The sequence below is a fragment of the Heloderma suspectum genome, chromosome 5 (assembly GCF_057233095.1).
Source record: "Heloderma suspectum isolate Gila_16-S chromosome 5, 16-S_ref, whole genome shotgun sequence".
NCBI lineage: Eukaryota > Metazoa > Chordata > Lepidosauria > Squamata > Helodermatidae > Heloderma > Heloderma suspectum.
Window position 1 is genome coordinate 38,177,958 of NC_139462.1, and position 63,485 is coordinate 38,241,442.

A 63,485-nucleotide genomic window follows, 5' to 3' on the forward strand; every position below is an offset into this window, starting at 1 on the left:
GTACCTTCAAATAGAGGACTGTCCTCTTCCAGTTCTCCAAAATAAAGGACTATAAAGTAGGAAACCTGGCCACTTTAGCTTAATGAAATCAGCGGTGTCAAGGAGTTTAGGCATGCAGCTTGCAACACTGATCAGTGGCATCCTCCTTATTCCCACCAGTTGCCACTATGGGCATTGGGCAGGCAAGTGACTCACCATAGCAGCGGGGAAGCAGCAGTGGTAATGGTGACAGCAGAGGTGGTAGACCCTGCAGGGGCCACTGGAACCCAGCCCCTGTCTTAACATGCCATGTGCTGGTGAAGGGCCTGGATACTAGAATTGCCGAGAATGAAAAACTGCATCTGAACTAGATTGGAGAGGAGCATTTTCTGCACTGACAATGGACTTTCTTTTACCAAACTATCTTTCTGTTTTACACTCTGCCCTTCCTCCAGAGCCCCTTGCAGTATTCTGATGGTGTTACACCTGTGCTTGTCCTTCCCTCTTAAGTGCTTCATATATTGGTTTGGCAGCAGTAGACTTCATAAGCGCCTGACCCTCTGAGTTCTTATTATAGCATTTCATGTCAGATGACACAGAATAGGCCCACAGACACATCAGAGGAGGCAGTTAAACGATCTAATCTAGGAAGTTAGGCTCTTGAGTGACACACTGAGCTCTGTTGAATGCCTTCCTTTCCACTCACTTTGACCAGAATTTTACAGGCCCATAGGGGGAGCATAAGATCCTAGATCCAGTTCCTGGCATATTCAATCAAAGGATCCCAGGTAGCCAGACTGGGAGGTAACTGCTCCACGTTCTCAGAGTAGGCAGTGCAGGAGGACTGTATCATGTGGTGCGGTGTGGTGTTTGTTATTTAAGTGCTTGAATTTACTCTAGGTAAGGACTTTGGGCAAGCAAAGAGAAAATGAAAGGACTTGCCATTCATCACTTTGTATATAGGAAAGTTATATATAAATAGATGAGAGAGGATGATGGAGATCGTGACATGTGTTAGTGGCAAGGAGTGGGAATAGCACCCCCACCCCTGTGCATGAAGTTTTGTAGGGGGCCAAAATTTCTCCTAAAGGGTCTGTCTTCCTAATGAAACATTTGTTCTCATTTTTACATAGCCAAAAGGGACAATGCTGCTTGATTTCACAAGAGCTAATCCTGATTTCTACCAATACAGGGTACCCCCATGAATGACTTGATGAATCACTTAATGACTGCAATAATAATGATTGCTGTCCATATGTGAAAAAAAGCCCTTGAAGACCAAGCACTGTTTTCTTGTCACCTGATGCCACTTCACACAGAGTACTTTCCAATAAAGTCAGTTCACACATTCAACGGTAGGTTGTTCAACAAATCATCGGGGGATGAGTTCATGAAGAATGTACATGCATACATGAGCCATCCCAGATAGGGTGGCTACTTGTGCATTCCTTAAAAAAGAGAGGAAATGCATGACCAAAAAAGGAGGCAAAAGAGGATTAAGATTTGTATAAAATTTTGCATCTATAGATGCAAATTTAGAAATCAATCCTATAATATGAATAGAAACAAAACACGCCTAGTTCGCATGTCATGACAGAAGTTCCTGGATTCCTTAACCCAGGAATTGCAGGGACGAGTGGAACACATGAGCCATCTCCGCTTTCAGTTAACAACTCAAGAATGCCCTCTTCCTGGATTGATTTATGACATACAAACCCGGAAAGTCAGGGTTGCTCATGGGTTAAACAGCCCAGAATTAACCCAACAACAAACCATGGGTTAACTCCGGGTTGTTTAACCTATGAACAACCCAGAATTTCTGGGTTTGTATGTCACGAAACAACCCAGAAACAGGGTGTTCGTGGGTTGTTAATTAAATGCAAAAATAACTTGTGTGCTGCTCACACGCTACACTTGTCCCTGGCAATTTTTGGATTAAACAACCCAAGAATTACCACCATAATATAAGAACTGGATCTACATCTCACCATAGTAGGGAAAACTGTGGCCACATGCCCTGTGAGCCTAATCAGTTTCAGTCTGCTGTCCAAGTGCTTACTGTTGATGGGCAAGTTCAAGGCCTCTGCTCTCACTTCTTAGGATTCTTTTTCTTTCAACCAGACTTGAACCAGAGAACCTTTCAAATAGAACATGCCTTCAAATAGAGGACTGCCCTTTGTAATGCATGACATATGGCCGTCCTAATCCAAGAGTAGGCTACAGAGAACAACCTATTCTGAGCTTAGTGCAAGGGGCAGCTGGACACACCTTTCACAGAAAAGCTCTAAAAAAATTATGCCACAGAATAGTCCCATGTATGTGTAGCTTTCCCCCAATAGGACAAAGAACTCCTCGGGGGGGGGGGGGGATTTCATTTGGGAGAACAGTGCATGGGGAAAGGGTTAACTCCTCCAGTTCCTTGGCCCCAATCTGAATCAGGACCTTCCACAGCTGTGTTTACAGTTTTTAAATACTGCAGGAGTTCAAAGTCATGGAGTTCCTGCCATCAGTGGAGAGTGGTGGCTCTGATGTCAGAGGGGGCGTGCGCGGTGAATTCCGCACCTTAGATAGCTCCTTTAGAGTTCTGACTGGTTCTGACTGAAATCCGAAGCAGATTCACTGCCCCACTGATATCGGAGCCCTCAGCTTACACTTCCTGCAATCACATTCCATTTGGATCCAGTGTAATGATTAGTCCTGCCCTGAAAGGCGATAAAATCAGTACGGGCAACAGAACTTGCTGGACTCAACCAGCACCCTAAAAAATATATATATATTTGCCAGACAAATATATATGCAGCACATGTTGCTGCAAACATGTGCCTAAGTACAAGCTATAGGACTGCAAGTACTTGTTTACAGTGTCTTCTCTGAAACTAGGGCACCAGTTTAATAGGGGAAACATTTAGGTTCACCTAAGGTTGTAGACCTTGGAAGAAGCTGAGCAGGTTGTTTGCCTCATACTTATAAGTGAGACATAGTTGACGGGAGGAGAATGTTACTGCGAGGAGACATGAGAGGGCAGAAAGAACGATCAACAATTCCCAAGGTCTTAAGTGAAACCAGGCAATATCTTGTAATACTTGCAACACATGGCTATAATAAAGCTTCATGAAGTTTGCTTTATAAAGTAGATATTAAAGAAATCCTATTATGGGTAAGGTGGCAAAATTCAACAAGAAGAACCCAGTTGGGTTTCCTGAGCATGCTGCTAGGCATGAAATATGTTTAAGAAAAAAAGTATCAGAAAGAGAGGATGAAATTCATTAGCGCTGAAGTCCTTTCCTCCAGCAGATGATGACAGCAGGAGTGGTCTGACACTTTTGTGACGTGGCACCACAATATGCCATGTTCAGCATTGTGACAACCAAGCTAATGAAGCCAAAGATGATTTTGATTCTGTCCTTGAGGTAAATGGTGATGATAATTACTTTTATCACTACCTGAAATGTTTGTGAGAAAATCCTGTATTTCAGCTATGCTGATTTTGTGGATTTGTCTTTTGTCACTTTGTGTTCACATTTGAGTATTATGAATTAAGGTGTTTTTCAGTAAAAACAGTTCATTACTGGTACTCATCAAGGCTAATACTTTTACTGAGGCCATGAACAATTTTTATAAGTACTTTAATACCTCACATCAGGAATGTTACCTCAGTAGAGATATTATCTATCACTGATCAGTGTCAGAGAGCAGGCTAAATGAGGAAAAAATTACTATATAAAGTAAATATATATGCAGAAGACAGAGCACATCTTGGCCTCTATGAATTTTTCTATAAATAATGCATAAAAAACAAGATTTTTTTTTCCACGCATGGTTTACATATTTTGCACTGCCTGTTCTGCATCTTCTCAGTGACGATCCCCAAAATTATTTAAATACACTATGGATTTTTCTGGTCCACTTGAGCCCTCTTGGGGCCTAATCAGGCAAAAGGTGTTAAATATATAGCCCTTAACTGAATTTTAAGTATTTTTGGTAATTTTTTACACAACTGAGGTGTGTTTTGTGTGAGAAAGCTATTCTTCGCTTACAGCCATCATGGCAAATAATTTTACTAGAGTCATAGGCTAACAAATAAAGGCTATCTCATTTATTCCCTCCAGATGGCAAGATGTAATGATGGCCACTAGGTTAGAAACCTTTCAAAGGGGGTTGGACAAATTCATGGAGGGTAAGGCTATCAATGGCCAATAGACACAATGGCTATATTTACCTCTAGTATCAGAGGCAGTATGCCTATGTATACCAGTTCCCTGAGAACATAAGCAGGAGGGTGCTGTTATACTCCTGCTTGTGGGCTTTCCACAGGCAGCTGGTTGGCCACTGTGGAAACAGAATGCTGGACTAGATAGGCCTTTGGTCTGACCCAGAGCAGCAGCTCTTCTTATGTTCTTACATAGGTAGTTAATAGAAATTGGATAGTACAATCTAGTCCACCCTTCCCCAACCTGGTGCCCTCCAGATATTTTTGACTACAAATCCCAAGATTCCTGACCATTGGCAATGCTGGCAGACGCTGATCAAGTTGAAGTCCAAGACATCTTGAAGACACCAGGTTGGAGAAGGTTGACCTAGCATTTGGTGGGTATGTAACCCCCATTATTTGATCCTCTACTGCATCCTCCATCTCCTCTGGCCATTAGGTAATACTACCCAGCATGAGTTCTATTTATTGTTTTGTAGTGAACCACTTAAAATTAATCTGTTGCTTTGCTAATAGAAGGACTACCATGTTTTTCTTTACTGGCACAAACTGTAGTGCTTTTGAGTAGGCATTGGTTGTCATTGGCTACATCATAAAGTGCCAAGCTACAAAATAACCTAGAAAGAGTAGGGACTTTTTCATAGGCCAATATCCAGGAAAAAGTTAGTAGTGATTAAGTACTAACTACAAACTACATTTATATCAATTGGGCAAGTTACTTATGACTAATGTACACTCCATTAATTTCAATGGGACCTTCATGTGACTAACTTTCTTTGGATCTGAGCCATAAACAAGGAACAAGTTTGCAACAATATACTTTAAACCATACTGTATGCTGATTGGAAGAATGGATTCACATTGAATTTGAAATTTGTCCTTGAAATTTGCTTAGTATTCAGCTTGCTTGCACAAAAGGTTATTTTGCCTTTTATTTTGTTAATCTAAATATAGTTGTTCAAACATCAACTGAGGTAGCAGTACACTTTGACATCTCTGGCTATTATTTCTAAGCAGCTGTTCCCAGCTTCAGAAGCATTTTTTCCTGTCTGACCTTGCCCTGTGACTACATTACTAAGAAGGCTGATAAAAATGAAGCTGCAAACAAAGTCGGCAGATTTTCAAAAAGATCAGTTCTTGCATTACAGGCAGAAAGACAGTGCCCTGACATCATTCTGTAGACCTGAGTCATATAATTATTCTAATGGAAGATGTGACATTGTAATGTTTAAAGAGAACAGGTCCTCTTAAGAATCAGTAACTCTTAAGAATCAGTAACTGGACAAAGAACAGAAAGCAGAGAGTAGAAATAAATGGTAACTTCTTGCAATGGAGTAATGTAAAAAACTGGGGTCCTGCAAGGATCTGTATTGGGACCAGTGCTTTTTAATTTGTTCACAAATGATCGGGAATTAGAAGTGAGTAGTCAGGTGCCAGGTTTGCTGATGACACCAAATGGTTTAGGGTGATTAAAACAAAAAGGGATTGTGAGGAGCTCCAAAAAGATCTCTCCAAACTGGGAGAATGGGCATCTAAATGGCAAATGTGGTTCAGTGTAAGCAAGTGTAAAATGACGCACATTGGGATAAAACAATCCCAACTTCATGTATACACTGATGGGATCTGAGCTGTCAGTGACTGACCAAGATAGAAATCTTGGGGTTGTGGTGGACAGCTCAATGAAAATGTCAAGCCAGTATACAGCTGCTGTGAAAAAGGCAAATTCAATGTTAGACATAATGAAAAAAAGGAATTGAAAATAAAACTGCCAATATCATAGTACCCTTATACAAAACTGTGGTGCCACCACCCTTGGAATACTGTGTGCAGTTCTGGTCACTGCAACTCATAAAAACATAAGAAGAGCCATATTAAATCAGACCAAGGGTCCATCTAGTCCAGCATTCTGTTCACACAGTGGCCAGTCAGCTGCCCACAGGAAATCCACAAGCAGGACTTGAGTGCAACAGCACTCTCCTGCCCAAGTTCCCCAGCAACTGGTGTATATAGGCATGTAGCCATCAGGACTAGTAGCTATTAGGGCTGCGCACAGACCCCCACTCCACTTCAGATGCCACTTTGGATCTTCCAAAGTGGCCCCACTCTGCTTCGGACCCATTTGGACCCCTTCTGCTTCGACTCGGATCCAGATCCGAAGCGAGATTTGGATGTCTGGATCACTCGTTTGGGGTGTTTCCCCATTGACTTGCATGGAAAAACACAAATGGCCATAACGTTTTTCGGTTTTTATGATACATACATGAAATTTTGGGAACTCTCAGCCCCTCTGGAGCAGACTCCACCTGCCAAATTTCAGACAGTTTGGCCCAGTGGTTTTTGTGCTAGGAGGAGTTAAAAATTGATTTTTCCCCCCACAAAAACTCTCAAAGCAAAGAGCTATAACTTTTCACTGTGCCCACAGAAGTGCTTGAAATCGGAGCCCCTCTCAGCTCCCCTGGAGGGCATCCCACCTGCCAAATTTCAGGCAGTTTGGCCCAGGAGCTTTTGTGCTAGGTGCAGGTGAAATGTGCTGTTCTGAGAAACTCAAACCAAACTCAGAAAACAGAGAAGTTAGGTCTTGAAGCAGAGGAGGTCACTACTATCTCAAATCTCTGCTGTCGGTTTCAATGACATCAGGCTCTCAGTTGTCTTGTCTGACAGAGGCAGGAAGACACAGCCAGCAACCCTGCCAGGTGGGCACATTGCATTGAACTGAGAGCAACGACAGTGGTCTTGTCTGACACAGGCCTCAAGATGCAGCAACCCTGCCCGGTGGGAACTGTGGTAGCTCTAGAGCTAATACATGCCAACGAGTGCTGATCTCATATTCTATAAGGAATAGTGGCCTGGGGAGCGGCCCCGGACCTTGGCAATACTTACAATGGTTTTCTAAATAAAGGATGAAAGAAAGAAAGAAAGAAAGAAAGAAAGAAAGAAAGAAAGAGGAATGAACCAAAGTGCAATGCCTTGCCCACTGGGGCATATCGTGTAGGGAAGAGTGGCCTGGGGCCACAAACCAGACAACAGCAGGGCATATTCTCTAGGGAAGAGCGGCCTGTGGCCAGAAAGGCAGAAACAAACCAAGTCAAGCCCTCCAAGAGGGCATATTCCTTAATAGGGGATGACCATGAGGGGTGGCTGGGGCTCTATCGACCTGGAGCAAACAGCAAGAGCAAGTGAAAGACGGATACAGAAAGAAAACTCCCCACATGCCAGAGGGTAGGGGGAAGGTAGTAACAGTGCATTACTCATCGGGACTTGAAACTGGAGAATGTGCAGCACTCTCGTGCTGAGGACAAGACCTCTGACTTGTCATCCATCTTCCTGGAAAGAGACATCCAGCCGTGCCACATTGACTGGACAAGAACAACGACAGTTGTCTTGATAGTCCGAGGCAAGGACGCTGGCACATGTGTGGTGGAGAGGGACCCATGGATGCAGCAGGGTGCAAATAAGCAATAGGCCTGTGGCGTCAAATCCACCAAGCCTGGCACGGGGTACGGGGCACAGGGCGACTTGGTTGATCCTGTAAGGCTTGTCCGAAAAGTAAGCCGTGTGTACACATGGCGTTACAGTGAAACTGGGAAAGGCTCATGAAATCTGTGATGGTCCTTTGGCTGGGCAGGCAGATGGGCAGGCAGGCGGAGGCAGTCAGAGGCTGGCAGAGATCGGCAGAAGTTGGAAGAGAGACACCTGTGGGTGCAGCAGGGTGCGAATAAGCAATAGCCCTGTGGCGTCAAAGCCACCAAGCCCAGCCACTCCACCCAGGCATGGGGCACGGGGCATGCCAGGGTGGGCGGGCGACCTGGTTGATCCTGCAAGGTTTGTCTGAAAGAGACGCTATGCGAATCAAATGGGTGTTGCACTGAAACTGGGAAAGGCTCATTAAATCCGTTACAGTTTCTTTGGGCGGGGCGGGTAGGCGGGTGTGCCAAGCCTTATATAACATCATAGTAATGAAAACGTAATGTCCTGCTTGACTAAAAGAACAACAAAAACTAACCAAAATAAAGAGAATCAGCAGGGTGAGTGAGTGTGCCGCTCAGTTGCGCGAGAGCTTTCGGGTGGGGCAGCCCAGCAGGGGCAGGTTCAGCTTTGAGGGAAACCAGGTGCTCCACTAAGTCAGGCTGTCTGTGGCTGAATGGAATTCCCACTCCTGACCCGAGGAGGTAGTGATGGACGAATAACAATACAGGACTCTTTGGAGGCACAGTAATTGGAATGAATGAGTACACTTCCCTTAAAGGAACATCCATGGAAGGGCAATTCTGGTGCCAGGGAAGCAGTGGGGGAAAACAATCCCGGACTCTACAACCGGCAATGGCTACTAGGGAAGGAATAGAGGAGATTAAAATACAGTGCTCATAAGGCCCTGTACGGATGAGTACACTGTAAATCCTTTAACAAACGTCCATAGGAGGGCAATTCTGGTGCCAGGGAGGTAGTGGGGGAAAAGAGTCCCAGACTCACGACCAGTACTGGGGAATGAATGACTACATGGGAGGGCAAGTCCGGTGCAAGCAGCTGTGCTACTGCCAGCTCCAACAGCGTTGTTGCATTTAATAAAAAAAAATCTCGTTGCTGCATCTTGGAAAACAGTACATATTTAATAAAGGATCAAGAAAGAAAGAAAGAAAGAAAGAAAGAAAGAAAGAAAGAAAGAAAGAAAGAAAGAAACTAATAAGAACAGAGGCTGGCAGAAAGCCATGGGTACAGTGCAACACACATATACAGCCCGTAGCGTCAACGCTTCCAAGCCCAGCTATTAAACCCAGACACAGGGCACCAGGAGGGCGCCTGGTTGATCTTGGGAATACTTATTTATGGCTTTATTAGATGTATGTATGTATGTATGTATATAATATTTCATGTTTTTCTGCTCCCATTGCATATATTATAGTTGCTGCAGTTAAAAAGATTGTACTTATTTCTTTATAAATATATGTTTGTTTGTTTTTTAAAGGAACTAGAAAAGAAAGAAAGGGGAAACTAAGAAGAAATTGACTGTGAGAACAGAGGCTGGCAGAGAACTCGTGGGTGAAGCAGGGTGCCAACATGTAGCAGGCCCGTGGCTTACTGAAGTGGGCCATACAAGACAGACATATGAGGAGGCCCACTATGAGGCTTCAGTAGAAATAAATAGTAATGGTCTACTGTAATGCCGCGATGGCAGTGGGTTCCTGGGATGCGCTTTTGCAGAAAGAGACGATTGAGTGTAGGACCTCCCTCCCTTAGTCTGGAGAGCAGAAGGCTCTCTCAACAGGGCATACAGGAGAGCGACCCGGGCCTGGAAACAGGACAACAATGCCTAGCCCACCGGGGCCAATTATTCTTGAAAGAGGACAACGCCTAGCCCACCGGGGCAAATTATTCTTGAAAGAGGACAACGCCTAGCCCACCGGGGCAAATTATTCTTGAAAGAGGACAACGCCTAGCCCACCGGGGCAAATTATTCTTGAAAGAGGACAACGCCTAGCCCACCGGGGCAAATTATTCTTGAAAGAGGACAACGCCTAGCCCACCGAGGCAAATTATTCTTGAAAGAGGACAACGCCTAGCCCACCGGGGCAAATTATTCTCGAAAGAGGACAGTGCCTAGCCCACCGGGGCAAATTATTCTCGAAAGAGGACAACGCCTAGCCCACCGGGGCAAATTATTCTTGAAAGAGGACAATGCCTAGCCCACCGGGGCAAATTATTCTTGAAAGAGGACAGTGCCTAGCCCACCAGGGCAAATTTGTTCTTGAAACAGGGCAATGCCTAGCCCACCAGGGCATATTCTTCATGGAAGACCAGCCTGGGGCCAGGCAGGCAGAAACAAACCAAAGCCAAGCCTGTCAAGAGGGCACTTACATAGGGGAACACTGTGAGGGGTGACTGGGGCTGTACTGGACTGGGGCAAACAGCAAGAGCAAATGTAAGACAGATACAGAAAGAAAACTCCCTACATGCCAAAGGGAAGAGGGAAGGGGGTAACGGTGCATTACTCATAGGGACTTGAAATTGGAGAATGAACCACTCTTGTGCAGCTGAGGTAATGCAGGAATCTACTGTTTTGAGAGAGAAAAAACATCCCTGCAAGGCAGGCACCTTGAAATTGAAAATAAGACAGATGATTATCCTGAGACTCTTTAACTGAAGCAGGAAGCACAAACAGCCAGCCTGTCAGGTGGGCACATCCACATAGCAGACCCATGCCATGTCTGTGGCGCTGGAGGAAGACACAGAGATGCTAAAGCATCCCCTTATGTTCAGAGCTACAGTCCTGCACTGAGAGCACAGTCTGACATAATTAAGTATGGATAATGATGACGATGATGATGATGATGATGATGATATATATGCTCTGACTGTAGGACCTATAGAGGTACAGCAATGCTAGGAGCATCCCCTTGGGTTCAGCCAGAGTTGAGTTCATGTACTGAAGCAGAGAGAAATAATAATAATGAAAATAGTAAGAATAAATAATCATAATCATAATGACAATAATAATTGTTATTATTGCTAGTAGCCCAGCAGGGGAAGGTTAACTTTGAGGAAGACCAGCTGATCCACTCAGTCAGCATCCAAGGAGGAGTGGTGGGGTGTCACCACGTCGCCTGCCATGGAGAACACCCTCTCACTTGGGATGCTGGTGGGTGGGCAGCTGAGTCTTTCCCCGGCCACATGAGCCAAATCTGGCCAAACCTGGCTGCGGGATGACCAGTAGGTCATGGTCCATGGACCAGTCCTCCATAGGCTCTGCAAGGTAACGCTGCACAGATGTTGCGGCATCATCCTGGTGGGCAGGTTGGGTGCCTCTCCCCCCAACCACTGATTGCACTGCCTTGGCCCATAACCCCTGGCCTGCGGTCCTGCTGGGAGTGATGCTGCTGGAAGGGATGGGGAACAGTCTCCCTGCCTCCTCCTCCTCTGGCACCTGCCCTAGCCTCTTTTCTTGTTCCCCCCTCACTTGCCCCACCCCCTCACTTGCCCCACCACTTTTTCCAGCCACCCTGTCCAGGGGTTCTCCCCGTAAAGGCCATCTTTCAGGCATGGCTCATATGGTACAGGGGCTCTACCCACCATACTAGGCCATCCTTCAGCCTTATCACCACTACCTGCACTTCTGGCAGGAAGCACCTGCCTGTGATGGGATCCCCTGTCTCCAGGAACTCACCCATCTGCTTCTGGAGGTGCCTGGCCACAGGGATCACCTGGCCGAGAAGAGGGGTGCTGGTGCTCAGGGTCTCGAGGAATGGCTTGAGAACCACTACAAGCTGGGATGTGGCATCCCACTGCTGTCTGCCCAGTGGTGCCTGGATGCCAATGTCCCTGACCCTTGACACCTTGTGGACAGCACACTGTTGCTCCAACATACCCTCCAGCATGAGGTAGGAGGAGTTTCATCGCATTGCCACATCTTGCACCAGCCTGTGCTGTGGGAGTCCCAACTCTACCTGCTTCTCCTGCAGCAGCCTACTGCCCTTGATGCTGTGGTGGAAGTGGCTACCTTCCTGCAGCTCTCTAACATATTATGGATGCATGGGGATGGGATACATGGGGGTGGCATATGCCTTGGTGCTGCCTATTCCATGGGCATCTCTCACGGTGAGGTTGAAGATATGCACGATGCAGCAGATGGCCTCAGATCTGCCATCGTGCACAGTCTTCACCATGTTGGCTCCCCCGTCCATGACGATGTAACTGCGAATGAGCTGGTGCCCGGCCAGCCATCCCTCCACCATGTGGTTCATGGCCTCTATAATCTCTGCTGCCATGTGGGACTGGTCCATGACTTGCGTGTGAAGGAAGGCCCAGCAATACCCATTCTTCCCACCAGTCCTGGAAGTGGTGACCACTGCCATCCCTGTGGCTGCCCACCAGTGAGCTGTCAGGGACAAATAAGTGGGTGCTCTGCCCTCACTGGACCAAATGTCTGAGGTGAAGTGCACTATCTGTGGCTCTGCCTGATGCAGACAGTCCAGCACTTTCTCCCCTCATGCCTGGTACAGGGAGGGTACCACCCACCTGCTAAGGGTGGTGCGACATGGCAGCTTGTAGTAGGTCACCACAAGGGCCATCAACCTCTTGAACCCCACATTTTTGATGAGGCTGAATGGCTGGTCATCCAACCCCACCATCTCACTGATGCAGTTGGTGATCTGGTCGGGTGCTGAAACCTCCACTTGGTGGACCCATACTTAGGCAGGCCACCCCATCTCCTCCATGGTGGCCTGCCTAAGCCTCTTGGGGGTGAGAGACGGAGAGCTTGCAGGAGTTCCGGCGGCAGTACCAGCCTTCTGCTTGTCCCTGCTGCCTGCCTGCTAGGATGTGGGGGCCTCTTCCCCAAGCAAGACCAATTGGTGCTGCCTCCTTAAGTGCAGGAGCAGCCTGCTGGTGCTATAGTGCCTTGGCTGTTTCCCCCTCCTCAGAGACACCTTGCAGTGGTGGCAGATGGCAGTGCTGGGATCCACTCCCACCTCAAGGTGGTCCCACATGATGCTGCCCTGACATTTTGGTTGAGGAGACACAGACTGCCTGCCTTGAGTCTCGGGGGTCACCACACGAGCGGGGGGAACGATGGAAGAGGAGCTGGGTGCTGGAGGCTCTGCCTGCTGCTCCTCCTCCCCCACACCCTGGAGGATCTCCTCCTCTTTGCCCTCAACCACGCTGAGGATGTCAGACACCTCTGACCTAACGTCCATCAGCGGCCTCCCCAATTCCACTGCAGGAGGAGATGCTGCTCCTCCTTTGGCAAGAGTGCTACTGCTGCTGCCTCCACTCCACCAACCTCCTCGAACAGGGACCTCCAGGCACTGCAGCTGGCCTCCGCACTCTGCTGCCCTACTGCACCAGGATGCACAATCTGGACTAGGGGATAGCTAGCCTGCCTAATGGTGCTGCTAGTGACAGCAGCACCTCGCCCACCTCCACCCCTGCCAAGAGCCCGAAGATGCTTCATCCTGGGCTGGCTTGTTTTGCCACACAGTGGAGTATTATTGGAATAATAAGTTAATATAAATAATATGTGTGTACTGCTTTGCCCACTGTATTGCAATGTGGACGTATTGCTTTGCTTGACCTCAACACAAGCACACCCAGAGAGAGAGAGACATAGGCGCACAAGGGCAAAAGAAAAGCAAATTCAGAACTACCTACAAGCAAAGAAAAGGGTTTTATTTTTTATTTATTTATTTATTTTTTAAGGAAAATGTAAAGTTCAAGAAATACAGGAGGGTGGTGGTGTGGGGGTGGGGGGATAAGAGCCAAGAGCAAGCAAAGAAAAGGGGGGGAACCCTTTCTTTAATTTATGTTTTTTGAGCTGGAAAAGAAACAGACAGTTCACTTCAGAATGGGTGGGGTGGGGGGAGCCAAACAAGGCAAGGCAAGGCTGCTATAGTAATATTTCTTCATTTTAGAATTTAGAAAGAAAGAAAAAAACTAAATGGTTGAATAATAATTAAAGGGGGGGGGGTGAAGTGAAGGAATAAGCCAAGAAGTAAATGTCTCTCTTTAAAAATCTAGAAAAGACTGTGTTTTTAAAAATCTAGACAAGACAGAGTTGAGAAGGACTAGGAGGAAGGAATAAGAAGCTGCAGGGAGTGCACGCACGCATGCCACAGATCTAACCAAACTTAAACAAACAAACACAGCCCTCTCTTGAGTCCCAACCGACCACCTCATGCAATGAACAATGGAATGGGGGGGGGGGGAGCAAAGGAACAAACCAAGAAGAAGCTAACTAGTAAATGGTTTTTTTAAAATAATCTAGAAAAGACAGATTTGAATGGAGAAGGAAGGAATATAAGAAGAAGCCGCAGTGAGAAGCCGCACATACCCCACAGATCTAACCAAACACAGCTGTCTCCCAACCAACCACCTCGTGGAATGAACAAATGCATCCTTTTGCCAAACTATATATACCCCCTCCTCCACCACTGTCTCTGATTGGAAATTGTTGGCTTAGGTTCAGCCCTAGAGTTCCCATTCGCCAAGGCACACTCTCTCCTCCTCCTCCTCTCGTTTTTCCCCCTCCCTCCCTCCTCTTCCCCGTGTGATCTTTCACAAGTTGATACATTTTGGAGACCACCTGTCTGGGCTGCTCAGAAGGCATAAGAGCTATGAATCTCCAAGGTGGACGAGGCACCTCGTGGAGGAGCCACTTTGCATTGGGGTGCCTTGGTGCTGCTCTAATTCACTTCGTATCGCAATGAGGCACCTCCAAATTAGCCTGCTTCGCCTTGTTATTCGGGCTTGGTTCTGAAATGGTGCACAGCCCTGGTAGCCATTGATAGGTTTATCCTCCTTGAAGCTATCAAGAAGGATATTGTAGAGCTGGAAAAGGTGCAGAAAAGGGCAACCAAAAAGACAGAGGGGCTGGTGGACCAACTTCCCTATGAGGAAAGGTTACAACGTCTGAGGCCATTTAGCTTAGAAAAAAGGTAAGTAAGGAGAGACATGATGAAGTTGTACAAAATTATGCAAGGTGTGGAGAACCTGGGGTCATCCAGGTTGGTGGATGGTGGAAGAGTCAGAACAGATGAAAGAACATCATTCTTTATACAGTGCATAACTAGAATTCACTACCTCAAGATGTAGGGATGGCCACCTACTTAGATGGCTTTAAATAGTGCTCTTTTAAATGAGGGTGCTCTTGCATTCATGTCCTACTTGTGGGCTTCCCACAAGCATCTAGTTATTATTAACTAGAAGAGAGCCAGTGGGGAGAGCCAGTGTGGTGTAGTGGCTAGAGCATTGGACTGGGATCTGGGAGATCTGGGTTCTAGTTCCCACTCTGCCATGGAAGCTCACTGGGTGACTTTGGGCCAGTCACAGACTCTCAGCCCAACCTACCTCACAGGGTTGTTATTGTGAGGATAAAATGGAGAGGAAGAGGAGAATAATGTAAGCCACCTTGGGTTCCTTGGAAGAGGAAAAAAGGCAGGATATAAATGCAATAAATAAATAAATTATTATTTATTACATTTCTATACCGCCCAATAGCCGGAGCTCTCTGGGTGGTTTACAAAGTTTAAAAATATTAAAAAATACAATATACAGAGATTAAAAACCATTTACATAAAAAACACATGAACAGACAATATACACAAAAGAAACATATATCTAAAACAACTTCAAACAAACAATCTCAAAAACAAACAACCATAACCAAAAGACATTCCAGGATTGATTAAACACTTATCATATACTGCCAAATGCATGGGAGAAGAGAAATGTCTTAACCTGGTGCCGAAAAGATAACAAAGTTGGCACCAGGTGGGCCTCATCAGGGAGATCATTCCATAATTTGCGGGCCACCACCGAAAAGGCCCTCTCCTTTGTTGCTGACTTCCGAGCTTCCCTTGGTGTAGCCGGCCAGAGAAGGACCTTAGATGTTGAACATACTATACAGGTAGGTTCATGTCAGGAGAGGTGCTCCATCAGGTATTGTGGTCCCAAGCTGTGTAAGGCTTTATAGGTTAAAACCAGCACCTTGAATTGGGCTCAGAAACATACAGGCAGCCAGTGCAAGCGGGCCAGAATTGGTCTTATATGTTCGGACCTTCTGATCCCCATTATCAGTCTGGCTGCCACATTTTTCACAAGCTGCAGCTTCTGAACTGTCTTCAAAGGCAGCCCCACATGGAGTGCATTGCAGTAATCTAACTTGGAGATTACCAGAGCATAGACAACTGAAGCCAGGTTATCCCTGACAAGATAGGGGCATAGCAGGGCCACCAACCGAAGTTGCTAGAAGGCACTTTGAGCCTCAAGCGACAAAGATGGTTCCAGGAGGACCCCCAAGCTACAGACCTGCTCCTTCAGGGGGAGTGCAACCCCATCGAGAACAAGTTGAGCACCCTCCATCCAGTCAGAAGAACCACACCAACAGCCTCTCAGTCTTGTGTGGATTGAGTTTCAGTTGATTAGCTCTCATCCAGTCCATTGTCGCAGACAGACACTGATTCAGCACATCCACAGCCTCATCTGAAGAAGATGAAAAGGAGAAATAGAGCTGCATGTCATCAGCATACTGATGACAACGAGCCCCCAAACTCTGGATGACCGCACTCAGCAGTTTAATGTAGATGTCAAATAGCATGGGGGATAGAACTGACACCTGTGGCACTCCATACTGGAGAATCCACGGGGCTGAGCAATATTCCCCAGGCACCACCTTCTGTAGCCAACCCTCCAAGTAGGAGCAAAATCACTGCAATGCAGTGCCTACCACTCCCAGCTCAGACAATCATCCCAGAAGGATAGCATGCTCGATGGTACCGAAAGCCGCTGAGACATCAAGGAGAATCAACAAGGTCACACTCCCCCGTCTTTCTCCTGACATAGGTAATCATACAGGGCAACCAAGGCTGTTTCCATGCCAAAATCTGGCCTGAACCCCGACTGAAATGGATCTAGATAACCGGTCTCATCCAAGGGTGTCTGGAGCCGGTTGGCAACCACCCACTCAAGAACCTTGCCCAGGAAAGGAACACTTGCCACTGGCCTAAAATTACTAAGATTTTCCAGGTCCATGGTAGGGATGTACGAATCCCACTTACCAATCCGTTCTTGGGTATCGGCGGTGGGGGGGAGGCGCTCTGTCCCTCCCCCTGGAATCCTCCCCAGAGGGCTCTGCTCTGCAGAGACTCCACAGAGCCACCGGCCAGGGCCGGCCGCAGCCGGAATTCATGGTTGCCTTTTGCTGTGATAGGCTACATAAATACGTACGTAGCCTATCACGGCTTGACAGCCATGCAAATGACGGCCGCTACACCATTTGCGTGGCTTCCTTTTGCCATGATAGGCTACATAAATACTTACATAGCCTATCATGGCAAAGAGCAGGGGCTCTTATTTACGTAGCCTATCACGGCAAAAGGAAGCCACGCAAATGGCGGCCGCTACGATGGCCATTTGCAGCCGCAGCAACCTGGCAGCGGTCAGGAGACCAGCCGGAGCCGCCGCCGCCAGAGCCGCTGCCGCCAGAGCTGCCGCCAGGTAAGCTCTGTCCTGGAGGGATTCCACGGGGTGGCGGGGGCAGGCCGTTCCGCCACGGATTCCAGGGGGCCGGATTCTAAGGAATCCGGCCTCACTGGAGTCCGTGGCGGAATTCTCTGACATCCCTAGTCCATGGAGGGTTTCTTTAGGAGTGGTCTCACTACTGCCTCTTTGAGGTGGCCCGGATAGTTGCCACTGTGTGAAGGCTGGACTAGATAGGTCTTGATTATCTTCTTACGTTCTTAAAAATCCACTGCAAAAATCCTGATGCCATGTTTTGAAAGAGTTCTAAAATGCCAGAATCTGGAGTAGCTCCAGTCCAGGTTTTAGTTATTTTGCTCAGTTTCTTCATGCACTTTGGACCTAGCAGCCATGAAAGATTCCTGTAGGCCTATGAATTTGTTTCATTCAGCTCACACTATGCACCTTTTTGTGTCAGTGTAGTACCCTACAGACACATTCATTATTCATGTCAATCCTTCTATTCCTTTGGCACAACCACGGCTTGTAACAAAAGAGGCCATAACATTAATTATGAATAATATTTTCCATTTAATGGCCTCCTCTAGGGAGTTCTTTCAGGTCCTAGCTGAAGATACATCAGAGTTCATGAGAATTTGGCTATAAGTCTGAAGAACATCATGATTCTAAAACATGAGACATACTACAATGATTCTAAAACATGATTCTTGAACATGAAACACAGACAATGATTTGTGCCAAGATTTGCCTGTCCAGTTGGACGTTTGACTTACTACTGCTTTCGGTCAGCAGATTCTAGCCTCAGATGATGGTGCAGCAGCTGGAAGATAATGCTTCCCTAAGAGGAAGGGCTTTCTAACTCACAGCTTATGCTCTTTACTTTTGTGCTAAACAGCTAGCTGCATGGAATTTTTGCTGACTGGAATGTGCCATTTCAGGTTTGGTATAACCACCCAAAAGGATTAGACTAACACCAGTTCTGCTTTTTTAAGCAACTCAAGAATAATCATAAAATAAAATATTGACATTATGCGGTATGAGGTTGGCCTATTCTGGGATTAAAGTGGCCTGCTCTGGTATTAAAGCAGAACTGGTGGTAGGACAGAGACTTGTAATGTCACTTCATGGTATCGTCATCAGCAATTATTGTTTATAGGCTCCAATCTCTCAAAGTACTTTGCCAGCACTAATCATCCAACCAGCAAATGCTCATGGTATTCTCAAAGCAGATACACGTTTACAGTTATCCATAGAGAGAGCTGCATCAATGTTACAATATAAAATCTCATAAACCAACATTCCAGGGCCATTAAGCATGCTCAGTCCTCATTAGGCTGTTTGGTTTTCCCACCCTCCTTAGAGTTTTGCCCCCAAAGATTTTTTGTATTCCTGCAAATCTCAGGACTACCTGAGCATGCTATCTCCTCTTGTGCTTGGTTGGCACCATTTTGCTACATAAGGACAGGCACTTAGGAAATTGAGATGGTTACTAGTATACATGATGATCATTTCTGCAAGAATTACGGCACAATCTTGCACATGTCTACTCAGAAATAAGATCCCTAGAGTTCAATTTGGATAATCTCTGGGTAAGTGGGTATGGGATTTCAGATGGAGTAGTTTTGCAACACCAAGGAAGTGTGATTAACTACAAATCTGGAACAGTTGTTAAAGTTGACATATTTTGTCATAAGGAAATTACAACAATTAAATATATATTTTAGGTAGAATTTGTGAATTTTGGGAATTCCAGATTTTAAGTGGATTGGATCCAATGGTTTCGTTCCTCTGATGGAAGGAGTCCTTCAGATCCCAAAGCTCCCATTCCTCCAATGGGAAGAGGCCTTCCTCTAGTTTTTCTTGAGGATTCCTTCTGGTGGAAGAAGCTCCCTCATCGGAGGAAGGGAACCTTTGGATGCAACCCAGTATACTGGGTTGGATCCAGACTTAGTCATACAGTAAACCCATTGAAATCAGTAGGATTTAAATTAAGACTTAAGTCCCACTGACTTCAGTGGTTCTAATATACTGCCATAAAATATGCAAAGGATATGCATCAAATAATATTTTACTGAAAAATACACCAAAAAGAGTTGAAATAAAATCACAGATATGAGTCAGCTTATCAGTGTGGATATGTGGGAAGGAAGTGTCAGACCACTTCAGGAGGTCTGAGAAGCTCCAAATTTCCTCACACTTATGTAGGCAAACCGGCAACATCCACACACAAGTGGGAGGTATAAGCAAGCTTGGGGGAATCCCAAGGTTTGCAAACGTAAAAAAGCGAAATTAGGAAAAAAAACACCTAAGGGTGCAATCCTATTGAGATAAGTTTGTTGCCTCCAACTGCCTCTGAAGTGGGGGCAACTGACTATCCAATGCAGGGCTGCTGAAGCACAGAGGAGAAGATTCCCTCTGTGCTCCAGTTGCCCTGCAGGTTGCCTTAGATGCCCGATTTCGGCTTCGGAGAGGGGGCGGGAATGGAGCTGAAGACAGCTTCTGCAGTCTCTTCCTCTCCCTGCCCCCGGGGCCACTTCCGTTCCGCCCTCTCCATACTCCATGTTATGAGCAGGGAGATGCATGGAGGGGCAGCTGGCGTGGTTCTCTTCACACTGTCTCTGAGGGGGAGGGGGCAGGGAGTGCAGTTTACTGGCTCTGGGCTCCTAGCACTGTCTATGAGCTTGGAGCCAGGAAACCGAAAAATCCTATCTGTCCCAGACACTATCCAGGGGACATAGGATTGCTCTCCAAGAGGAGAATAACCCCTAAAACAAACAGAATGAGGTCTGAGCATGCTCAGTGGACATGAAATGCTGACTGTCGTGGCGTTGGAGTGTGGGGACAAAAATAACAGGGTGGGGAAATGGAATGGAGTATCCTACAAAAGAACATGGCTGGCTGGCAAACTGAACAGGAAAACTCTACACTGCAACATTTTGTTGCATGTCCCATTTGTCAATAATCAAACCTCCTTTTTAAGTGCTATACAGAACTGAACATCTTTGGGAAATATTTGCTTGAGTGCTCACCAACACAATATGCTGATGCCCAGCAATATGTGCTTTCAGGAGTGACCCCTGGACTATTACTCATCTTCTCCAAGAAAGTGATACCCTCATTACTTATCTCAAACTAGGCTTAGCTATAAATTAACGTGATAACGTGCATGTGGGTAAAGACCAATTCAAAAAAGAATGTAACCTTACCAATTAATTATTATAAAGTGATGGTAAATTATTCATTTGACAACTCAGTCTCAGGGGTTAAAATTGTTTTATTCTTTGGAAGAAACAAGGCCTCCTAGTACATGGAAATCTCCCTAGTATTCTATCAGAGTTCATAAAGAATGCTAATAACGTTAAAGAAACAACTGACAAACATACAGAACTAGAAGGCACATGATCTAAATATAGCAGTACTTTAAGGTTCTCAGTCAGACAACAGTTAATAAACTTCAGTCATATTATACAATCTATAATACAAATCTTCACCAGTGAATATAAAATAAGGTTGATCCTGTGAACAAATCTCTAGCTAGAGGAGAAAATCACATGTGTAAATAAGGTGTTGTGTGTATCCCAGTGAACAAAAAAAGCTGAAATCCCTTTTTAGAAGTCAGAAAGGAGTGGGGATTTGATTTATTTCCCTGTTCCTGCTAACAGTGCAACCCCCCTGTACTTCTGTACTCAGAAGTAAGCCCTGCTGAGTTCAAAAGGACTTACTTCCAGGTAAGTGTGTGTAGAATTGCAGCCTAAAAACCTGACTGGTGGGATTTCAGGTTTTTTAAACACTCGCCCCTGATTGCTTCATGTGTCCTCCTCTGTTGGGTTGCATGTGAGGTCTACAAGATAAATATTTAATTGTACAATATTTTATTTCAGGACTGGCATGAATTGCCTCACCAGAATGCTGCACAGTGCAATAAATCAGCCATTAGAACATGGGAAATTATTAATATTTCAATACTGAACATTGAAATTTCAAACAGAGGAAGACCAATCAGTCAAAATCTGTGTTAGACATCTCAAACGAAAGAGGCGATGCAAGTTTTATACTACGGCTTAAAAGCATGATGCTTCAAATGTAGGTAAATGTATATTATTTCCATCATATATGATAACCAGCCAATATTATAACCAACTATAGCACATATCCCTTCATCTTCAAAAACATCCAGCCATATATTGCTGTCCCTCTTTCGTGCTTCATGTCCTGATCCTTTTGCAAGGCACGGTACGACCTTCAGCACAAAACCCATTTTCTTGTCTGCAGGCGCTGCCGTTGATATGGCTGATGCTTTCACTGATACATTCCAGCTGGGTGTTCCCATCAGTAGGCACCTAAAATAAAATGAACAATTTAACTGAATAAGCAAAAAATTGATATTGGCGTATATTTGGCATACCAGAAAGTGTCAGGGCCACCTCTCATTCCTGGTTTACAGCACTGTGGCTTCTAGGTAGGGAAGCTTGAGGAATTTGCTCATTGAACATTCTGATCTGAAATGGCCAGTTATGCACCTCCTGGACCAGGAGTAGGCAATGTTTTGGGCCCATGGGCACATTTGGAAATTTGAGACACTGTCCTGGGCATAACCATAAAGTGGCTGCCATGGGTGGGCATAGCTAGTCACAAAGGATAAGTAACCTGCCCAGAGGCATCATGGGAAGTTAAGATGGCAGCAGCTAGAGGCTCCCACTTCACTTTGAAGCAATCCCAGCTGTCAGTAAGAAAATATAAACATATTTTTAAATAAAAATTGGGAAGAATAGGGTATCTCAGTGGGCACCAAGGAAGGTGCTTGGGGTCACGTTGGTGCCTGCAGACACCATGTTGTCTACCCCTGTCCCAGACTAATGTGTGGACCAGAAGTTACCCTTCAGATTTTGCACTTTTCCAAATTTTGCAATGCAGTTCTTGGCTTTAAAAAAGCATATAAAATACATTTTAAAATGTATGTTTTGAGAGAAAAAATGTTTAGAAAGGTCTATTTAAATACACATTTTTGTGCAGATTTTAAAAACTTTATTTATAAATTTATGAGTTGCCTTTCGGCACAAGGCAACTTACAATTAAAACGTAAAACAATTTTGAACAATTTAAAAAATATCCCAAAACATGTAAAAGCACTGCCCACAGCAGAATTAAAAGCAGGAGAGAATCAAAAACAACAACAGTGTTGAACTAATACATTTTAAAAGCTATGTGGAACAAAAATTTTTTTACCAGCCCACCCAAAACTGAACAAAGGAGATTAATTCACAGATTAATAGAGAAATGGGATGGAACAGACGTATGAATGAACACATGAAAAAGTGACACCTAGAAAAAGAACAATCTGTCCATTCCCACCTCTCAGTTATCATTATTATCCGAGTACATGGTGTCTTATGAAGTAACAGCTGCAAAACACAGATGCTTACCAGCTAAGTTTAGAAATCAGAAGAAGCAGGATGTGAGACAGCAGGGAAAGAGAGGGATGAGAGGCAAGTGTAAGAAATCAGCAGAGAGTGAGGAAATATGCAAAAAGCAAGGATAACAAGGGAATGATGTGAGCAAATGCAGTTACATGCGGTTTATATGTCAGGACTGAGGTTCTGCCAAAGCTTTTGTGGGATAGGTGAATTTTGAAGGGGAATTTGAAAGAAGAGCGAGAGATGCGGCACTGCAAAGGCATTCCAAGCATAAGGTTTAGCAAGGAAATATGGGCGGAGCTGTTTAAGAAAGCAGGACTCCTTCGGACAGCTCACCCATAACATTTCAGTGTTACCACTGGAATTCTTACTAACATTTACTAGCCAGGGTTGTTTCTTGCATTTAATTTTTCACATTATGCCAAGAAGGGCTAATGGTCTAGTGGAGGGACGGGCAACTTTTGGGGAAGTGAGTGCCTGGGGGCCATTTTTGCTGCCCAGACCTTCTGTGGGCTGCACTCTGTGCAGTGCTGTGCAGCATCCACGAAAAAAATGAAACTACATTTGGCCCATTTAGGCTCTGTAGAGCTGACAAGGCCATTTTCTTTGTTAAAAAATGGGGGGGGGGGCTGTGGTGCAGGTAGCGGGGCTGCATGCGGCTTGTATATCACCCACCCTGGTCCAATATATTATAAGTTAGCACCTTCATCACCTCTTGGAAGTCCAGTGTCATCTCTGGCTTTATGTTTTATTCCCATTTATTACTGCCATAATATTCCCAAAACACTTTCCATGGTTTTTACAATGATGTTCAAGAAAGGGAGTACAGACAGTTGCAACTCATTAAATACAGGGCAAAGATCCGAAGGTCCTATCTTTTTGAGTTTGATGGAGTCATTGTAGCTTAATCTGTACACTGGATTACTCTGATTAAAGCAGTGTGACTTCATGGACATGTGTTTTTTTCCAAATTTTCTAAACTTACCTTTCTTTTACACTGTATGCTTTTAGGCAGTCCATTTCTAGTTCTAATTACAGTTGCTTCTTCTAAGTCTAAGGCAAGAGAGGGGAAAATGTTTTCCTTCATTAGGTATAAGTTCTTGAAGTGTAAAGAAAAGATCACATGGTTTAGAATCATAGAGTTGGAAAGAACATCAGAGGCAGTGGGGGCTGGTGGCTCTGATGTCAGCGAGTCAGTGAATCTGCTCCGAGATTCAGCCAGAACCAGTCAGAACTCTAAAGGAGCTATCCAAGATGCGGAAGCCCACTGACATCGGAGCCACCAGCCTCCACTGACCAGAGGTCATCCAATACAGGGAATTAACTACTACAGCATCCCAAATGATGGCCACCCAGCCTCTGCTAAAACATCTCTAGCAATGGAGAATTCACCACCTTCTGAGGCAGTCAGTTCTACTTTTACACAGTTTTTACCATCAGGAAGTCCTTCCTAATATTCAGTCAAAAAAACTTTTCTTGTACTTGGAACCCATTGGTTCAGGTCCTACCCTCTGGAGCAGCAGAAAACAAATATGCTCTATGTGACAGGTCTTCATACCTCCTCTTAAAAGTTTCTTCTACAGGCTAAACATTCCCAACTCCTAGGTTACGTACTTGGAAAGCTCACAAGCTGGCCATACTAGTGATAGCCACCCATTCTAATTTTGTTTACTGTCATATAGTGTGGTCAGGTCATCCCTGGAGAGATGGGGCCTATATCTTTAAATGTGTCAAGATACTGAGTAAGGCTACATCCACTTAATCTTGCCCCACTCCTCACCCAGTTCTCTGAAAATATTCCAACCTTCTGCCTTACTTGATGCAGGACAAACTTAGAGACCAGCTTTGTAAATCAGCTAGTAAGTGCAGCCTACAGTCCAGCAAGAATGCTTACCTGTGAGGAGCTCATCAATTTGATCAGCTACAAACTTTGCATCTTCCATACTGAAGCACATGGGTGGTTTAAATTTCAAGATGTTTCTATATGGCCCATCTGCACTCAGAAGAATCCTCCGTTCCTTCAGCCTGGTTAAAAGGAAACACACCTTTACTTTTGAATGCAAGCACTAAGATCCCGAGAGAGATGTACAATTACAACCTATTGCTTTAAAGCTATATCTTCAGTTTGGATGAACTAAGGATCTCAGTTCTGAGAGGACTGGTAATTTCTTTTCGCTGAATGCTCAACATTTTATTGGGCTGATATATTATGACTTAGGATAATATAGCAATGTTTATCTATCTCAGAAAAATGATCTAAATTAGGACTACTCCCAACTGGTCCACAAGGGAATGTGGTCCTCAAGGGAAGATGGGTGGAGAATTTCTGCGGCCTCCATAGGCATCTCATGAAGGTTGCAATGCTTCTATAGTTAGGGCCAGATAAAGACAATTTGCTGCCTGAGGTAGAATAGCAAATGGAGTCCCCCACCCCAAGTCAAGGTGCCTAGTATCCAAGGCTGGCCATCTTAGGAAAAACCTCCCACAAACATCTCTCATTAGGTGTAAAAATGCAAGAATAAATTAAATAACAATTTGCTGCCCTTTCATGGCACCTGAAATCATCTGCCTGAGGCAGGCATCTCACTCTGCCTAATGGTAGAATTGGTTCTGGGTCAACAACTCCTGGACAAAGGTAATTAGATAGGGAAGCCAAAGGGAAACCCTAAATGACTCAGTCCCTGCTTGACCACGAACTTGAGTTCTTTCTGCTTTGATATACCCAAGTCTGTACAGATAAGGAAGTCTTGTAAAGCCAGCAAAGGGAATATCTAACTTCAGCCAATCAAGATATTTACTTGTAGATGATATGCTGGGCCTCAGCAGTGGCAGGTGTCCTTTTTTGTCGATCCTTCACCAGATCCACTCCAACAAACAAGCCGACGCCCCTAAAATACAAAGAAGAGAGAAATCCTGATGAGACCAGCAGTCCAGCACTCAAGCCTCCCTGTTGTACAAATGGCACACCACCCCAGGATGTATGTAAAATAAGCAAAATGCATGCAGAAGTACATTTCACACATAGCCTATTCAAACCACTGGCTATTTCACAATGCTAAGGACTAGTTGTCACTGAGGTGGTCACTTCAGACTGCAGGTGGGGCCTCAGATGATAGAATGCTCTTCCAAACAAACAACAACAAAAGCCCTCATCCTGGCAGAAAACTAGTTATCAGGAGAAATAAATTGTAGCACAGAGTTCTCCCCCATAGTGTAGTTTTCAACAGCCCCATTTAGGTGTACTTATCTCCACATGGCTAACACTGCACTGAGAGAGAAGAGGGCCATGTGCATTGGCCATGCCCCCGAGTCCCCTGCTGGGTTTTCCCCCTTGCCATCCATGCATTGGGGGCACGTATGCAAAAGGGAAGCCAACCAAAGATGAGAAGAAGGCTCTCTCATGAGCTCATGGCAGGGGTGAGTCCAACACATGCAGTCCCACTATTTCTCATGTGAAGATAATGACGCTGGAAGACAGCCTATATGTAGGAATATTTCTTTGTGGATGAGCTTCTATACCTGTGTCAAGACACACATGATGGAATTATCCTTGACACAGGTATAGAACCTCAGTGCAAACTAGGCCTAAGTTACGGGAAAGGGTTTTTTCTGCACCTACCAGCTTTGGTTTCTTAATAAGGTTATCGTGTGTTTGTTTATTTAGGTGAGGGTTAAGGCCTTTATTAATATTCCTAGCTTGCCCCCCCCCCCCCAAATGTCAGTTACACTGAAAATGCTGTCCATGTAATAGTGCAACCTGGTTTACAGAAAAGAAAGATAAAATATAAAAATTGAAATTATAATAAATTGCCACATATTGCAGAGCCTGGAGAATAAAAACAACTTTGTCTGGTGCAGAAACAACAACAATGTTGGCATGAGGCAGACCTGCCTGGAGAGGGAATTCCATGAATACTGAGAAGACCCCCTTAGGTCAACACCCATGTTACCTCAGATAGCAGGAAACCTTGGAAGAGAGCCTCCGAAGATGACCTCTATACACTGGTGTGTTGGTATGGGAGCAGGTGCTCCTTCAGGTATCTGGTTCCTAAGCCATATAGGGCTTTAACAATAAGTGCCAGCACTTTGAATTGTGACTTGAAATGCACTGGAACCCAATAAGGTTTTTTCAAGATATGTTCCCACTGACTGGCAGCTGTATTGTGAACTAACTTCAATTTCCTAACATTTTTCAAAAGCACCCCCACGTATAATGCATTAGTCAATCCTAGAAGTTAGTTACCAGAACTCTGATGTGTGCACGGATCTTCCTATGCAATATTCTGGATCAGGCCCTTATCTAAAAACTTGTTTAGTGTTAGGCCTACCTGACATCTCCCACCAGTGGATGTTTTTCCTTTTGTTCATTCAGTAGTTCAGTGAGGTAGTTTCCAACATGTGTGGCATTCCCTTGGAGAGCTTCATTTTCTATTATATCCAAAACAGCCAGGCCAATTGCACAAGATACTGGATTGCCACCAAACTGAGAGCAAGAAAGGGGGGAAAAACAGAACTGTGGATTCAATAATATGTTTACCCTGAAGGTTTTGTGACTGTTGTGAACAAGACAGGGCTTAGTATTTGATTAGGGTGGCCATGTGTCTTACTTTTCATATAGTCCTCTGTTTGATTTACACCTGTATGTACATCACTTGATCGCTCAGCACATAAACAAACCACACTGGAATGGATGATACCACTCACCGTATGCATAATGGGGAGCGAGAGCACACCTGCCCACCTGGTGTGCTTGCCTTACCTCCAATGTCCCCAAATGTCCCCATGGGAGCATAATGTACATTTATGTGCATTAAATCAAACGTACATAGCCCCAGATTGCGTGCAGGTGTGCAAGGCATGTGCCAGTGGATGGAAAGCGAAGAGGTGCTTTCAGTTCCCACCCTGCATATGGGTTAGATCAGGGCCAGTTATCCAATCTGGCCAAATGTGAACCGGCTCCATTGAAAAACATTGAGTTGCTACTAGGTGATATGAAAGTCCTCTCTGTGGCAATCTGTGATGATGCGGTCATGCATGCAAGTCAAGGAGTTGCATCAGCAGGCATGTGCGAACTATTCCTGCCTAGGCTAATCACTAGATCGTAATATTAGAAGAGACACTCACAGTATTGAAGTACTCCAATCCAGAGGCACCAAAGGCTTCAGCAATCTCTCTTGTTGTAACTACACAAGACATTGGATGGCCATTGCCAATTGGCTTTCCCATAGTGACAATGTCAGGCACAAAGTCTTCACCTTGTAGCTGGAATCCCCAGAAATACTTCCCAACTCGACCAAAACCAACCTGGACTTCATCCGCTATGAAAACGCCACCTGCTTTGTGGACAGATCTGAAAATAAAAAAGGAACAGTCTAGATACCTCACTAGCTTACAGGACCCCAAAGAGTTGGATCATGCCTCACTTAAGTACAACCCCCCCCACTCAAAAAACATGAAGACTTCAAACATGGTCCCACAAGGGCTTTTTACAGCAGAGAGTTTAAATTTATGCTCTGTAGCATGAAGATTCAGCTGACCTGAGTTTGCTCTATCAGGTCACAGAAGGATCTATATGGACTTGAGACATTGGATGGGATTCAGCACATAAAGCACACAGGGCTAGTTCAGCAGGGATGGGCTATATGTGGCCCTCCAGATGTTTTGGGCTAAAACTCTCATCTCTCACCATTGGCTATGATGGCTAGAGCTGATAGGAGTTGTAGGCCAAAAGATCTGGAGGGCCACAACTTGCCCACCCCTGACGTTCAGTAATCAAACGGTTATTTTAAAAGTGCTATTGCTGATTGCATTATAACTAATTTCATTGATTTAATCATTGTTATTCATCACTTTAAGTATGGAAAGGTGACTAATTTATTTTTAAACAAACAAAATGTTCAGAAAAATTATGCCCTTATCGAAATGTATTCCAGAATACAGATGGGAATCCCAGTTTGAATGTTCCCCATCTAAAACATTTTCTGCTTATAGAACGCTAATATGTCAGGGAGAAAGGTTATAATCTGACCTTCTTCACAGACTGCTACTTTGTTACGCACAGGATTTTTTTTAAAACGGGAAACATTCAAACATGGAATGCCCCCCTCTACATTCTCAAGCGGTATAGTATTAGGGAGGCGGTACTATGTGATTTTCCTGAATGTGTACATCAGCTCAGACCTACAGTGCAATAAGAAGCCATGCCATCCGTTGCATATTTAGACCTCTTCAGATAACTCACAGATAGAGAGATCCATCCCTCCATGAAATTGGACTCAATTGCTTGCCAACATTGCTTGTGAAAGGCTGCTCTTTTTTGTTTTGCTTTAAAAGGAAGTACTTCTTCACACAGTGCACAGTCGAACTATGGAATTTGCTACCACAAAGTGTAGGGATGAACACCAACTTGGATGGCTTTAGAAGGCTATTAGATAAATTCCTGGAGAAGGCTATCAATGATGGCTATATATTACCTCCAGTATGAGAGGTAGTTGGCCTCTGTATACCAGTTGCTGGGGAACATGAGTGGGAGGGTGCTACTGCACTCATGTCCTACTTGTAGGTTTTCCATAGGCAGTGGGTTGGCCGCTGTGGGAACAGAATGCTGGACTAGATAGGCCTTTGGTCTAATCCAGCATAGTTTCTTATATTATTTATTTACAAAAGATTTAAAAAGTCATCATAGCCATTTACCGTTTGAAGGAACGAAGATTAAAGCTACGAACAGCTATTCCCAAATACGCCGAATGGACCACTACCTTTAGACAATTCCTGTGCTTCATTAACTAATTCTGCACCTTACTCTATTAAGTAACCTGCTATGAGTAACCCGTTCCAAGCACTATACATACTCTGCCACTTTCTGGAAATAGCCTGCAGGTGGAATTACTTGGCCTCCGCAACTCTGCATGGACTCAGCAATAAAGGCAGCAATCTAAGCAAGAGAAGATGTTATCGATAGAGCATTATTTTGCCTACTCTTTTGCAAGTGAGCCAGCAGTTAAAGGCATGAATCCTATAAAAACAGGCAAGCCAAATGATCAAATGGCATGGGCAGCTACGTGGCATTTTCAAAAGCTCTGGGCAACAACAACAACAAAATACCAGGGGTGCCCAATTTTTCAGTGCCAGGTCAAACACCCAGTTTAATACTTCCTGATACTAAAGCCAATTATTGGCCTCAAGTATCAAAAGTGTTGGATGTGGCCTTCCAAGTGCACATATATATTTAGATATCAACTTTAGCCAGAGTACACTTACAGAATACCAATGAGAATTTACTTCTGAGTTGTCTGATGGACAATAATGTTCATTGCTCTGGTGAGTTATTCTGATTACCAATTAAGCAATTGGTATATGGGTAATGTATTTTATAGTCCTTATATAACAGAAGTGCAGAACGTCTTTCAGCCTGAGGGCTGGATTCCATAGTGGAGAAGCTCTCAGGGGCTGCATTCCAGTGGTGGGGCAGGTCCAAAGGCAAAGGGGGCGAGGCCAAAATACAAAATCATCAGCATATCTTAGCTTAAAGCTCATACTGCCAGTAATAAAGCCTCAGGAGAGCCATTTCATCCTTTTAGAATGGGGCAAGGGGAGCTGCACTAAATCTGGGAAACTACCAACCATCAGTGGCTGGGGGAAAGCGGTGGGGCCAGGGGAAAGGGAAGGGCTGCATTGGAACCCCTGGAGGGTCTGAGGTTTTGCATCCCTGTTATATCAGCTTCCCTCTACATGGTGTTCTGCAATGGCTGATTCCATGTTTCTGTGGTTAAGAAGCGGCAACAAACAACAGGCCTGAACTTTAAAGGTGTGCAGAGATATACTTTGGGCAACCCTGCTTCAGGAAACAACTTATGTAGAGAGTACATCAAGATGAGGCACTGGACAAAAAAAAAAAAATGAGAGAGAGAGAGAGAGAGAGTCAGTCTAAAGCTGAAGTCATTCCAGTTGCTAGGAATGAAAACAAAAAATAATATTATTTGGAATCAAGATCAGCAGATCAGATAAGACTGGAAGAAGCAGCTTACATTTTTCGCTCAGCATTATGCCTTTGCTCTCCCCCAAGTCTGCCTGGAGGGTCAGCCCAAATCTGCTATTTAACTGACTGCCTCCCACACTCCCTCCCTGAGCAACAGTAGGATCCACGCGAACCGGGCGGTGCAGTCTTCCTGGAAAGAAGGTCAAGCGGTAACGTGTAAAGAAGCGTACGCTATATTCGAAGAGGGTACACTACAGGCAGGCAGTAGAAGGTTCCCCAATAGTCTGTGAAACTTTACCAACTTGTCCTGGCCCAGGTCTACGGCACCAAAACCTATGAAGATATGCGAGAGGGGGGAGAAAACAGAAAAAAGGGGGAGAAAATAGAAACTATCCGTTAGTTTCTTTAAAAAAAAATCTCAATAAGGAATTAAAGACAGGTGGTAGACTCCTTTGGACTTTAAGGTGGTGGTGGTGGAAATAGGAGAAAAATCTCGGTGCCACTTCTGAAGTCATGAATATCCATGGGAGTTGTATTTTTTTTAAATCAGCAAATGTAATAATATAGAAATGTATAAATGTACATACTGCTGTTGGGATGCTATGTTTTTACCCTTCACTTGTTTGGCTGTTTTACCTGTATTTATAGTATTTATTGGCAGCCTCCAATAAATCCAGTTATTACTAGCATCGTCATTATGTGCAAAGATTGAAGACCCTGGTTAATTCTCTTATTTTATCAGCCTTGATTATTGTAATTGCTTTCTTGTTTGTCCTTTTAAAATCTGGTCTAAAACGAGGGGGATCTGTTTTGCACTTCATAACTCATATCCCCTCTTACCCATAAAATGTGTGACTTCTTTTCTCTTTGCAATAGCTTATCATTTAGAATTTATTATAAAATTATTCCTTTTTCTTCTTTACTTGGATCCTCCTTACATATTATTTGCATTAGTGCTTATGAGAGATAAGAATGTGAATTAAGCAGGGCAGGGGGAAAGGAAACACCTTAAAATCCAGGAGTCTGATAAAAATGAAAGAAATTTCAATTGTCTAAGACAGTCGAGTTCACCTAATCAGCAGAAGCATGGGGTGGGGGGATCTAAACAAACTTTCACATCTCTCTCGTCTGTTTGCATACCTTGCGGCCATTCTTCTGAGCCTCTTCAATTATCATTGTCACATCATCAGCATAAGCACTTGCTGGATCTGGATGGTCCTCTCTGTACTTTCCTCTGTAGATATCTGGAGAAGGAGCCTAAAAAGTAAGACAAGAGCATTTAAAACCTCTGAAATTATTTTTTAATTGTGCTGTCTGTGCCTATCACCCTCAATTATATTTAAAAACCCATATGGTGTGTGCCAATGGGCTGGTTCATTTACAAACATACTGGCTGTCTTTTAAAAACTTTTTACAACATGTTAATAATAAACTATGCATCTGAGACCAGGAGAGGGCCTATATTTCCAGTATTTATTGGATTAGATCCAGACTTAGTCATGCTTAGAGGAGACCCATTGATTTCAATGGGTCTCCTTTAAGCATAACTAAGTCTGGATCCAACCCACTCTTTATATTTCTTCATAAGTCAGCAGGCTATAATGTATCCCTGGGGTTTTTGAGAAGTGGCACAAAAGGCATGAAAGACAAAGAACCAAGATCCTCTCGAGTCCAAGATCTGTCCTCAGTGATGCCTAATTAGATGCTTTTGGAAAGCTCACCAGCAAGACACAGTGGCCAAGCAATCCTCTGCTGTATGCCCCCCACCATCTAGAAATCAGAAGCATCCTGCCTCCTACCATGGTATGGCTATTCTATTTTTGACCATCCTAGTTGCCCACTGACCTAGTTAGCCACTGACAGATCTACTCTCATGAATTCTTCATGACTAGATTAAAGGCCACTTCTTAAGAGATGCTTTATCCTCCTCAGATACAGATACCGTGATATATATAAAAAATGCATGCTTATTCCACCATTTGGAAAGGTATAGGCCTTTCCAACGGCATCAAGGGCAACTATCGCTTTTAAAATACACACAAGCCATACGTTATATAAGCACGATTGCTCTGCGTGCATTTCGTACATTCCAGAACAAAAAAACCTTATATCCGTGCGCAACTCATCTTGCCAGTAGCCCAGTGCTCAAGCCCCAGGTCCACACCATGGATCTGTTGGCTTTTTAGCACAGCAGCTCCTATAGCCACTTTATGCAATTAAATGAGAGAAATATGCTAGTTAAAAAGCAGTTTTTCACCGAAACAGAATACATCAGCACACAAAGAATTTTCCTCTTTTTTTTAACTAGGAAGGGAAAACAGTCCTTCAGAAGAATTTTGCAAATACACCCTTTGGACATTTACTGTAGGATGTCAATTCTGTTTAGCATAGCAGAACCATTCCGGGCTGGCCTGGAAATCATGACTGGGAGGCATTTGGCCCAACTTGGAAGAGGCCCAGATCAATAGCTGTCACTCGAAACAGTGCACTGGCTGAAAAGCGTGGCACAAATGGTTTTCAAGCTTTGCATCTACATTTCTGCTTCAACGTGGGCCACCTTGATTTCATCTGGACAACAATGCAAGTAGAAATACTCTAGCAGCACACTCCTATGCATGACTATTCAGAAGTAGGTCCTACTGTACTCAATGGTGCTTACTCCCAGGTAAATGTGTATAGCAGGGGTGGGCAACATCCTCCAGACATTTTGGCCTACAACTGTCATCAGCCCTAGCCAGCAAAGCCAATGGTGAGGGATAATGGAGGTTGTAGGCCAAAACATCTGGAGGACTACACATTGCCCATCTCAGGTGTATGGGATTGCAGCCTAAAGGCATTTATTTAGGTCAAAATGCTAAATAAAAATCCAAAATAATAAGTACTTACCACATGTACAAATTCTTTTTTGCCCTCTTTCCCCAGCTGGTTAAATTTATATGGACTGATGTCAATCAAGGAGGTAACATGGCCATGATAAGCACTAAAATGAGAGATGAATAAAGTGACTGAAAGACAGATCAATTTAACCCCAATTTGGTGGATGTGGTATCATTATTAAACTATCAATGCAATGCTGTTCTATAACTAGCAGAAAGTGGACTGTGTTTTTTTCCCTCCATGACCAACAATTATTCAATGCAACCCCTCCCTCCATATTTCACATAAATGACGAAGTCAAATAGATGTTTCAATATTAAAATTAAAGGGAAGAGACCTTGGTGGAGTTAATATAGAAACATATTATCACAGTGACAGGGTTGGGACCTCCAAACATTGTTGAACTCCAATTCCCATTAGCCCCAGCAGCATGGCCATTTATTAGGAATAGGAGTTGCAATCCAACAACATCTGGAGGGCCAGAGGTTCCTCACCCCTGATAAAGATCTGTGTGTGCAGATCTGAATGCACCTCAACTACATGTAAAGGTAGTCGATTCATTTCAGTGCAGAGAGGAATGTGGGGACAGATCAATTACCCCAGCTGAAGTGAAGGAGGAACTCGGTACAATCAGGGGAGCTCCATGCATGCATTAGGACCCCCGTGTATGGGGCTCAGAGAGCCTCAGTACAGAATCAAAAGTCGCTATAATAGCACATTATCCATTTGTCCTGTATTGCAAGGAGCTGATCTCATCCATATGTTCCGCAAACTTACTGGTCAAGGGTAATCACATCTTGGTGGCCACTGTACTGCCAAGCCAAGCGCAAAGCAAGATCATTTGCTTCAGACCTGCAAGAGAATATTAGAAGGCAATGAAATCAGTTATTGTAGCAGGAGACATAATAAACTGGCCTTTTAAGCCAAAAACAAACAAAAATTTTATCAGAAAACAGAGCAGACATATGTCTAAAACTAATCGCTAGAAACTATTAATACCATAGCTATCAGTCAGGCAGATGAGGTTGCTATCTGATTCAGAGTGAAAAGCTGAACCAGAGTGTAAATCTCAAGTATTTCTACAAGTATGTGGAGCGACTCACCACTTGCACCTACAGAAATAGCTATCACATTGAAATCTGAATATGTTCTGCACACACATTCATGTTCTGAATACCATAAAATCTGTAGTTAGGCACAAAATATCAAATTGTCGGTACCTCAGCTTTTGATGCACTTCCAGCCAAGATGGTTGGTGTGAAAAATGTGGGAAGATAAATGTGGGTTGTGGGCATGAGCTGATGCCCCCACTATATGGGCAGGGCTTCCAATTTTGTTTCTTGAATTGATATGGCCTAATCACACATAGGAAACATGCCTTGCTAATAGAAACAAATGGAGGAGTCCCTGTGGGCACAGAGCTCCATGGATACACTGAAGCTGGTGGACCGTATCCATTAGCCTGATTCAGAGATACAGGGATAGCAGAGGTCTGCATACACACACAGGCTCACAGTTCCCCACTACGCAATGTTGTCGCTTCCATATTGAGTAGTGCATAGGATAACCCTTGGGACCATGTATGCAGATGTATTCTGCTGTTTCTGAATCTAGCACAGCTCATTCACGTGCAGAAATCTACTCTGGCACAGATTTCATTTGGAGGAACAGGACAATTATCTGCTAAAAGTGCAGAAATCAGAAGGCACTTAGATGGAATTTCCAGCGGTAAGGGAATGATAAGTGGAATGCAAACAGTAACATGAGCCAGTGTAGTCTAGTGGTTAACGTGGCAGACTAATGTTGGGGAGACCCAGGTTCACCCTCACTCAGCCATGAAGCTTTCATGGAATGACCTTGAGCCAAGCATCCTCTCTCAGCCTAATCTACCTCACAGAGTTACTGTGAGGATAAAACTAGGGAGGGGGTCATGTACACTGACTTGATCTCCTTGGAGAAGAGACAGGATATAAAGGTAATAAATATTCTGCCATTTTTTCCATATAATTTTCTTTGACATGAAAATCCACCTAATTTTTGTGAAGAGCCCCAAGAGGTTTGGCTATTGGGCCATCTACAAATTAAATATCTAGTTGTACACAACCTTAGGAAGTCCTAGTTTTTGTTAAAACAAGAGTTGGCTCGCCTCCTCCCATATGTGCCTGCCCGGACCCTAAGATTATCTTCAGGGGTCCTTCTCCGTGAGCCCCTGCCAAAGGAAGCAAGGTGGGTGGCAACCAGGAAGAGGGCCTTTTCTGCTGTAGCACCCCAGCCATGGAATGAGCTCCCTGGAGAGGTTCGCCTGGAGCCTACATTGTACTCCTTCTGGCGCCAGGTAAAGATCTTTTTATTCTCCCAGTATTTTAGCTTCCTAGTCTTTTAGCTCTGGTGTTTTAAATCTGTATTTTCAATCTCTGCATTTCTGCTAGGTTTTTTTCTGATTGTACTGTTATATTGTGGTGTTAAGCTTTCATATTTTATATTGTTATATGCTACACTTTGTGGTTTTAATTTTTGTGAACTGCCCAGAGAGCTTCAGCTATTGGGCAGTATAGAAATGAATGAATGAATAAGTGAGCAATCCTATGTCCCCTAGACAGTGTCTGGGGGAGATAGGATGTTTCACTTTCCCAGCTCCAAGCTTGTAGACAGTACTATGGGCTTGCAGCCGGGAAACCGTGCTCCCGGCCCCCTCCCCATCGTAGCCAGGGTGGAGAGAACTGTGGTGGCTGCCCCTCCATGCCTGTCCATGCTCATAACACAAAGCACAGACAGGGCAAAAAGGGGGCATTCTCGGGAACAGGGAGGGAAGGAGACAAAGGAAGTTGTTCTAGACAGCTTTCTATGCTGTCTCCAGATGTCGGGGTGCCTCTGAGCATAGGTATTGGCAGAGTAGCTCAGAGTCCGAAGAGGAACCGCAAAACGTGGAGAAACTTTCCCAGACTCTTCCAGACAGGGAGAGACAGACTCCTCAGGTTTCAACAGTCCAGCTGGACAGAGAGGGCCTCTCTTCACACACCCCTGTGAGAGATAGCAAACAAGGAGAGGTGGGGCTTGGAGAGCCTGTATTCTTGGACGCCAGTTGCAGATGCAGGGCCAAGAGAGAGAGAGATGGCAGGGGCGGAGCTGAGGCGATCTGCCCGATTGGCCTGGCGGGAACAGCTACACATAGATATCTCACGAGACAGAGGGAGATCCCCCCACCCCTTAAGTTAGGGAAGTGTGCCCGCCTTTTCTCAAGCGGTAGGCAACTTCCAGTCTTCCTGGTTACCCTTTGAACTCCCTGAAGGCTTTTCCTTTGTAGACTGTGAGTTACTGACAATTAGCATCTGTATGAACCATTGAAGTAAAAGGATTAAAGAGTCGTGGACAGAAGCCTCTTGTCTGTGTTTTGATTTTGCTATTGGAGTTCAGCAGGGACAAAAGGGAAACCTGACACCAGCCCTGTTCCCGCCCCCTCCCCAAAGCTGCACTTAAGATGTCCGAAATCAGGCATCTAAGGAAAACTGCAGGGCAGCCGGAGCACGGAACGATTCCTCTCCTCTGTGCTTCAGCTGCCCTGCATTGGATAGGCAGTCGCCTCCGAGTTCAGAGGAAGTCGGAGGCGACTGTCTCTCTCGATAGGATTGCGCCCTAAGCTTCCAAAAGATAACGGTAACGAAAAGTCCTTCAGACACACCCAGAGTTCACAAAGTAGCACACAGACAGCTGGTCCGGCAGGGTAGCTGTGAGGCGCTTGGCATACTGGACGAGACTGTCATGCAGGAATCGAGAATTGGTGTTGAGCAACTCCATCTGCTTCACTGCAGCCTTGATCACATCCGGATGGCTGTGTCCAACTGAAGGGGACCAAGAAAAGGAAAGCCATTAGTCGACGGATCCAGCAGAGAGAATCTGAAAATACACCACAAATACAACCCCTAAAGCAGGAGTGGGCACCACTTTTACCACATGCGGCTCCTACTGCATCCCCCCAGTGTAGTCCCCACAACCCCCCCTGATACCACCGCTGCTTTAAATGTTGCCGTTGTAGCATCCCATAGCAGTTTGCCAGATGTTAGGTGGAAAATCAGCCATTTTTGTGCTGTCGGTGCCCTGAGGACTTTTGCAGGCACCTCGCAGAGTGCAGCTCATGGTGGCAAAAATAGCCCCCCGACCTCCCGAAGTCACCCCCCCCTATAATAAATGGGAGGTTTAAAAAAGTTTGCCATTACATATTAAGCTAGAAGTTCTTACCGTGTGCTACATTGTTAATGCAGTCCAAGTATTTTTCTCCATTCTCATCAAACATATACTGCCCATGAGCCCTCACAATCTTAATGGGGTCCTTAGTAAAGAAAACCTTGCATGACGGCCTGAAAATATGAAATCATATTGTTTTAGTTCAGGTCTATTGAATAGCTGTCCTCAGGCCATTACCTATGAACGTACAAACACACATTATTGCCCAGCAAGAGTCAATGTACACATTATTCTCCTCAAGCATTGTCAAGGTGAGGGTCCACCAGAGACAAAACCCATCATTTACATCTCCCCAAATGTAAATAGGGCTGAGCATCGTTCAGTGGCCGCAACATCAACTGAGGACTTGCATATGTGGAAGAGCCACCACAGGTCAAAACACTTGACTTTCTAGATCAGCCTCCCCCAATCTGGTGCCCATGCCATGCTGGATGGGGATGATGGAAACTGTAGTCCAATACTTCTGGAGGGTATCAGAAGTGTTCTAGGTCACCTGGCATAATGTCAAACTATACAATTCAGATGAGACAATTCACATCTTTGGCTACAAGTCACTGAGTGATAAGTCATCAAGTTCTACTCTAGATGGCTACCCTTTGGCATTCTAGTTTGAAATGCAGGAAATTTCCTAGAGAAAAGTGGGTCTCTCTTCCATTCTGTACCTAGGCCAAGATCTTAATCCAACTCATTGCTCAACTCTAGAACATTCCCCACCTAATGTCAGGGACTTAGTCCTTATTAAGCAAGAATAGAATTTCTGGGGGCATGTGCAGAGTTCTGTTCCCTCACCTCTGAACAATCCAACCAGCAAAGACTGGAAAGTGTTAAGCAAGAAAAGTTTTGTAATAATATAGCATTGAACACACTACACCAAAAGGGCCCAATCCAGCCCCTCCCCTACGTCCACCACTGAGTGCACATAGTTGCATTCATAAGAGAGCTCTCTGCACAGCAGGACTGCTAATGGAAGGGTGGGGGCAGAGAAAGGCGGCAGATGCTGGGTGGGGTGGGGGCAGCAATGAGGTGTTGCTACACAGCCTGTCCTGCACCCTCTGTGCTAGCCTGCTGACTCATCAGCAGTACTGAAGAAAGGTTCAGGGCCAAAATGGACATTACTTTGCAGCTACCTTTCCTTTTTCTTTTTACTCTAAAGTAGGCACAGGAACCCCAATCCAAATCTTAAAAGTCCCTCTACACCCCAGGCTAGGTTCATGATCTCTAGAGTAAAAATGCAAAAGACATCGCTGTTAGACATGCATTTAAAGTAATGTTTTGGCCCTCAAGTATCACTCTTTTCTGTTCAGACAGCAACATGTCTTGGGCTGGGGGCGGCTAACAGTGTGTGTGGGGGGTGGAGCGACTCACAGGCACCTAATTGTGTGCATAAGAGAGAGAGAGAGGAGAAGAATGCAACACAGACTGGATAAATTCCCAAGTTTTGTTACTGAACTATTGAAGAAGCAAACCCTAATCACTTTACTAAAGGCCTGATCACTCTTGGGTGTTTAGCTGGTTTCCAGCATTATGCTGAAATATGTGTGCCAAAATAGCTCGTTACATTAAGGCTGAAATAACCCAGGAGAGACTACAACTCTCAGAGTTTGTACGGAATTTTTCTCAACTTTGGAGGGCAGAAATGCAGGCTTGGTTTTACATAACACCCAGTTTGCATTGGTTATGCAAGGATTGTGAGTACAGTAGATATCTGACATGCTGACACTGCTGGAGTCTAACATTAGCTTACCTAAGGCCACTCACAGTACATGCATATCTGTGCATTTACTACACTTGTCAAAGTTCTGTCTGGAAGGTCAAACACTGATCCACCTTCCTAGCTGTTAATCTGTCTATTTATGCAGGGGTTAGGTAAGGTCACAGAAATCCTGCGCAAACAGGCAAATGGGGGGGATTTGGGGTCAGCCAGATGGCTCTTTATATTCAAACATGTGTCTTACCCTGGAGAATCACATCCCAGAGAAGTGACTCACCATCATCATACTTTAGTAGGACTTCAACCAACTGCATGATGAAAAGGGAGAAGGACAATTGTAAGTGCTTTGGGGAAGGGATTATTGTTTCTAAGCAATCTTGATTTTTCAATTTTTTTTTTTAAGAAAGGTTTATTTTCTTAAATAAAAATAAGACTCTTTAGAAAGTGCTAATAAAAATAAAAATTTAAGAAGGGGTGTTTAAATAAAACAAGATAAGGTAAGGGTATGATCCAATCTAAGTTAAGGGCTTCGAACGACTCCAGTCCTATGCAAATTTAAGTGGGAATAAGTATTCACTGGGGCTTACTTCAGAGCTAAAATGCACAGAATTGCACCATAACGCCTGCAGAAGTCAGAAGAACCTCAGATAAACCCAGGCTGCGCATTGTATGGCTTTCAGAGAGAGAGAGAGAGAGAGAGAGAGAGGGAGATGTAAGAATATGCTTCACTTTCCCACTGAAATTAATAGGATTTAAAATCACTTTGGTTTGGATCATGTCCCAAGTTTTGTTTTAAAATGTAAAATTCGGGGCTTTTTAATTATGAAGAACATGGGACATTTCAGTCTCATAACATGTAGTTAAATCACAGAATCATAGGGTTGGAAGGGGCCTACAAGACCATGGAGTCCAACCCCCTGCTCAGTACAGGAGGCCGGGTGGTCTCCCATCCAAGTACAAGGACATTTGGATTTTAAAAAGGCAATTTTGAAGATATCTTTTTAGAGTGATGGGACAAAAAATGTACCAACTCTTCTCTGGGGACTTGGTTATCCCTTAATTTAGACCACCACCACACGACATCAGTCTTTGGTTTGTGGAAACCTACAGCTCCGGGGAAGTACGTTGACCAGAGCTAGATCCCTGTAATAGAGAGTAGGAGGTGGAAGGAAGGAGAGAGGAAGCCCGGTGTTTGGTTCTCCGTTTAGCTCAGCCTGATCTATGAAAGATGGATCGGGGCCCCACCCTCAAGGGGTAAAAAAACACACATGAGTCCTACATAAAGTAGCCATGACTGAAGTCCCATTCATTTCAATGGGTCTACTTATGTTGCATTTTACCCGAGGTGCCCGCGCACCCGCTCCCTTCTGCAACCCCCTAATCCTCTGCAGAGAGCTGCATGACTTTCTGGTATTGGGCAAGCACCGGCTCAGTTTGGAAGGGGATCCCTTGGAAACTGACTTTCCGTAGGGGAAGACGGACAACCGCACTCGGTGTAGGTGGGGTGGAAATCGGAGGAGACGTCTCTGGGGGGCAGGAGGGGCTTGGACGGCCGCGACCACTCCCCGCTCCCCTCCGCTACGCCTGCCCAGATGCCTCGCCTCGCCCGGCGCTTCTTCCCGGCTCACCCGATGTGCTTCTTCCGCAGCGCCAGGGTCTCTGCCTTGGTGTACAGCTCCATCCTGCCGGCTCTTGGGCGCCTTCTCTGCCCGTCTCCGCAGCCCCTCGGCTCGCACTCTGCACCAGCCCCGGGAAAACACCCCCCTTTTATTGCGTGCCGCTGGCGCGCCCAGCCCGCCCGCCGGCCGCCTCCCGGCAGCCCGCCCCGGCTCTCCCGGGCCGCCCCCCGCCCCCCGCGCCAGCCGGCGCAGCGCCGTTCGTGCCCAGGATGGCCTTCTCCTTCCCGCCTGGCGCCGCGCGCGTGCGCGCGGAGCTCCTGCGGTTGTTCCGCTCCGGGTGCATTAATCCGGAATGACTACCCCTGCGTGCGTTACCGGTGACATTCCGCAGCAAACTTCCGCGTCGCCGTGTTCGTCTGTTGCAGGAAAAACAGCAAAGATGCAGCAACGCGCCTGTTGCGAAGGCTTCATGGTGCTACAAGCTTTGAACGTTGCTGGATTCAAGGGGAAAAGGTGAAGCTGCCGAGCTGGAGTTCAGATGCCGATTGAACACCATCGTGCCGAACAGAGCCCGGGAGAGGCAAGACCACTACAGAAAGCGACCGCCCCTCTTTAGATGCGATTGTCAGTGGATTACATTCCATCCACTTTCACTGGATCTTTTATTCTGGACTGGGTCTGTTTTTGATTTGTGCCTGCGTAGTCATGGCGCACACCTATTTAAGAACATCAGAAGAGCCATGCAGGATCAGACCAAGGGTCCATCTAGTCCAGCGTTCTGTGCACACAGTGGCCAACCAGATGTTGACCAGGAAACCACAAGCAGGACAGGAGTGCAACAGCACCCTCCCGCCCATGTTCCCCAGCAACTAGTGTCCATAGGCATACCACTTTTAGTACTGGAGGTAGCGCATAGCCCTCAAGCCTAGTAGCCATTGATAGCCATGACTTTGTCTAACCCCCTTTTAAAGCCAGCCAAGTTGGTGGCCATCACTACATCTTGAGGTAGCGAATTTTATTTCTAACCATCCTAGGCCTTCTGAAGTGTCTTTAATAGAATGATTGAGTTGGAAGGGACCTCAAAAGACATCTAGTCCCCGCTGATGCTGGAAACCCACTGCTACAGCATCCTTGATAGGTGGGCACCCAGCCTATTTTACAGGTGAGGAACACTGAGGCCGGGAGGCAAGCAATTAGCACAAGGCTAGCCATAGCAGTGGTTTGTTGCTGCTGCTGCTGCTGTTTTATCCCTTTGCTCTGGTTAAAGTCAGAAAGCCTTGCAGATCTACTGCAAACCACACAGAGATGTACCAGAAGATTTCAGTCTCACCCAGTTCATCCAATTCAACATTTGGTCAATGTTTAAAATGCACACAGGCCCATGACCTGTGAACGTCATCTGCCATCACCTCTTCCCCTGCTGCCTTGTGGGGGTCATGAAAGTGGTACCCCCATACTATCCATTTCATGGAAAGTGGGACTCAGGCATATGAATGTGCTCAGGGAGGAGGGAAGCAATTTTGCTGATTCACACATGTCCGACCTCACTTCAATTTCTTGCTTAGATATGAAAAGAATAAACAATCCCATCTGGTTTAAAACCAACCAGACAATAAACAATGCTGTTTAAAGGCATGGCAGTTTGAATTTCTGCTCCTAAGCTTGTTTTTGCTGCCTGTAACTTTGTTTCCCCACTCAGACCTTCAGGAGAACGGATGTGAGGGCTTCATTATGATGCGGGCGGTGCACCTCGGGGCTCACATGTGGCGACCTAGTTACCAACCTTGGTTTTCAACGAAATGTAAACAAGGAGCAACAAAGCCCGGGCATTGTGTCAAGGCTTTATTGTGAAAAAAAGGCAAGGAGTGGATTGTTCAGGGCGCTTCAGGACAGCCCGCTTGCTTCTGGTCAGTGCCTGCCACCTGTTGGCAACAAGCAGCCACAGGAATGCTTGCCTTAAAAACAGGCAAGGGACATCAGCAAGAGGCTGACAGTGGGAAAAGGGAGATGATTTGAGTCAGAACGGTCCCAGAAGTGGCAAGGAAGTGTTTTCATTTAGAATATCTACTCATTGCAATGTGTACAATAATTTGCCTGAGATAACTGGTTATTAGCACGCTGAGCAGTACAGGTCTCCTAGATGATCCAAAGTCCAACCTGATGTCCAGTGCTGCATCTTCCCCCTCTCAGGACCAGTTTACACACTCACTGAACCAGGAAGGTTTGGTGCATGATGGAGCAGCAGGCACATGTACACATCTCCCATGTGCAATGAAAGCAATACATCCATACACCTGCTTTGTGTTATCCTTCTCCCCCGGTCTTCCTTCCTTCCTGTCTTCCTTCCTTCCTCTCTTTTGAAAGGCTACAGGTTAGCCTGTGTGTACATATATATGTACTCCTTGCCTGCTCTTAAGAAACCAATAATAATGGGATCCATATATAACAAGCCTTCCCCAACCTGGTGCCCTCTAGATGTGTTAGACTACAACTCCCACCCTGCTGAGGCATGCTGGGAGTTGTAGTCTAACACATCTGGAGGGAACCAGGTTGGGGAAGGCTGTAATATCATGGCTCTCCCTGAAAGTGACTGGCAGCCAGGTTTTGACATCTGCTCCAAGTTGCCTCTCCCCACTGCACTTCCATGCTCCTGCTGCCCTTCGTTTGTTATTCTTTATCAGATTTTATTCATCTGTGTTGATGGAAAGTGACCTCCATATAAAGAAGTGACTGCTATAAAAATACTAACAGGGTGACCCTCAGCTGAGTCCCCTTCCCAGCTGCTGCTTCTGGATTCTCAGTGGCTTCTTTCAGTTTGTTGGGGAGGCTCAAGACCCTGGGCTTCCTTCTTTCCATCTTCTTTGACCTATATTCATCTTTCCCAGTCATCTTTTCTTGTCCTTTTATAGCTGGGTTGGGACAACTGTAGGCCATGTTTTTGGCCTACAACTCCCATGATCCCTCACTTATTGGCTATGCTAACTAGGGCTGATGGGAGTTGTAGGCCCAAAGATTTGGAGGTTGCCCACTCCTGTTCTACAGAATCATAGAGTAGGAGGGAGGAGTCCAGTAGGCCGTCTAGTCCACACCTCCTGCTCAGTGCAAGAAATCCAGGGCTAAAGCATCCCCAACATATGCTGTCCAGCCTCTGCTTGAAGACAACCAGATAGGGAGAGCCCACCACCCCTCTAGGTAAATCGTTCCATTGTTGAACTGCTCTCACATCAAGACGTTTCTCCTGACGTTCAACCAAAATCTACCCTTGTGTAATTTAAGCCCATTTGACCTAGTTTTGCCACTGGGGGCAGCAGAGAACAGGTCTTTGCCATCTTCTATGCAATAGCCTTTCACACCCCGGGGGATCTGTCCTTGGATTAGACATCTGCTGCACACGTTTTTCTACAGCTACTTTAACAACATCTTCTAAATGTCATGTTTAGATGCTGGTTTCCCATGGCAGGTAGATGGTTTGACCCCTATAGAATGAACAGCACATCTGAATAATGCCACATACATAGCTTTACTTGCTAGGCTGATGCTTGGTTTCATTAACACTTGTTAATTTCAGCTCCACATGTCTCCTGTTTTTTTTATTTTATTGACCTGGTTAACCCATAATTTTAATTAACCCATGATTTGCTGCAGTGCAATTAGTAGTTAAGTTAACCGTGGGTTGTTTAAACCACAATTAACCTATAGTGACTAGGATTGGATGTCATGTAACAACCCCATGTTGGCCCAATCGGGGATTATATATTGAAAAAGGCTGGGGAATGTGCCCACTGTCTGGTATGTGCTGCAGCAAATTGTGGGTTGATTAACCCTTGATTTGCTGCTGTTACATGCAAACACCCCCAGTATCTTATTAAAGTCAGCAAGTACAAAAGACTCTCTTCCACCAGCTACGGAGAGAAAGAAATAACCATGCAATCTTGTCTGCAACATTGTATTGGGGTTAGGGGAGGGGTGGGAACTTGTGGTCCTCCAGCGGTTGTTGCACTCTAACTCCCATCACCCCCAGCCAGCATGGCCAATGGTCACGGATGAAGGGAGATAGGTCAGCACCATCTAGAGAAGGGTTAAGCATACCCTTGTGGGATCTACTTCGCTTTTTACTAGAATCCAGAGGCCTTCCAACGAGAGACATGTCAAACAGGGCTGGCCCTTCCATTAGGCAAGGTGAGGTGACTGCCTCAGGCAGCAGGTTCAGAGAGGTGTGGCAATGTGTTGTAGGACAGAGCTGGATGTGTGTGTGTGGGGGTGTGTGGATGGGGGGGTCATCTTGTTCTTTGTCTCAGGCAGCAGAATATTTTGGGCTGGCCCTGCATGCAAAATAGTGACTGAAGGGGTAAAGTTAGATGGAAAATGGCCACTCAGGGAGCAGAAGCAATTGCCTACTGCATTCCCCGTCGCCATGAGCTCCATACAGGTACAAATCTGCATCTGCATTACCAGGGTTTCTAAGAAAAACAAAAACAGGTCTGCGGCAGAACAGCACAAAAACCAAGTCAAAGGCAACCGATACCCACATTTTAAAGTGAACAACACTGAGGGTCAGGAGTGCCCTAGCTGCCTCTTTAAGTCCCCTCCAATAGCCAACTCATGACACAGACGAAAGGGATTCTTTCCAAGGCTTTATTCCTTTACACCTTAATGACTCTTTCAGATGCTAATCACCAGCAACTAAGCAAGGAAATGCACTGGGGTAGTTAGCAGAGTAGCCTAAGCTCCAGGTAAGGCAGTTGGTCCCCATTTGAAGGGAAAAAGCGGGAAAACTCTGAACATATGGGCTATGGAGAGGTCCTCCTTCTTACCCGGGGATCCTCGGGACGTGACCATTGTTTTAGAGCCAAGCAGGCAGAGCACTGCCTCTCGCCGCTCCCTCCGTCTCCGCCGAGCATCCAGCAAGATCCCATCCCCCGCTCTCTCACTGCCAGGGTCACTATCTCTCTCAGGAATGCAGGCAGGAGGAATCTCTCCCTGGCACTGTGCCTGTGAGAGATGAGCAAGCCCCTCTCCCACGGGTGGTTGGTCCTCCTCAGAATCATAGCTACTCTGGGGTTCTATGGGCTCAGTATCCACCCTGACACTGAGTCTGAAAGAGAAGGGATTGGTATAAGGGTCAGCCATGGCAGAGATTTGATTTTTATTTTTACAAAAATTGACAATTTTTGAACTATCAGGAATCAGAAACCTTGGGAGATCTACTGCAAATCACATAAAAATCTACCCATAGATCCCGACCTCCCTTCTGCCCACTTCTGATGTAGAGGGCCACAGGTTCCCCCACACATGGGTTAGAGGGCATTTTTCTTTCCCCAAAATGTTCTGTGAAAGAAAGTTAAGAACTTTCACTCAGTTGATCAGATCAGATAAAGTAGAATTAAAGTAGAATACTTCTTGGCTAGAATTAAGGGAAAGGCTCTGAAGATCACTGTCCATTCCATGTCCAGCTGAAATGTAAGATAAGGTCTGCAAACAACATAAAAACATAAGAGCCATGCTGGATCAGACAAAGGGTTCATCCAGTCCAGCATTCTGTTCACACAGTGGCCAACTAACTGCCCATGGGATACCCACAAGCAGGACATGGGTGCAACAGCACCATCCCACCCAAGTTTCCCAGCAACTGGTGTACATAGGCATACTGCTTCTGATGCTAGAGGGAGCATATAGCCATCAGTACTAGTAGCCATGGATATCCTTATCCTCCATGAATTTGTCTAATTCCCTTTCCAGATTGGTGCCCATTGCTACATCTTGTGGAAGTGAATTCCATAGTTCAACTATGTGCTGTGAGAAGAAGTACTTCCTGTTATCTATCCTGAATGTCCCAGTATTCAGCTTCATGAGATGACCCTGGGTTCTAGCATTATGAGAGAGGGAGAACAATGTCTCCTTATCCACTTTCTCCATACCAGGCATAATTTTGTACACCTCTATCAGGTCTCCCCTTACTCACCTTTTTTCTAAGCTAAACAGTCCTACATATTCTAACTTTTCCTCATAAGGGAGTTTTTCCAGCCTCATGATCATTTTAGTTGCTGTTTCCTGCATTTTCCCCAACTCTACAATATCCCTTTTTAGGTACGGCGACCAGAACAGTACACAGTATTCTAAGGCTGAATCTACACATAGCATTTATACCGTTATCATGCTGTTATCATAACTGCACCAATAGTTACGATAACGGTATGATAAGGGTATAACAGCTATGTGTAGATTCAGCCTGAGTGTGGTTGCACCATAGATTTGTATGAAGGGAGTATAATATTGGCAGTTTTATTTTCAATTCCTTTCCTAATTATGTCCAACATGGAAGTTGCCTTTTCCACAGCCACATTTTCCACATAGTTATTTTCATTACAGGAGACTGGAATGCTAAGGTGGGTAGTCAAACGACACCTGGAATTACAGGCAAGCATGGTCTGGGAGAACAAAATGAAGCAGGACATAGGCTGATAGAATTTTGCCAAGACAACTCACTGTGCATAACAAACACGCTCTTCCAGCAGCCTAAGAGATGACTTTATACCTGGACTTCACCAGATGGTTGACACCGAAATCAGATTGACTACATCTTTTGTAGCCAAAGGTGGCGGACATCTATGCAGTTGGTAAAAACAAGACCTGGAACTGATTGTAGTTCAGATCACGAACTTCTTATTGCACAATTTAGAATCAGACTAAAGAGAATAGGGAAGACCCACAGATCAGTTAGATATGAGCTCACTAATATTCCTCATGAATATGCAGTGGAGGTGAAGAATAGATTTAAGGGACTAGATTTAGTAGATAGAGTCCCGGAAGAACTATGGACAGAAGTTCGCAACATTGTTCAGGAGGCAACAACAAAAAACGTCCCAAATAGGGTTGGCGGAGAATTTCTCCCCGAAACTTCGGGGGGCCGAGCGCCAACGTGTTCGGCCCCCCGAACAAGTTTCGGGGAGAAATTCTCCGCCCTCCCCGCTCCCTGCACCCCCCCCCCGGGACGGGACTTACCTTTGGCGAATGTCCTTCCCGGTGGCGGGTCCGGCCAGTGGTTCGGCGGGTCTTTGTCAGGGGCGGGGGCGGCAGCCGATCTTTCAACCGGCTGCCGCCGCCGCCATTCCAATAAAAGAAAAAAAAAACAAAACGCCCCCGTGATATGCTACGTGACGATTAACGTAGCCTATCACGGCTAGATTTGCAAAGTCAGCCATGGTAGGCTACATAAATCGTCACGTAGCCTATCACGCGTGACATAAAAAAAAAAAAAGCGCGCACGGATAATGGCGGCCCCCATAGGGAGCCGCCATTCCTGTTCCTTATTTGGTCGCTGTAGTCTACGTAAAGATTTACGTAGACTACAGCGACCAAATAAGGAACGCAAATGGCGGCTCCCTATGGGGGCTGCCATTTGCGTATGAGCTTTTTTTTTTTTTTAAAGTCACCCGTGATAGGCTACGTGACGATTTACGTAGCCTATCATGGCTGACTTTGCAGATCTAGCCATGATAGGCTACGTTAATCATCACGTAGCCTATCACGGGGGCGTTTTGTTTTTGTTTTTTTAACTTTTTAGTTCGAGGCGAGGCGCCTCCTCCCCGGCCTGAATTTCGGCCGGGCGAGGCAGGAAGCCTCTCCCCCCCGGCCTGAACTTCGCGGGGGGAGCAGCGAAGCGCCTCCCCCCAACCACGAAAAGCTTCGAGGACAGGTAAGGGACTTTCGTGCACCCCTAGTCCCAAAGAAAAAGAAAACCAAGAAGGCAAGATGGCTGTCTGCTGAGACACTGGAAGCAGCCCAAGAAAGAAGGAAAGCAAAAGGCAACAGTGATAGGGGGAGATATGCCCAATTAAATGCCAAATTCCAGAGGTAATAGCCAGAACAGATAAAGAATTATTTTTAAACAAGCAATGCGTGGAAGCGGAAGAAGATAATAGAATTAGGGATGTACGAAACACCTACCTGGCTCCGCGCCGGGCAATCCGCGGTGGGGGGGAAGGTTCTCCGTCCCTCTCCCCGGAATCCTGCCCAGCTGGCTCTGTTCCATGGCCAAGCACGCGGAGCCACCCGCAGCCAGACATCCGACCACTGGGCAGCTCTGCAGGGACATAAATGGCGGCTGTCGTAGCCGCCGCCATTTGCGTCCCTGTATTGAGCCGTGATAGGCTACGTAAGTATTTACGTAGCCTATCACGGCAGGGGGAAAAACCTCAGCGTACGCAAATGGCGGTAGCCGCCGCCATTTGCGTACACTGGGTTCCCCCCCCCCCCGTGCTGTGATAGGCTACGTAAATACTTACGTAGCCTATCACGGCCTCCGCAGGGACGCAAATGCGTTAGCCGTGATAGGCTATGTAAGTATTTACGTAGCCTATCACGGCTATGAAGAGGAGGAAGCGAATGGTGGCTGCAGGACAGCCGCCATTTGCAAAGCAGCGCGGACGGGAGCAGGTAAGTGCTCCGTTTTGTGTGCCTTTCATGGGTTGGGGGGGCGGGGGCTTCGTTCCATGATGGATTTCGGGGGGCTGAATGCACTGGCATTTGGCCTCACCGAGATCCGTCGTGGAATTCTCTGACATCCCTAAACAGAATAGGAAGGACAAGAGACATCTTCCAGAAAATTAGAAACATCAGAGGTAAATTCCAGGCAAAAATGGGTATGATCAAAAACAAAGATGGCAAGGACCTAACAGAAGCAGAAGAGATCAAGAAAAGGTGGCAAGAATATATGGAAGATCTGTATAGGAAGGATAATAATATCGGGGATAGATTTGACGGTGTGGTCAGTGAGCTAAAGCCAGACATCCTGAAGAGTGAGGTTGAATGGGCCTTAAGAAGCATTGCTAATAACAAGGCAGCAGGAGATGACGGTATCCCAGCTGAACTGTTTAAAATCTTGCAAGATGATGCTGTCAAGGTGATGCATGCCATATGCCAGCAAATTTGGAAAACACAAGAATGGCCAACAGATTCAAAAAAATCAACTTATATCTCCATACCAAAAAAGGGAAGCACCAAAGAATGTTCAAACTATCAAACAGAGGCACTTATTTCACATGCCACTAAGGTAATGCTCAAGATCTTGCAAGGTAGACTCCAGCAATTCATGGAACGAGAATTGCCAGATGCACAAGCTGGATTTAGAAAAGGCAGAGGAACTAGAGACCAAATTGCCAATATCTGCTGGATAATGGAGAAAGCCAGGGAGTTTCAGAAAAACATCTATTTCTGTTTTATTGACTATAAAGACTTTGACTGTTTGGATCATAACAAACTGTGGCAAGTTCTTGGTGGTATGGGGATACCAAGTCATCTTGTCTGCCTCCTGAGGAATCTGTATAACGACCAAGTAGCAACGGTAAGAACAGACCACGGAACAATGGACTGGTTTAAGATTGGGAAAGGAGTACGGCAGGGTTGTATACTCTCACCCTACCTATTCAACCTGTATGCTGAACACATCATGCGATGTGCTGGGCTTGATGAAGCCAAGGCTGGAGTTAAAATCGCTGGAAGAAACATTAACAATCTCCAATATGCAGATGATACCACTTTGATGTCTGAAAGCGAGGAGGAGCTGAGGAACCTCATGACGAAGGTGAAAGAAGAAACTGCAAAAGCTGGGTTGCAGTTAAACCTCAAAAAAACCAAGATTATGGCAACCAGCTTGATTGATAACTGGCAAACAGAGGGAGAAAACATGGAGGCAGTGACAGACTTTGTCTTTCTAGGTGCAAAGATTACTGCAGATGCTGACTGCAGCCAAGAAATCAGAAGACGTTTACTTCTTGGGAGGACAGCAATGACAAATCTTGATAAAATAGTGAAGAGCAGAGACATCACACTGACAACAAAGGTCCGCATAGTTAAAGCAATGGTATTCCCCATAGTAACCTATGGCTGTGAGAGCTGGACCATAAGGAAGGCTGAGCGAAGGGAGATAGATGCTTTTGAACTGTGGTGCTGGAGGAAAATTCTGAGAGTGCCTTGGACTGCAAGAAGATCAAACCAGTCCATACTCCAGGAAATAAAGCCAGACTGCTCACTTGAGGGAATGATATGAACAGCAAAACTGAAATACTTTGGCCACATAATGAGAAGACAGGAGACCCTGGAGAAGATGCTGATGCTAGGGAAAGTGGAAGGCCAAAGGAAGAGGGGCCGACCAAGGGCAAGCTGGATGGATGATATTCTGGAGGTGACAGGCTTGACCTTGGGGGAGCTGGGGGTGGCGATGGCCGACAGGAAGCTCTGGCATGGGCTGGTCCATGAAGTCACGAAGAGTCGGAAGTGACTGACCGAATAAACAACAACAAAACAGCCGCCGCACACAGGGTTGACATTTTCATTGAACAAGGCATGGAAGAGAGTGGACTGAAACAGATCTATGAAAAAAAGTAACAGTTCAATACCCAGGAAATTCTTATTTGTGGATGCTTATTTTGCTTGTCCAGGGCGAGTCGACATGGTGTGCATATGTGGGTAGATGGGGAGAACTCTCCGCATAATGTAAATGGTTCTCTTGAGTCATGTGTTAAATAGTTGGCTAAGGACTTTTGAGGATAGTTTTAACTGGAAATACTGGCTACATGCCCTGTGGGCTTGGTATCTTTTATAGTTTAAATAGGCAGTGTTTTTCCTGGCAATCATATGGATGTATGTGTGTGTGTGTGGGTGGGGTAGGACTGTGATACAAATGCATGCTGTTTCCTGAGGGGTGCTAGCAGCATGCCAATCTGCCATTGCTTGTTTCCACAGCTTGGGGTTATCTTCTTTTTCTCTCTCTTTTGTAAAGCTAAGCTAGTGCTGATGAAAGATGTTGGCCTGGGACCAGGGGAACCATAAGACTTTGGCAGATAATTATAAGTATTGTGTGCAATGCAGACAACAGCAGCCTAAAGAGATCTGAGAGATTTTGAACACATGGTAGAATAACAACATTCGAGTCACCTTGGAAAAGCATGATTTTTAATTTTAAAAGATATTGATTGAAAATATATTTATTATTACGAATGTACGAACATTAGAACAGCCCCACTCCTTTAGAGTTCTGACTGGTTCTGACTGAAACCCAGAGCAGATTCACTGCCCCACCGACATCAGAGCCACCAGCTTCCATCGGCCCCACTACAGCAGACAGAAAATCTCTTTACTCCAGTAATCTGCTTTCCATAGTGTCCAGGCAGTCTGCAAATATGGCATGAAAGCAAGACCCCTCTCCTGCTGATGTCCTCCACTAGGTACTCTTTAGTGGCATGCTTCTTCTGGCTATGGTGGTCCTGTATAGTCATCACAGCTGTTAGCCATTGATAAACCTCTCCTCCATGAATGTCTCTAATTTCCTTTTAAAGCACTCTTACAGTGCAATTCTACACCATAGTCAGAAGTAAGCCTTATTGAGTAGGTATAGTATTGCAGCCTTAGTAAGCATGTTGTAACAGTGAACTTTACACGTTAAACGTGTGTTGTGTGCAGAAGTACTTTATTTTGCCTGTTCTGAATCTCCTTCCAATGCTTTTTATTGGATGACCCAGACAGAGGGAAATATTATGCTGGAGGGGGGAAATAATCTTGATCCACCTTTTTGATACCATGAATACTTTTATGAACCTCTATCTTGGCTCTACTTAGTCATCTTTATAAACTAAAAAATGCCAAACAGTATGTATCTATTAAATTTTTATGCCAGCCACATGGCAGAAGCCCTCGGGACAGTTCACAATCACACATGCCCCAACGGAGTGTTTTCTCTTAGGGAAAGTAGTCCACCCCCCTGATCATTTTTGTTGCCCCTTTCTGCACCCTGTTCAGCTCTATGATAGTTTTTTATGAGGTGTAGCAACCAGTACTATTCATGCTCAGAATTCCACATGCGGCATGGATAAGGCTGACTTCCCCAACCTGGTGCCCTCCAGGTGTTTTGGACTTCAACCCCCAGCATGACCAGTGACAGGAATTCTGGGAGTTGTGGTCCAAAACATCTGGAGGGCAGCAGGTTGGAGAAGACTGTCCTACCTTGTTTCAGAAGAAGCTTATGAAATCTGGACCATAGGCCATTTTTGTGGCCAAGACCTAAATAGGCCATGATTTAGACAGGCTGGCATCAGCACCGGGCATCCTGCAGCAGCATCCTGTCAAGGCCCACACCGCTGAGTCTTGCCCTGAGCTCTGTTTACATTTATTTATTTTTGGCCCAGTGCTCCAACTAGGACCAACCAGCTGAATCTAGCTGCCATTTTATTTTCCCATAAAGCCCCCGATGAAACATTGTTTAGGACATTGTGGGAAATTAAAATGGTTACCCTGAACCATCCAATATGGCCATTGGCCACCACAGCTGCCAGGTAAACTTGCCAGAGCCCCACCAACAGAGGACGGGAACCCACCAGAGTACATTTTGGACAGAGTCCCCTTAAGACTGGAGTTGGCTCTGGATTAAAATGCCTTTTTTTTTTTTAAGCAGGCAAGGCTGTCATCAGTCTGAATATATAACAGGAATGAGCTTTTTTTTTTTTTTTAAGTGCTTTGAGCTTCTATATCTCATGAAGAACCTATGAACTGTGACCGCTTGCCAAATTTATTTTTAAAATGGTTAGTATTCTGTCACCTTTCCTAGTTGTTATGTAGAAGGCAGATTCCAATCCATCATGGATTGACTGCTTCTTTGCTTTAATGTTTGAAGGACTTTTATGTGTCTGAAAACATGCCATGCCATGTGCATGGAAGCTGTAAGCGAGTCAGGCTACCTGGTGCGTTACAATGCCATGTTTTCCAAAACACAGATACCCTTCAGACATGAACTCATGTGGTCAACTCATGATGGAAACACAGCAATCCATGTTTTGCTGTAATGTACAGTCCTACTCAATTTAAGATATTAGAGTGAAATTTGAAGTGCAAGTCTCAGATATAAGTCCCATGGTATTCAATGGGAATATATATTCCAGGTAAGTGTGTAGGACTGTAGCCTAACAATGCAAACCATGCATCTGTAGTCAGAAGTCAATCCACGTGACTTCAACAGAGCTTGCCCCCGAAGTAACTGTGCATAGGATTGCAGCCTAACAGCACCATCCTGTGTAAATCCCATTGACGTCCATGTGGCTTGCTCCCAAGTAAATGTGCATAAGATTACAAACTAACAGTAAAATTCTAAGCATGTTGACTTGGAGAAACATCTCATTGCATTCAAAGAAGCTTACTCCCTAGTAAGTTAGTTTAATATTGCAGCCTGTTGCTGCAGTCCCAAGCACACTTACTAGGGAGTAAACCTCGTTGAACACAGTGGATGTCCTTCTTGGCTTGCATCGTATTGCACTGCATGTGTTCCAAGCAAACTGGCAAGACTTTGAAAGCTATGGGAAGTTTATATTAATAAGTGAGAAGCATTAGCACATCCAGTAGAAGGAACTGAGAGCTAGGTATAGACAGTTGACAAACCCCTGCGCAACAAAAGCTGTTTGTCTTCAAAATGCATGGAAATGTTTTGCCCTGAATGCAAAGTCACACCCTTACCTGAACGGTGGACTTGACAGCAGGGAATGTTGCTTTGTTTTCAAATTGCAAAAGCGTCATTGTCTGTACTGGCCCTAATGCAGCAATAACACCCAAGCCATTTCGCCCACAGGTGTGTAGGAAGAAGAAGGCACACCCTTCCTATAGCAAAGTCTTCCCCAACCTAGTGACCTCCAAATGTGTTGGACTTAAGTTCCCATCATCATCAACTAGCACAACCATTTTCATGCTATCTGGGGCTGATAGGAGTTGTAGTCCAACACATCTGGAGGGCGCCAGGTTGGGGAAGGCTGCTATAGCTTATAGATCAGGGATGGGCAACTTGTGGTCCTCCAGATGTTTTGGCCCACAACTCCTATCGGCCCCAGCCAGCATAGCCAATGGTGAGGGATGATGGGAGTTGTAGGCCAAAACATGTGGAGGTTTTGGCCTACAGGTTTTCTACCCCTGATGATTTCCGCCCTCCCCACTGTACTGTGGCTTCTTGTACTATAAGAATGGTTGGCAAAACAGTAGCTTCTTACATGTTCTCAACTGGTCTAAAAAACCCCCTCTTTTTGATTAATCTGTTATATTACACTGGACCACCCTTCTCTTAGGGAATCTATACATGAGGCCTTTATTGTGCGGTCGTGATTGGTCCCTCATGGAAGTTTGCGGGTCCTTTACATGACGTCATCAACCTCCAGGGCGTCACCTGTGCTTTGCGACCATTATCGCAGCTTTTTTCTTAATGAGGAAAATTCACTATTTTCTCTATGAAGCATGACAACTGTGTGTATTGCACAATTCCATTATACCACAGAGACATCTAGTGCTGTATAATGTAACATATAGAACTTGCAGAGAAAAGATGCCCCCCCCCCCAGCACATGCAGGCATGTGTAGAGGAACCAATCTTAATCCCACAAAGAATCCAGAAGCAGAAGTCCCAGTAAAGGTGGGGGATAAAACCCTGGTGTAGAGAAGCCCTTAGAGCTTTTCTACACAAGGCTGTTTATCCGCAGTATCTACTTTTGGTTTCATCGCAGATTTGAGATCTGAGCACTACAGGAAGAGCATTTCCTTTTCTGCTTTTCTGCTACATAAACTCTAGGTGGCACAGTGGTATAGCAGAATAGCCCAAATACACAAGTGAAAAAAGTGGTTCTTTAACTTTTACAGTTACATACCACATTTTCCCTGCGCTAAAACAACTCACCAAAAGTGCCTGTTAGACACAGAAGTGAAACTGGAGGGTTACAACGTTGTCTAAAGAACTCATAAACAACCATGAGTAGGAAATAATAATAAATGCCTTGTGTAGAAAATCCCTTAGTGTTTCGGCTGCCGGCTGCTTCTCCACATCTCTCATAGCTGGTGACAAGAGTGCAAGGTTGTTGATGGCACTGAAAAGTATTTTTCAGATTTTTGCATGTCCTGAATCTGTAATTAGAATATAAAATCTATATTTGTTGGAATGTAGATCAGTTCAAAAAACAGTTCTCTTCCACATTAATGGCATTCACACGTGCCCATTTTGTTACGTGGAACTATGATGTTTTTGAGTAAGAGGCATTAGGCCAGTCAAAGGCAGGCAAAATAGTATGAACATATAAGCTTGAGTTTCAAGATGCATTCTTACAAATGAACCACTAGATGGCAATATGTGAGGGGGTTTGAGAAGAACAAAACAAAACTTTTCTTCAGGTCCATGTGGAATTTTTATCACAACCCAATTATTATATGTTTACAGAAGGGAGATTAAAAACTAGATACTGTGACGCAAGAGTGGCTTTTGCACACACCTGTAAGGACAGCACCCTGTGGAAAACAGCTCTTAAAAAGAACAAAATATCAGAGGGCAGCTCGTCTAGGTGCAAGCTCTAGTTACTTCTGCTTCTAAATCTCTTTAGAAAAGCTGGGAATGTTAGGGAGTCAGATTAGTACAAGCAATAAAAAAGCCTCTGGCCACTTCAGAGGTTGATGTTTGAGAAATAGTCCCTTAAAGATTCCATGTAAAACTCTAATAACTGTTTAGACTGAGGATAAAATATAATGATGCAGACTGTGGGACTCAAAGAAGATTGTAGCTCACAGTTAGTAGGACTTTGTAGTGGGTTGGATCCAGGATCTGCCTTCTATGGACAGAGGGATCACAGAAGGTGCCTTCACCTGATTTTTGGGCATCCTCCATCTCCAGAGTCACCCCATTCAGCAAGGTCCGCCAACTCTCTGTGTAGTGTTTTCAGGGGGCTAGAAGGGTTGCCAAGAGGCCCCTAAATCTGGATCCAGCTCAGTTAATGCAGCATATAATTACATAGGATACATTTAACTCACATGGATGTAGGATACAATTAAGTGACATAAGAACATAAGAGCCATGCTGGATCAGACCAAGGGTCCATCTAGTCCAGCATTCTGTTCACACAGTGGCCAACCAGCTGTCGACTCGGAACCCACAAGCAGGGCATGAGTGCAACAGCACCCTCCCACCCATGTTCCCCAGCAACTGGTGTACATAGGCTCACTGCCTCTGGTACTAGTAGCCATAACTAGTAGCCATTGATAGTCTTTGTCTCCAGGAATTTGTCCAATCCCCTTTTAAAGCCATCCAAACTGGTGGCCATCACAACATCCTGTGGCAGCTAATTCCATAGTTTAAGAAGTACTTTCTTTTATCTGTCCTGAATCTCCCACCAATCAGCTTCATAAGATGACCCTGGTTCTAGTATTTTGAGGGAGAAAAATGTTTCCTATCCACATTCTCCACACCATGCATAATTTTGTAGACTTTTACCATGTCTCCCCTTACCCTCCTTTTTTCCAATCTAACATAATTGGCCATTGTCCTTGTAAGGCAGGGACTCTGACGGCCAAATTCCATTTGGAAGATGCTTTCAGGGGGCTGCATTCCAGTGATACACGGGTCTGAAGCCAAAAAGATTGTGGCCAAGATACCGAAACAACCAGCATATTGTAGCTTAAAACTCTTACTGCCAAAAACTAACCCCTAGGAGAGGTATTTCAACCTTTTAGAATGGGGGAAACTGCATAAAAACTGGGAAACCAGCAAATGATCGGTGGTTGGGGGGGAGGGAGGGTGTGTGGTCATCTGGGGAAGCCCTGAGATCCAGATTGGGACCCCAGGAGAGCCTGAATTGAGCCCCGGGCCTGAGGTTCTGCACCCCTGTTGTAAGGTGATGAATTTGTGATGTTCCTTTGGAGGAACACAAGGACAATGTCCATAGTCTGCTGCAAATGCCTGGGTGGTAATAAAAATTCAGACTTCTCCAGTATCTGAGTCACCTCTTGACCTCCCAGGAAAGACATCTGGAGTCATCATAGTTTGTAATAGTTTGCTGGAAGGTGTGCAGACTGTCCATCTGCCACCTGACAGCTAACAAACACGTAACAATTTTGGTATTTTGTTGAGAGTATTCCTTCAGCCTTTTTGTCTCCTGAACTCTACCCATGAGGCAGCAGGACAGCAAGCTTATTTATGGCAATATGCACTCACCGTATCACAAAGCCATCATGGGGTTGCGTGAATATTTAATGGCTGTAATGGTGCCACCAAACTCTTTTCAGCTTTTGATTCTGCTGCTCTTGGTCCATGGCAGCTTGTTATTGGTGCTGTGCGCAGTCCCCTGCCCCCGCCACTTTTGTGGCCGATTCGGAGGTTCCAAATTGGCCCTGACCTGCCTCGGCCTTCTCCAGAGCTGGGGTGACCCGTTCTAGAGTGGAAGCAAGATCTGGAGGCCCAGAGCAGGGCTCCCCCACTGCTGCTGAGCAAACTGATTTATTTTGGTTGTTATTTGGTTTTATGATTGTAAACAGGCCTGAGGGCATTTGCCAGTTTGGGAGTAGAAAAAGTAAGTAAATAAATAAACACAAAGTGCTCATGTTTACCTATAAAGCCCTACAGATAAGGTTCCCTTAAGGACCACCTTTTCCCATACAAGCCTACCTGGTTACTGGGGTCATTTTCACAGGCTGTTCTTCAGCCCCCCCCCCTTTGGAGGTGAGGCAGGAGGCAACCTATTATAGGGCCTTCTCAGTTGTGGCACCCCAAATTTGGAATGCCCCCCATAAGGAGGCTTGCCTGGTGCCAAGTCTGATGGCTGCTTGGTGCCAGATGAATATCTTTTTATTTGCCCAAAGTATTTTACATTTCTGAGCTTTTAGGAATTGCTTTTGCATTGTTTTTCTGCTGCTCTTGTTTTATGTTATATTTTTAGGCAATTGATTTTTGTTGTATTGCATTTTTCTGTATCTTTCATCACAGCCATTCTGTGAGGAGATTGTCTGAAGAGTGGGATACAAATAAATACATTATGAGACTGCAGAATGTCTTTACTGATGTCATGGCACTTAAATTATGGGAACAGCCTTAATTCTCACACCTTATGGTGCATGGAGTTTGAAAGAGCATTATCTCTTTTCTTAAACTGGTGTTTTTTGATCCTAAAATACAATGTGGATTTAGAGTTTTAAAAATTCCATGTTCTGACAAAGACAAACACTGTCAAGCACGTTTAGGAAAAAAAAATAGTTTAAGTCAATAATTTCTTCCTATTATTATTTTTAACAGGATGCCAGTTAGGGAGATATTCAGGGAAACTGAATTGAGTAAGGTGTACCATATTTAAAGGGTATGCCTATTTTTACTAATCAAGAACAGCAAAGAGAAAGTTTTATAGCAATGCAAACCAGCCTCAATGGTTCGATTAAGAGTTTAATAATTACACACTTTTTACATTATGAAAATAAGTCATAAATAGTGTAAAAATAATTCTGAAGATCAACTTCTCACAAACTAGGAACAAAAACCAAATACAAAACTCAAATAAACAGGAACAATTTAAAAACTGAAAAGAACAGGAGAAACCAGAACTGTTTTTTAAAAGAAAAAATAAAATAAAATAATTCATACTGTTCGATGAGGTTCAATCTTGAATTAAGTCTGAACCAGAGGCCACAATAAAGTAGAAATGCATAATAAATGGTGATTTAAATCTTGCAATTATTTACATGACCATATTGTTTTTACAGTGATATGACACTCAGAATGAGATATGAGAATGACCTATGTAATGTTTCCCACAAACAGTGACAATTCACCCCAAGCTGCAGACAACCTCCTTTTCTTCTCTTAAGAGTAACCACTATGAAATATGAAAATAACTGCACATACAGATCAATTAAAAAAGTAAAAAATGCAAATAAAAATATAATATTTTCCAAAAGAAAAACAATCAGATACATACACCTTTAAAAAAATTATTACTAGGTTGCATGATACTATATTTCCCAAACATGTACAATGGCATAATATCCACAATGAATGGGCCCAATCCATTAGGAAGTTGTTCAGTGCAAGCCTCACTGAAATGTCTAAAGGTTGCACAAGGCCCTGGAAGTATTCTTGCACAGCCCCCGTTCATTTCATTTGGGTTTGCACAGGACAGCCACACAGGATCTTGGCCAACATTAACAATATGTAAAAGACACATTCTTCCCCAAATCAAATTCTTCCCAATTATCTCAGATCAGTACCTAGTGTGATTGAGGAAATTCCAATAGATTTTTAGCTAAATGTAAAGAGGTAAACACTGAGCATCCCAGCTTGAATAAGGCCCTCTGTTCTCCAAAGAAAGAAAATCAAATTCTGAGCAGCATAATTAACAGGATGTGCTTCAAATACTCCCCGCCCACAAAAGCTGCAAAACCCCCCCAACAACCGTTCCATATTCCAGAAGGCTCATCCTTTTAAACATCAACTTCACGGTTTTGGTGACATGGTCAAATCTTTAGACAGCAATTGTAATAAATGAGGGTGAGAGACATTTGTCTACAATGCCTAGGCATCCACTCTATTTCATTTTCACAGCACTGGACCATTCAGGTCTATACTGAAATGCTACACGAGAAAAAAAAAGTGATGCTAGTGTTGTTTCCATTACCAGCTGTAGGTCTTACTGTCACAGCTACCAAAGAGCATGTTGACTTTTTATACTTTTAAGTTCTTGAAAAGTAGCTTTTTTGAGTGAAAATGGAAAAGCTTTCTTAAGTAAGACACAAAAGCTACAGATGTAGATATATAACTGTAAGCAATGGAGGTTAGGAAGCTTGCAAAGAAAATATATGCTATCAAAAATCTTATCCTCTTGTAATTGAGTGCAACCATTCTTGTAGCTTTTAGTATTAAAAATAATTACACAGAACAATTATATTACACAAAACAAATCCAATAACACTGTCGCAGAGTTAACAATGCCCTATATAAACCAGAGTTGCACCCAGTGATTTCAAAAAGTGAATCAGGACCTACAAGTATGTTAATGGATTGTGCTTGGCTGGTTCTTAAACAGCCTTAAAATTTTGGGACTTCTTTATTGCACCAAAATTACTTTTCTTAAACAAAATTTAAAAACTCAGAAACAACTACATTAAATAACACAATAGCAAAGCCTAACAGATATCTTTCCAGTACCATTTAAGCTAAAATCCTTTCACTACTGTACATAATACTGACTTAGAGGACAATATATTTCAAGTCTTTATAGCATGCGTACTTATTGTAACAGGCGAACATGAAGAGTTGGCTTTCCCAATACCTCCCATAAGAAAAGTAATGTGACAATGATAAATATGTTTCCACCTCCAGAACTCTGGGATGATTTCATGGTCATTAACTTCACTGGAAGAGGGTATCTCTGTGCACACAACCTGTGACCATATGGATCTCCTGCCCACATCCCCATTTAAATGAACAGGATAGACAAGTAGTCTTTTGGGCACAAAATTGGAGCCTCTGGATTAGCGTGATTATATCTAATCACGCTAATCCAGTACTAAGATACAGTAGGGACCTAGTACCACTCAGCCTTCTATAAGATCTTTCAAGAATTCTAAAATTACAAATGGATTGGAGAAATATTTAGTTTTCAATGATGTATGAGCTCTGATTCACACCTTATCCCGTACAGTTATCTGCTTTCTAAGCACCTTGAATGATAGCAACTCCTCAGTTTATAGAGATTAAAGGAAAGCAGCATTTTAGCTTATGGAATTTAAGGAAAGATTAATTTGAAACAGATTGCGTTCAGACATAATGTTTCTTTGTTAAGATACCCATGAAGACTGGCATCAAATAAATCCTGAGAAAAAGAGCCAAAGGAAAAATAATTATAAAAAAGAAGAAGCTGAGGATGTAGAACATAAGTAAATTCATGCCGTTTCCGATGTTTGAAATTTTAAAAACACTCCACCAAATCTACATATTTAAAAGCAAAAGAAAACTCTAGGAAGAATACTACTAAAACTATAATGGCTAAACATAAATGGCCATGTTGGAGACGCTTTGTTAAAAAGAACAAAAATATTTTAGCATCAAAATAATTCTTAAAGAGCTACACAAAGGCACTGCATGTCTTCAGAAAGTAATTGTACAGGCAAACTGAACATATTTGTGCTTTTATCAGATAGTCTCAGATATTTTTCAGAATCAGGCACCATTCTGATATTTCCCACTAACGTTATTCACAATCTAACAGATAAGTCAGTTTACAATACAGATCTCCCAAGATGGTACCATCATAATGGAATGGACTCCTCTCATGAAACAATTTCAATTACCAAGAGTCAGAATTAAAATAAATGAATAGCCTGTACTAAACAGATGTATTCCAAACTCACATAGGACATATGTGACCATTGCTAGGTGGGTATCATCAATATGACTAGCAACATTTCCCGAAATCCCCGTAGTACCACCACAATAATGGGAACTGCTGTCGATTATATCTGTGAGGATATGCTCATATACTCAGTTCACATGTTACATTGTCCTTAGAAGTACATGGCCAAGGATGATTAGGACAGGAACTGTGTAGAGCAAAATATTTTGTCTTAACTGGCGCAGATTAATTAGGTCACAATCACACCATATCGGAGTTTAATTTTACCCTAAAAGTAGTGGTTGATGCCCTATTGTTAGCTCATTCAAAGGTGGATTGAAAATATGATCCTTCTCTGTGCAAGAGCAAAGTGCTCATGTGCTAAGGATTCCCCACAGGGTTCAACAGAGGTCTGTTTTCTGCCTTTGGCAGGCATGCTTGCAAACTGCATTGTGAGTCATTACAAGAACTGGTAGCTCTGTGTGCAGCTTTCATATCCCTATCCAGCTCTCTGATTCTGGTTCTTCAAGTTATGTCAGTAGAGCTAGTGTAACTTGACTTGACCAAGCAAAGAGAGGGTTGAATGGGGATACAGGAAGTGCTCATAGATTTTCCATTCTTGATGTCCTGCCCAGGTATGTGAGCTGGAGTGGAGGGGATAAACAGAGCTCTGTTTAGCTCTATTGGGTACCTTCTATACATGGGCACTACATTTGGCAGAGGAGACTCATACTCTGGTGTTTTAAAATAACAAGAGGTATAAGTGGAGTCACTTGTGCTTTAATGACCTGTAATACAAAACTCTGATGAAAATGTATGCTTGGAATGTACCAGTTTACAGGCTCCTTTTTTACAGAATGAGATTGTTATATAGAGTCTGACTGGGTTTGCATGATCACTGCAGCCCGCCGTTGCTTATACATAAGCCATGGTGGGTTGCATTGTGTGTTGGCCACCCTTCTGAATATTCAAGCCACGGCAGATGAGTACCGTGGCTTATCGTGTTGGGTGAACCTGGTGAGACTGGCTTATGTGAGGGTTGAACAACTTTGCATTACCCTAAAACAGCCCATGGTTATATGAGGGTTGTTTAATCCTTGCATAAGCCACCCTTGCCAGGTTTGCACAACACTATAAGCCACAGAGCCTGTCTGCTGCAGCTTGAGTATTCGAAATGGCTGCTGGCATGTGCCGCACCATGGTTTAAACAAGCCATGGTGGGCTGCGGGGATCGTGTGAACTGGCTCACTGACATAAGATCAGATTTAAAATTATGCATTAAACGTGTATGAGGATGCCATAATTAATATCTCACATACACAGAAATT

The 63,485-nt window shown here is 44.6% G+C and overlaps 1 protein-coding gene across 3 annotated transcripts; it reads right to left on the minus strand.

Moving 5' to 3' along the window:
- Positions 1–20,410: 20,410 nt before the first annotated feature.
- ETNPPL (ethanolamine-phosphate phospho-lyase) lies at positions 20,411–41,118 on the minus strand. 3 transcript variants are annotated; one of them, XM_084855838.1, is made up of 14 exons: positions 41,006–41,118; positions 39,655–39,685; positions 37,661–37,779; positions 37,104–37,263; positions 34,202–34,276; positions 33,434–33,527; positions 31,688–31,804; positions 29,421–29,503; positions 27,694–27,919; positions 26,898–27,052; positions 25,368–25,457; positions 24,464–24,594; positions 23,555–23,622; positions 20,411–21,495 (listed from the first exon to the last, which is right to left on the minus strand). In XM_084855838.1, exons 3-14 carry the CDS (start codon positions 37,713–37,715, stop codon positions 21,361–21,363), a joined length of 1,389 nt encoding a protein of 462 aa, XP_084711964.1. In that variant the 5' UTR covers positions 37,716–37,779; positions 39,655–39,685; positions 41,006–41,118; the 3' UTR covers positions 20,411–21,360. The 3 variants fall into 3 exon arrangements, with proteins under 3 accessions (XP_084711964.1, XP_084711963.1, XP_084711962.1); XM_084855837.1 differs by having other exon boundaries at positions 39,622–39,685; XM_084855836.1 differs by lacking the exon at positions 39,655–39,685.
- Positions 41,119–63,485: the final 22,367 nt, after the last annotated feature.

Coding starts and splice junctions, on each gene's coding strand:
- ETNPPL (XM_084855836.1), bottom strand. CDS start 41,058: ATGGAGCTGTACACCAAGGCAGAGACCCTGGCGCTGCGGAAGAAGCAC. Junction 31,805..33,433: donor AAAAAGAATTTGTACATGTG/GTAAGTACTTAT, acceptor CTTACTTTTTAG/GCTCCTTCTCCAGATATCTA. Junction 24,595..25,367: donor GCCCAGCATATCATCTACAA/GTAAATATCTTG, acceptor CCTTTTAACCAG/GCTGAAGGAACGGAGGATTC.